Source organism: Pristiophorus japonicus, chromosome 20 (genome assembly GCF_044704955.1).
Source record: "Pristiophorus japonicus isolate sPriJap1 chromosome 20, sPriJap1.hap1, whole genome shotgun sequence".
Taxonomy (NCBI): domain Eukaryota; kingdom Metazoa; phylum Chordata; class Chondrichthyes; family Pristiophoridae; genus Pristiophorus; species Pristiophorus japonicus.
Genome location: NC_091996.1, coordinates 55,421,551 through 55,493,639, shown reverse-complemented (window position 1 = coordinate 55,493,639; position 72,089 = coordinate 55,421,551).

The window sequence follows — 72,089 nt, the reverse complement described above, 5'->3', positions numbered from 1 at the left end:
CATGTATATTCAATGCAAATGCCCGTCAAAATTCTGCAACATTTCCAAGTTAAAGGAACGGATATCTTGCTGGGTCGTCGCTTTTAGTGACCAGAACTCCCATGTTGAGCACCTTCATGTTTGCAGGCTTAATACTTTCTCTACAATTGAATAAATACATTTGGTACAAAAGCAAAGTGCTGCAGATGCTGGAATCTGGAAAAAAAACAGAAAAAGCTGGAAATCTCAGTGGGTCAGGCAGCATCTGTGGAGAGAAAGCAGAGTTAACATTTCGGGTCTTCAGGTCATCAACCTGAAACGTTAACTCTGCTTTCTCTCCATAAATACTTGGTACAGCTGAGAATAAATGACCAGACGCCACTTGATTTCCAATAGGTGCAAAATAGCAACAGCAGTGATTTAACTGGATATATAAAAGGGTCCCTTTTCACTTCAGCAGATCTCTCCCACACTCTGCTACCTGTAATAATTGTTTTTAAAGCTCATGTAAATAGGGAGCTTTCATAAACTGCAAAAACCCAAGGAAGTTCTGCACGGATGAGACATCTCAGTGACAATCCTTACCTGCAGAATGACTTTCCTGTTCAAGGTTTTTCTTCGTCACCAGATTAACTGCGAGCCTCTTTCATCATATATTTCATGATGATATTTCTTTTAACTTGGGATCTCTTATTGGGATAATTTTATCCTGTACATGAAGGGCAGAAGACATCTGCAGCAATGCTATAATCATGAACAATGGACATTCTTCATTCCCAGTAACGTTTGCCTGGATAGGAATATTTACATAGTTTAGAATGCTTTTAAAATAATTTCCACAACCTTTTTGATTTCGCAAAGAAGGATTGGACTGCCCAAGAGAGGCATGGGGGGCTGATTGAATGAGTAAATTCAAGAGCAAGTTGGATAAGTGAGAAAGAAGGGAAAAACTTAATGTAACGTCTTTCATAACCTCAGGACATCCCAAAGCACTTTACAGCCAATAAGATATTTTTAAAATGTAGTCACTGTTCCAAAGTACCTGAAGGAACAATTGATATAGGAGTATGCGAGATATCGTTGACATTGGGACTGGCTCGATGAATTGCATCTCTTTGCTCCTTTGGGAGGGAGAGTGGGTGTTTGCTGTTGTTGTTCTGATCCATTTGCATTGAGGAAGTGATTTTAGCAACACACTCCTTGATTTCATAACACAGTATTTCCAATCATATTACAGCTTGGTTATACATGTGAGAGTTTTGGAAGTGAAAGCACTTGCAGCAAGGTAAGGAGCAGAGTCTAGTTTCAGAAACTTGACTTGTTGAATATAGACTTTCTCCAAATGAATAGTGCTTCGAGCAAAACCAAGCAACATACAGTGTACTCAGAAAAATTGTGACATTTTGTTCTGCAAAATCTGATCACTGTGAACTTAGACCTGCTCTGGTGATAGAATATAACTAATAATGTCAAAACCAATTACAATTTGAGTTGGTTTACCAATGAGAAGAAATGCAAGGCCAATGCTTTTGTCCTAGACAGATCGACTTTGATTAATGTAGCCCCAGTGATGGCAGCATGTGTTGTTTGAGTATGAGCATTTAGTTACAGTCCCTTATGTAACAATGTCTTAATGAGGAAGTATCTGTCATATTAACCGTCTGGAAAATGGATTTTGTCAGCAGAGGATGAGCTGCTGTACATAGTAAGAAAAAAAGTGCTTCCATTTATATCGCACTTTATCGTGTCTTCAGGATGCTCCAAGATCTCAGAAACAGCATATGAGATGAATGATTGGTTATTTGGGGGGAGAAATTCAGGTTGTTTGTGTCTCGGAGCACAAACGACTTTTCGCCCAGTGGCAGCGCCACTCCCGACACCCGTGAAATTCCGCGGGAGTTTAGCGGCAGCACTAACCAGCAGCATCCCAGGCTCCTGCATCGGCGATGACCCATTTTTGCCCAGGAGCGAAAATTTGGTAGTGCACTGTGAGGCTGCCACGGGCTGTAGGGGAGGTGCATCGTTGAAAATTTTTTAAATGTCCAACTAACCGGTCGTGGCCTTCTTCAGCGCAGATCGCGGGATCCTGCCATCTGGTGATCCGCTTGTGTGGAATACCGGACATCCCGCTCCCTGGTGATCTCACGATGGCCCCGAGAGTCGGCAGCTTGGCCCTCCCCTTTAGTGGAAGGGGAGCGGCCTGCCTTCCTGCCTGCATTACGTGCCCCTACGCATAGCGCTGGAAAATTTGCTTTGCTTAGCAACCCAGTCCCGCCCCCGAGAGGAAGTGGAGCGTGATATTTTGCACTTCACTTACTCTCGGGGGCGGTAAGCCCAATTTAGCTCATGGGGCAGGACCTCTGCGCCTGGCACAGGAACTCCCACCTCGCAGCCATTACCGCCCCAACCTGGGCGGAGAGCTATTTCGTCCCATTGATCTTTTTGGTGGTAAACGTTGGCCATGACACTGGCTCTTTTTCAAATACGAGATCTTATGCAGCCAAGTGAACAAATAAACAAGGCCTTCGGATTAATGTCTCCTGCATAACTGCATTGAAATGCCATCCTAGATCATGTGATGTAGTGTGGCTTGAACCCATAAACCTCAACTCAGGAGAGCCTGCTACTAACTGAACCAAGCTGACACTAGCTTATTTGAATCATAATTAGTCTAATTGTTAACTTTCATCACAAGAGCCCTTGTAACAGTCTAGCATAATACCAAGATGTGTGTGGGTATTATTAGCTGGTGGGTGGAGAAAGCACAGGAGTTCCAGCAGCTGGCCGGGCATGACGTGCGAGGATTCATCATCGCAGTCAAGGTCAACTACAGCTCAAGCACCCAAGGCCCCACCCCACTGCTGGCCAAGAATGGGGCGACACTCATTAAGGACACCAAGCCAGTCAGGGCCCGCTGGAAGGATCACTTCGAAGATTTCCTTAAATCGAGACTCTGCCTTTGACACGAGTGTCATCGACTCCATCCCGCAGCAGGCTACCCGTCACCATCTCAGCAAAACCCCAGCCCTGCAGGAGGTAGAAAAGGCCATCCGTCAGTTCAAGAACAACAAGGCATCAGGAGCAGATGGAATCCCCGCTGAGGCACTAAAGTATGGCAGAGAAGCTCTATTGGCACGAATGCATGACCTCATCTCTCTTTTCTGGAAGGAGGAGAGCATGCCGGGAGATCTCAGGGATGTCGTAATCGTGACCATCTTTAAAAAAGGGGACAAGTCCGACTGCGGCAACTACAGAGGAATCTCCCTGCTGTCGTCCACAGGGAAAGTCATCGCTAGAGTCCTCCTCAACTGTCTTCTCCCTGTGGCTGAAGAGCTCCTCCCAGAGTTGCAAAGCAGATTCTGTCCACTAAGGGGTCCTTCTGCGCTGTAGATTTCTATGTTTCTATGTATGGAAAATGGTCCATGTTGTCCAAGGCCGTGCCATGAGTTTTGATGACCGGGGGGCAGTGCTCAACAACTATAAGAGAAATGCAGGGAACAGTACCGACCCTTGGACATGGCCTGCTTTGACCACACAAAGGCCTTTGACACCGAGGGACTATGGTGCGTCTTCCTCCGTTTTGGCTGTCGCAAAAAGTTTGTCATCATCCTCCTGAACAACGGATCCATCACAGACATAATCCACGTCTGGACTGGGGTCAAGTAGAACTGCGTCATCGCGCCAACAGTCTTCTCGATCTTCCGCACTGCAATGCTCCATATCACTCTCAACAAGCTCCCCGCTGGAGTGGAACTAAACTATATAATCAATGGGAACCTGTTCAAACCTTCGTCGCCTCCAGACCAGATCCAAGGTCGTCCCATCCTCTGACATCGAACGCGGACGATGCTTGCGTCTGCGCACATTCAGAGGCTGAACTCAAAGCCATCGTCAACACCTTCTCTGAGGATTACGAAAGCATGGGCCTTACACTAAACATCCGTAAGACAAAGGTCCTCCATCAATCTGACCCCACCACAGAGCACTGTCCTCCGGTCATCAAAACTCACGGCGCGGCCTTGGACAACATGGACCATTTTCCAAACATAGAAACATAGAAACATAGAAATCTACAGCGCAGAAGGAGGCCATTTCGGCTCACCATGTACGTGCTGGGCGACAAAGAGCCACATGGCCCTTAGTCAGCAGCCCTGAAGTTTGCATGAAAACCTATGAAAAGTGAACAGTGGCAGAAAAGTAAAGAACATCCGGCCCAACTAGACCGCCCCACACAATTGCGACACCCCATGAATCGCAACATTTTACACTCCATCCCAACCAGAGCCATGCGATCTCCTGGGAGAGACAAAAAAAAAACAGATAAAAACCCAGGCCAATTGGGGAAAAAACTCTCGGAAAATTCCTCTCCGACTCATCCAGGCAATCGAAACTAGATCAGGAGATCACTCTGGCAGTATTCGATTCCCTGCAGTACTTACCATCATATCTGCGGCAGCCAACAAGAGGTTCTCCAATCTAATCCCACTTACCAGCTCTTGGTCCGTAACCCTGCAGATTACGGCACTTCAAGTGACCATCCAAGCATTTTTTAAATGTGGTGAGGGTTTCAGCCTCTACCACCCTTCTTGGCAGTGAATTCCAGACCCCCACAACCCTCTGCATGAAGAAGCTTCCCCTCAAATCCCCTCTGAACTTTCCACCAACTACCTTAAAACTATGCCGCCTCGTAATTGACCCCTCCACTAAGGGAAATAGGCTCTTATCCACTATATCCAGGCCCCTCAAAGTTTTATCCACCTCATTGAGGTCTCCTCTCAGCCTCCTCTGTTCCAAGTCCAGCATATTGTATTCCCTACAGTACTTGCCATTATATCTGTGCCGCCCAACAAAAGGTCATCCAGCCTAATCCCAATTACCAGCTCCAGGTCGATTATCCTGCAGGTTACTGCACTTCAAGTGACCATCCAACGATCTCCTAAAAGTGGTGAGGGTTTCTGCATCCACCACTCTTACAGGCAGCGAGTTCCAGATCACCACAACCACCTGCGTAAAGAAGTCCCCCCTCAAATGCTCTCTAAACATTCCACCAATCATCTTAAAATTTGACCCCTCGTAATAGACCCCTCCACCATGGAAATAGACCCATACTATCCACTGTGACTGCAGTGTATGCAGAAAGAGTCAGACTCAACACTGTGAGCTCAAAGTAAAGTGTGACCTTAGTCTTTTATTGCAGGTTGCCAGAGTGCCTCTCCAACCTGTGATGTCTCCTTAAATACCTGTGCTCCCAAGGGATTATGGGATCCCTTGGGACTCCAGGGGATGAGCCCTCTGATGGCTGTACAGAGTAAATACAAGCCCACATATAAAATAACACTCCCCCCCCCCCAAAGTCAATAATGTAACTATTTACAATGTGAGTTGATCTGGGGCCCTTCTTGCCCTGGTTGATCATCTCGGTGTGAAAGCTGGTCTTGTTGAATCATTTGTTGGGCACTCGCTGGGCTGCTGTGCAGCTGACCTTGCTGGGCTACCTGGTGTGTTGGGCCCTGCAGGGCTGCTGTGGATGATGGTTTCTGCTTCATGGACAACCGTGGTGCCGGTTGCCACTGGTGTATATGTTGGGGGATCAAAAAAGGTAGGGTCCAAGTTGGGTTACTCAGGATAGTCCATGAATCTGAGTTTCATTTGGTCCAAGTGTTTCCGGTGAATTAGTCCATTTGAAAGTTTGACCCGAAACATCCTGCTCCCCTCTTTGGCCACGACACTGCCGGGAAGCCACTTGGGACCTTGTCCATAATTTAATACATATACAGGATCAATGATTTCAATCTCGCGTGACACATTTGTGCTATCATGGTATGCACTTTGTTGAAGCTGCCTGCTCTCTACCTGTTCATGTAGATCAGGGTGAACCAACGAGAGCCTTGTCTTAAGTGCTCTGTTCATGAGCAGTTCAGCAGATGGGATCCCAGTGAGTGAGTGGGGTCTCGTGCGGTAGCTAAGCAGGACTCGGGATAGTCGAGTCTGCAGTGAGCCTTCAGTTACCCTCTTCAAGCCTTGCTTGATGGTTTGCACTGCTTTCTCTGCCTGACCATTGGACGCTGGTTTAAATGGGGCAGATGTGACATGTTTGATCCATTTACGGGTCATGAATTCTTTGAACTCAGCACTGGTAAAACATGGCCCGTTGTCGCTCACCAGAACATGGGGTAAGCCATGAGTTGCAAATATGGCCTGCAGGCTTTCAGTAGTGGCAGCGGACGTGCTAGCCGACATTATCTCACATTCAATCCACTTGGACTACGCGTCTACAACCACAAGGAAAATTTTACCCAAGAACGGGCCTGCATAGTCGACGTGTACCCTAGACCATGGTTTGGAGGGCCAAGACCATAAACTTAGCGGCGCCTCCCTGGGTACATTGCTTAACTGCGAGCATGTATTACATCTGTGAACACAGGACTCTAAGTCTGCATCGATACCGGGCCACCACACGTAGGATCTGGTTATCGCTTTCATCATTACGATGCCTGGGTGGGTACTGTGGAAGTCATTGATGAAGGTGTTTCTGCCCTTCTTGGGGACCACTACTCAATTGCCCCACAGAAGGCAGTCTGCCTGTATAGACATTTCATCTTTACGCTGCTAGAACGGCTTTATCTCTTCCTGCATTTCCACTGGGACACTGGACCAGCTCCTGTGAAGCACACAGCTTTTGACGAGAGATAATAAAGGGTCCTGGCTTGTCCAGGTTTTGATCTGCCGGACAGTGATGGATGATTGCTCACTCTCAAATGCTTCCATAACTATGGCTAGATTTGTGGGCTGCGCCATTTCCACCCATGTGGTAGGCAATGGCAGCCTACTGAGAGCATCGATGCAGTTTTCTGTGCCTGGCCTGTGGCGGATGGCATAGTTGTATGCAGACAACGTGACCGCCCATCACTGGATGCGAGCCGATGCGTTGGTATTTATCCCTTTACTCTCGGAAAGCAGGGATATAAGTGGCTTATGGTTAGTTTCCAATTCGAATTTTAGCCCAAACAGGTATTGATGCATTTTCTTTACCCCATAGACACAAGCTAACGCTTCTTTTTCAATCTCTCAGCCTTAGACAGACTTCTGGATGCATAAACAACCGGTTGCAGTGTCCAGAAATCATTAGCTTGTTGCAATACACACCTGACGCTATATGACGACACAACACATGCTACTAACAAATGCTTACATGGATCATACAACACAAGCAATTTGTTTGAGCATAACAATTTTCTCACTTTTACAAAGGCATTTTCTTGCCTTTTGCCCCAAACCCATTCACCCCCTTTTCGTAGTAAGACATGTAGTGGTTCTAGCAGAGTGCTGAGACCCGATAAGAAGTTACCAAAATAGTTCAAGAGTTTCAGAAATGACCGCAGCTCCGTCACGTTCTGTGGCCTCGGTGCGTTCTCGATTGCCTCCGTCTTCGCGTTGGTGGGCCTGATGCTGTCTGCCGCAATCCTCCTTCCCAAGAACTTCACTTCAGGCACCAGGAAAACGTACTTCAAGCATTTTAACCTGAGCCCCATGCGGTTGAGTCGACTAAGAACCTCCTCCAGGTTCTGCAGGTGCTCGACTGTGTTACGACCTGTGACCAAGATGTCATCCTGGAAGACCACGGTGTGCAGGACTGACTTCAGTAAACTTTCCAAGTTTCTCTGGCATATCGCCGCCACTGATCGGATTCCAAACGGGCATCTGTTATAAACAAAAAGACCTTTGTTCGTGTTGATGCAGGTGAGGGCCTTCAATGATTCCTCCAGTTCCTACGTCATGTAGGCTGAAGTCAGATCCAGCTTCGTTAACATCTTTCCTCCCGCCAGCATTGCAAAGAGGTCGTCGGCCTTTAGTAATGGGTATTGGTCCTGCAGGGAGAAACGATTGATAGTTACTTTGTAATTACCACAGATTCTGACGATGCTCTCTCCCTTGAGGACTGGGACAATAGGACTGGCCCACTCACTGAACTTGATAGGTGAAATGATGCCCTCTCTTTGCAGTCGATCTAGCTCGATCTCTACCCTTCCTCTCAACATGTACGGTACTGCTCTCGCCTTGTGATGGATGGGTCGCACCCCCAGAATTAGATGGATCAGCACTTTCGCTCCTTGGAATTTCCCAATGCCTGGTTCGAACAGCGAAGGAAATTTGTTTGAGACCTGGGCACACGAAGTGTCATCAGCGGGCGATAGCGCTTGGACAACGTCCCAGTTCCAGCATAGCTTTCCCAGCTAGCTCCTGCCGAGCAGCGTGGGACCATCGCCCGCTACCACCCAGAGACATTTATGGTAGCACTGCCGATTACAGGAATCAGTTCTTTAGTGTAAGTTCTTAGTTTCGTGCGAACTGGAGTTAAGACTGGCCTTGAGGCCTTGTTGCACCACAAGCTTTCGAAAGTCATTTGCCAATGATGGACTGGCTCATGCCCATGTCCAGCTCCATTGACACCGGGAGTCCATTTAGTTCAACATTCAGCATTATCGGGGGACAATTCGTGGTGAATCTGTGCACCCCATTTACCTCTGCCTCCTTTATCTGAGGCTCTGGTTCATCGTGATCCTCTATAGACCTGTCCTTCTCTGCAACATGTTGGTTTGCAGGTTTAACATGTTTTGCAGCTCGCCTGCACACTCGTGGGGGGTGTCCAATTGTTCCACAGCCCTTGCAAACGTACTTTTTGAATCGGCATGAATGGAAATGATGATCACCCCCCCGCAGCACCAACGAAGCGTTACTAGCCTTGCATTCTTCAACCTTGATGGTGGACTCTGAGCCATCTTCAGACGTTCAGCTGCAGGTATGTGTGACCTGCCCTGTATGTTACGATTCGAAAATAACATCACTTTGTTCACAGTACTTGTAGCAGCACTTGTGTGCTGAGAGATTTGCTTCGTATTGTCACTAGTGGCAATGAATGCCTGGGCTATCACTATGGCCTTACTCAAGGTTGGGATCTCTACAGTCAAAAGTTTGCAAAGTATGGTTTCGTGATCAATGCCATGTACGAAAAAGTCTCTGGGCATGTGCTCCAAAAGTCCTTTGGTTTTTATTCCAACTTCGAGACTTCCTTGTCCCATGTCCCCTCGGGCGACAAATTGATCCTCCTGGGTGATTTTAATGCCAGTGTTGGCAAAGACACAGCCCTCTGGGGAGGCGTGATTAGCAGAGAGGGGGTAGGGAAAGCAAATTCCAGCGGTATCCTACTCCTGACAAAATGTCTTGAACATGAACTCCTCATTACCACAAGCCGTTCCGCCAGAGGTACAAATACAAGGCATCGTGATAACACCCTCGCTCTAAACACTGGCACCTGCTTGACTATATTATTGTCCGAGCCAGGGATCGTAAGGATGTGCGCATCACCTGCGCTATGACAGGAGCTGACCACTGCTGGACGGATCACCGCCTAATCCGATCCATCATCAACATTAACATTGCCCCAAAGCAGAGGGGACAGCAGAAGCAGTTCCGCAAAATAGTTAATGCCGGGGCACTTAGAGACCCAGCTAAGAGAGCCCTACATAGCCAGCGCCTCACAGCCAATCTGGCATGCCTTGATGATCCTAAGATGCTGAATCCTCATAGCGCTTGATCTGCCCTCCAGGCCTCTATAACCAGTGCCTGTGAAGAGACACTTGGTCACTCAACCAGAAAACATCAGGACTGGTTTGATGAAAATGATCAGGAGATCGAAGAACTAATAGATCGCAAGTGCAGAGCATTTCTGAGCCTCAAGCAACAGCCCAACTCGGGAGCTGCAAAACAACATTACAGACGGCTCAAGGCTCAGGTCCAACAAAAAACTCGGGATCTAAAGAACAGGTGGTGGATGGAGAAAGCACAGGAGATACACCAACTGGCCGACAGCCACAATATGTGAGGATTCTTCACTGCAGTCAAGGCCATCTACGGTCCAAACTCCCAAGGCCCCACCCCACTCCTGGCCAAGAACGGGGAAACACTCATCAAGGACACCGAGGCTGTCAGGGCCCGATGGAAGGAGTACTTTGAAGATCTCCTCAATCGAGACACTGCCTTTGACTCGTGTGTTCTTGATTCCATCCCGCAGCATGTCTCCCACCACCAACTCAGTGAAACTCCAACGTTGCACGAGGCTGGCAAAGCCATAAAACAGCTTATGAATAACAAGGCTACGGGTGTGGATGGAGTCCCTGCTGAGGCACTAAAATATGGCGGCGAGGCGCTGTTGGTGCAGATATATGACCTCATCTCTCTCATCTGGAGGGAGGAGAGCATGCCGGGAGATCTCAGAGATGCAGTGATTGTGAGCATTTTTGAAAAGGGGGACATGTCCGACTGCGGCAACTACAGGAGAATCTCCCTGCTTTCAGCCACTGGGAAAGTTGTCGCTCGAGTTCTCCTCAATCATCTTCTCCCTGTGGCCGAGGAGCTCCTCCCGGAATCACAATGCGGATTTTGTCCCCTACGAAGCATAACAGACATGATCTTTGCAGTGCGCCAGTTGCAGGAAAAATGCAGAGAGCAGCGCCAGCCCATATACATGGCCTTTTTTGATCTTACAAAGGCCTTTGACACGGTCAACCATGAGGGTCTATCGAGCGTCCTCCTCCGTTTCAGATGCCCCCAAAAGTTTGTCAACATCCTTCGCCTGCTTCACGATGACATGCAGGCCGTGATCCTTACCAACGGATCCATTACAGACCCAATCCACGTCTGGACCGGGGTCAAACAGGGCTGCGTTATTGCTCCCACCCTCTTCTCAATCTTCCTCGTCGCCATGCTCCACCTCACAATCAACAAGCTCCCCACTGGAGTAGAATTAAACTACAGAACCAGTGGGAAGCTGTTTAACCTAAGCCGCCTCCAGCCAGGTCCAAGATCACCCCAACCTCTGTCATTGAGCTGCAGTATGCGGACGATGCCTGCATCTGTGCACATTCAGAGGCTGAACAGGATATTGTCAATGTATTCACTGGGGCATATGAAAACATGGGCCTTATGATTAACATCCATAAGACAAAGGTCCTTCACCAGCCTGTCATTGCCGCACAGCACTGCCCTCCAATCATCGAGATCCACGACGCAGCCCTGGACAGCGTGTACCATTTCCCATATCTCGGGAGCCTCTTATCAACAAAAGCAGACATTGATGCGGAGATTCAGCATCGCCTCCAGTGCGCCAGCGCAGCCTTCGGCTGCCTGCGGAAAAGAGTGTTTGAAGACCAGACCCTCAAATCTACCACCAAACTCATGGTCTACAGGGCTGTAGTAATACCTTCCCTCCTGTATGGGTCTGAGGCATGGACGATGTACAGAAGGCACCTCAAGTTGCTGGAGATATATCACCAACGATGTCTCCACAAGATCCTGCAAATCTCCTGGGAGAACATCATCAGTGTCCTCGACCAGGCTAACATCCGCAGTATTGAAGCACTGACCACACTCGACCAGCTTCGCTGGGCAGGCCACAAAGTACACATGCCAGGTACGAGACTCCCTAAGCAAATGCTTTATGCGGAGCTGCTTCATGGTGAACGAGCCAAAGGAGGACAGCAGAAACGTTATAAGGACACCCTCAAATCCTCCCTGGTAAAGTGCGACATCACCACTGACACCTGGGAGACCCTGGCCGCGGACCGCCCGAGGTGGAGAAAGTCTATCCGGGAGGGCGTTGAGCTCTTTGAGTCTCGACACAAGGAGCATGAAGAGGCCAGGCGCAAGCAGCGGAAGGAGCGCGCGGCAAACCAGCCCTACCGACCCCTTCCCCCGTCAAATGTCTGTCCCAACAGTAAGAGGGTCTGTGACTCCCGTATCGGACTGTTCAGTCTTCAAAGAACGTACTTTGGGAGTGGAAGCAAGCCCTCCTCGATTCCGAGGGACTGCCAATGATGAAATGTCCTTCAAATTCACAATGTCCTGCAAGACGTCTTAGCTCAGCGACATAACTCGCCACTTCCTGGCCTTCAGACCTTTTGTAGGTGTAGAACCAGTACCTCGACATCAGAACGCTTTCCTTCAGATTCAAATGCTCTCGGACCAGTGTACAAATTGTCGTATGATTTCTCCGTGGGTTTCGCTGGAGTGAGCAGATTCTTCATGAGGTCATATGTTGGTGCCCCACAGACAGTGAGGAGGATCGCCTTTCATTTGGCAGCGCTCTCTTCACCATCCAGCTCATTGGCCATGAAGTATTGGTCAAGTCGCTACACAAAAGTTTCCCAATCATCTCCCTCCGAAAATTTCTCTAGGATGCCCACTGTTCTCTGCATCTTTGTATTCGCTATCTGTATCTCGTCGCCAGTTGTGGTGTGTGGAGAAAGAGTCAGACTGAACACTGTGAGCTCAAAGTAAAGTGTGACCTTAGTCTTTTATTGCAGGTTTCCAGAGTGCCTCTCCAACCTGTGAAGCCTCCTAAATACCTGTCTCCCAAGGGATTATGGGATCCCTTGGGATTCCAGGGGATGAGCCCTCTGGTGGCTATACAGAGTAAATACAAGTCCACATATATAACAATGTCCAGGCCCCTCAATATTTTGGACACATCAAAGAGGTCTCCTCTCAACCACCTCTGTTCCAATGAGAACAAACCCAGCCTATCCAATCTGTCCCCATAGCTAAGATTCTCCATTCCAGGCAGCATCCTCGTAAATCTCCTCTGCACCCTGTCTAGTGCAATCATGTCCTTTCTATAATAGGGTGACCAGAACTGCAAGCAGTTTTCCAGCTGTGGCCTAAGCAGCGTTTTATACAATTTAAGCATAACCTCCCTGCTCTTGTATTCTATGCCTCTGCCAATGAAGGCAAGCATTCTGTATGCCTTCTTAACCACCTTATCCACCTGGCCTGCTACTTTCAGGGAATCTGTGGACCAATGGTGGAGCTTTGGAGGCGTGGCCTATTCAGTTGGAGCTGTGCTGCTGAGAGAGAAGGAACTTCCTGCTTTTGCTCCTGTCTGGAAAGCCTGGAGTGAACCCTGAGAACAGCCCAGGAAGAGGAGGAGAGGGCTGGCTTACTACACATTCAACGTCCAGAGGGAGAGGAGGAGAGCAGAAAATTTCAACAACTTTATTTACTTCTACAAAGAGTTGGAGAGAGGGGGAAAAGAGCAACAACCTGTGTGGAAGGAGGGAGATTCTACAACACTCTACAGGTGGGTGTTGGTGCATTCCCCGAAAGACATTGTTTTATTGGTGGGGGGAGAAAAGAAGATTTTCTTCGAGGCCCGGAACATCGCGGTGGGTGTGTGTGTATGGAAGTGTGTGGGGGTCTTGCTTACAGCTAGGCCCCACACACCACTGAAGCACCCCGCCCCCATTGCCTAGCGTGGGATAGCTGGAGCTACCTGGCTGAAGATTTACTAATCACCCGATTAAACATCGTTGGGAGTGTGTGCCTGGGTGGCTCCAGCTGTCCCAGGTGAAGACATCTTCTCCTCCCACCCAAAGACCATCCCATAAGACTGTTTTTTTGCCATCTGGGGAGTGCGCCCCAGAAAAACACCCACGCATCGCTGTGAGGGGAGACCTGCCCTCGCAGCTTCCCTCTTTCCCACCCCCACTCACTCTTTCTCTCTCTCTCTGTCTCTCCCCTCTCTCTCTGAGAGCCCTTTCCTCCCAATTGTAAAACAATTAAGACAACTGAGCAGAGGGAGCAAGGCCTCTCCCCATTCATTAACTAGGGGAGAGGTGTGCCCCATTAAGAGCTCCCTCTGCTCAAAACACCAACGAGACCAATTAAAGAGCATTAAGGCCTGTGACTTTGGGGTGGGTGTAGCCCTTAAAGGGACCCCGTGATGGCGACCCCATCCACGCCGGTGGCAGGGCCAGCTAGGACATATGCGCAGGCGGCGTCCACATCCACGGCGCCTCCTGCGCCTCCTGCTGCCCTGCCACCATTCAGACTGATAACAAAAAAACACGGGGTCAAGAGCTACACTCACCCCACAATGAGCATCGAGGAGTGCGTGCGGGCGATGGCAGGGGTAGTCGGCCCCTCGGCCATTGTCGCAGCCTCCAAGATGTCTGGGAAGGCGGTATTCTTCCTGGGGTCGGAGCGGGCGGTATCCCTGGCCCTTGAAAAGGGGCTCACGGTGGGCGGGACGTTCCTGCCGGTGGACCCTCTCGAGGCCACTGCGCAGAGGGTCATCATTTCAAACGTCCCGCCCTTTGTTCCCGCTGAGCTCCTCCTCCCTCACCAACACCAACTGGGGGAGGTAAGGTCGGGGATCAACCTCATACCGCTCGGCCTCAGGGAGAACAGCCTGCGCCACATGTTCTCCTTCCGCCGCCAGCTCTTTGTCCGGCTGGCGCGGGAGGAGACGACGGAGGGCAATTTTAATGTGGTGCACGAGGGGACTGCCTACCGCGTCTTTTCGACGTCGGACAGCGTGCGGTGCCATACCTGCAGGGAGGTGGGGCACGTTCGCAAGAACTGCCCCGCCTCCAAGGCCGCCAAACCACCGAAGGCGGCCAAGGCTGGCACCACTGCCACCCCTCCCCCTATTTGCGTCCGCGTGCCGGGAGCTGTCGGTGCGCGGGCATCGTCGGGGGCCTTTGTTTTCATGGCCACCGGCGGGGGTGAAGGGAGAACGTCCGATCGGAAAGAAGGCGCGGAGGAAGGCGAAACATCTTGAGGCGGGTCCCCTCAGTGCGCCAGACAGTCTGATCACCGCGCTCAGCCCAACCCTGTCACCGGCGAGCGCGGGGTGCCCTGAGCACGTGCCCGAGCCCTTGACCAATATCACAGAGGGGCTCGGGCGCGGGCAAGATAAGAAAAAGGGGGGGCGGAGCTGGAGGCCTCGGCAGACATGGAGGTCTCCCTGCCTCCGCGCACCCCCAGGAACAAAAGGAGGCGCCGCTCCAATGAGGCGGAGGGGGAACAACTTCCCTCCGCGGAGGAGTCGGTGCCCGCTGCGTGTCCCGCGTCCCCCACCAGAGCCCCCAAGCTGCGCTGTAGGCGAGAAGAGTCTGTCCCCGGGGAGGGTGAGACAGTCGAGGCTGCCCAGCCTCTGCCTCCCGGGGATGGCTTGGAAGATCTGCCTGTCGTGGGGGGCGTGGGGCCAGCGGAGGAATGTGTAGCCGCCGGGTCGAGCGTCCCGGGGACTGAGGCGGGCGGGGCCGCAAAGGCCAAACCTGAGCCCGCCCAGCCAATATCCAACTTCCCCCGGGATTTGCTCGACTCGGCAGAAACTGAAAGTGACAATAATTTCACAGAATATCCACACGCTGGGCCGGGGGGTGGCGGCGGGGAGGGCGAAGAACAACAACCCTCGCCTCCTACTTTGGAGCTGGGGTACTTGGAGGACCTGGTACATTTCTTTGACCAGGTCTCTCCGCCTTCCCGGGCTCCTGGGGCGGAGGTGGAACCCCTTCCGCTGTCGCTTCCTGACCCAGCACCACTTTTAAAAGAGCCCAGTGGGGACTCCTCTGCCGACGATCCTGGGGGTGGGATCGGGGTAGAGCCAGGGTCGGATGGAGCGGCCGGGCCGTTTGCCGTACCTCGTGCGGTCGACGGGCCGGCTGCTGGTGGCGACCTCCCGGAGGGGGACGGGGACTCGGTGGGGGACGAGGGAGAAGATCTCGAGTCCATCGCCAGTGAGGTGGTGGATCTCCTCGTGCCCGCCGCCTCATTCCTGCAAAGGAAGTCCGGGACTTTTTGGTCCAGAGCCAGGGTCGCCGCAAACAAGCCCATCTGGCCCTGGAAAGATGGTCCGAGCCGGGGCTGCTCGTCGCGTCCGTCCGCGCCGCCTCTAAAACCATGGCCGCGGGCGGGCCCTTATCAAAGGCGCAAGGCCTTGAGCTGCGCCAGCTCAAAAGGTTCCTCGCTGGGCTGCTGAAGGAGTGGAGGTCAACAAACGACTCCACTCCCCCCCCACAATAGGTTAGGTAGAGGTTGCACTATGCTTTTGTCATGAAGATAACCATAGCCAGCCTCAACATCAACGGCGGCAGAGAGGCACACCGTAGATTTAACAATTTTTCGCTCCTGCGGGAGGGGAATTATGTGGTGTGCTTCCTGCAAGAAACCCACACCGTTCCGGGAGACGAAGCCACGTGGCTCCTGGAATGGCAAGGAGAGGTCCGCATGAGCCACCTCACTACCACTTCTTGTGGGGTGGCAATCTTGTTGGCCCCGCATTTTCAGCCGGAGATCTTGGCGGTCGAGGAGCCCATGCCAGGCTGCTTGCTGCATGTCACGGTTCACCTGGGGGACGTGCCGCTCCATCTCGTGAACGTGTACGCCCCTCAGCCTGGACCGCAGCAAACGCGCTTCTTCAGAGAGGTGTCCGCTCTTCTTGGCTCCGTCGACGTCGGCAACTGCATTGTCCTCGGGGGGGGATTTTAACTGCACCCTCGAGGTGAGGGACTGCTCCGGTGCCCCACAGAGCATGATGGCGATGGAGAAGTTGAGGGACCTGGTCGGGTCCTTCGACTTGGTGGACGTCTGGCGAAATCTCCATCCCAACTCCAGTGCCTTTACTTGTGTGAGGCCTGGAGTAGGATGGTCCAGAGTCGACCGCCTTTACGTGTCTCGGGCGTACGTTTCCTGCATCCCGGCGGCCTCCATGTGACCGGTGCAGTGTTCGGACCACCACCTGGTGTTGGCGGAGCTCGCTTCGCTCCGCGCGAAGACGGGGTCCGCGTACTGGCATTGTAACAACCAGCTGCTGGAGGACGTGCGGTTCCAGTACTCGTTCCGTCGTTTCTGGGCCGACTGGAGAAGGAAGCAGGGGGGCTTCCCCTCCTTGAGGCTATGGTGGGACGTGGGCAAGGCTCACGTCCGCGTCTTCTGTCAAGAGTACGCGAGGGGGTCGACCAAGAGGCGGGCGGCCAGGGTCGGGCGCCAAGAAAAAGAGGTGCTCAAACTGGAGTCCCGTCTTGGTCAAGTCGTCGATGACCCGGCCCTGCGGATGGTGTACGAAGCGAAGAAGGCCGCGCTGAACGACCTGCAGCTCGTCGGGTCCCGAGGCGCATTCGTGAGGTCGCGGATCCGGTTCCTGCGGGATCTGGACCGCGGCTCCCACTTCTTCTACTCGCTGGAAAAAAGACAGAGTGTCCGTAAACAGCTCTTGACGCTGCTGGCCAACGACGGCTCTCTCGTCTCGGATCCGGAGGGCGTCAACAACAGGGCCCGTTAATATTACGGGGCTCTGTTCTATCCGGAGCCGTCTAGCGAGGAAGCGCGTAGAGTTTTGTGGGAGGACCTGCCGAAGGTCAGCCCGGAGGGCGCCGAAAATCTGGAAGCTCCGCTGAACCTGGCGGAGCTGACCGGCGCCCTCGCCCGGCTCTCGAGGGGAAAAGCCCCGAGGCTGGACGGGCTGACCGTGGAGTTCCACAGGGCGTTCTGGGACGTCCTGGGGGGCGACTACGCGCGGGTCCTGGGGGAAAGTCTGGTGACCGGGGAGATGCCCCTCTCTTGTCGCAGGGCAGTCATCGTCCTGCTGCCTAAGAAGGGCGATCTCCGCCTCCTTAAGAACTGGCGCCCGGTCTACCTCCTCAGCACGGACTACAAAATCTTCGCCAGGGCGATGTCTGCTCACCTTGGCGCCGTGCTGGACCACATGATCCACCCGACCAGTCCTACACGGTCCCGGGCCGGACAATCCACGACAACATCCATCTGGTCCGGGACCTCATCCATCATTCCCAAGAGGCTGGTCTGTCGGTCGCCTTCCTCTCTCGACCAAGAGAAGGCGTTCGACAGGGTGGATCACGACTATCTGTTCGGAACTCTGCATGCTTTCGGGTTCGGGACGCATTTTGTCGCCCGGATCCGACTTTTGTACGCCGCCGCGAAATGTCTGATAAAGGTTAACGGGTCCTTGACGGCGCCCCTTCGCTTTGGGAGAGGGGTGCGCCAGTGATGCCCCATGTCCGGCCAGTTATATGCCATCTGCGTGGAGCCTTTCCTGCGCCTCCTGCGGACGAGGTTGACGGGACTGGCTCTGCAAGGGCCGGGCGTGGAGGTCGTCCTCTCGGCTTACGCCGATGATGTGCTCCTCGCGGTAGAGGATCCCGCTGACCTGTGGAGGATGCGTGAGTGCAAGAGATTTACTCGGCCGCATCCTCTCCCAGGATCAACTGGGAGAAATGTTCCGGACTCCTGGTGGGTCAGTGGCGGGTGGACTCCCTGCCGGAGGAGCTCAGGCCTTTTGCCTGGAGCACAACCCATCTCCTCTATCTGGGAGTCTACCTTAGCCCCGACGAGAAAGCCTGGCCGGCGAACTGGCAAGAGCTGGAGGCCAAGGTCGCCGCTCACCTGGGGCGCTGGACAGGACTGCTCCGAGTGCTGTCCTACAGGGGTCGAGCGCTAGTCATAAACCAGCTGGTGGCCGCCATGTTGTGGTACCGGCTGGTCACTTTGACCCCTCCCCCTGCGTTTGTCACCAAGATAAAGAAGAAGCTGGTGGACTTCTTCTGGAACAACAGGAAGCACTGGGTCTCTGCCGCGGTCTTGGGGCTTCCGCTTGGGGAGGGCGGTCAGTCGTTGGTGTGCGTCAGCGCCCAGCTCGCGACTTTCCGTCTTCAGACCCTGCAGAGATACCTTTACGTCGAGCCCCCTCCTAGGTGGCGTGCTCTGGCGACGTATTTCTTCCGCCAGCAGCACGGCCTCAACTACGACACGCAGCTCCTGTTTGTGAGTGTGGGGGGGCGTCAGGACCGCCCTCCGGGAGCTGCCTGTCTTTTACAAGGAACTCACCAGGGTCTGGAACAAATTCTCCACCAAGCGCAGCTCTCCACCGGCTGAAGTGGCAGCTGTCCTGCAGGAGCCGCTGCTTGGGAATCCGTACCTCCACAACCGAGGTTTCAGGTGGCGGTCGGACGAGAGGGCTGTGGCTGGTGAGGTGACCAGGGTCAGGGACCTGCTCGATGGCGGAGGAGCGGGCTGGATGGCGCCAGAGACGCTGGCGCGGCGCCTAAATTCCGCCAACGTCCGCCGCGCGGCTGATGCCATCGAGTCGCTAAAAACAGCTCTGTGCCCTGACTCCGTTAGGTGCATCGAGGAGGCTCAAGCACGTGGGGAGATCCCGTCCGAACTGACCCCCGTCCGGACGGAATTCCTCATCGGCGCCAAACCCCGGAACCTCCCTCGGGAGCCGGTGCCTCACAACTTGAGCCGCCTCGAGGAAATCCCCTCCGTGCCTTTCAGTTCCGCGCAGAGGGGTTTCCTATACGGGCTGCTCCTGCACACTCTCAACTTTGCCATCTTCGCCTGCCGTCCGGACACGCCATGGTGTACAATCTTGCCGTCCGGAGGAGGCGGGGGTCCCCGATAGAGGGCACTCTACGCGGGAGTCCTCCCAGTATTTATCGGGGACTTGGCCTGGAGGGTGGTGCATGGAACAGTCCCGTGCAATAAATTTTTAAGCCGTTTCACGGGCTCCCAGGCCGCCTGCAATTTCTGCGGTCTGGAAGAGTCCGTGTTCCATGTTTTTACCGAATGCACGAGGTTGCAGCCCCTGTTTTATTATTTAAAGGGGCTGCTCCTGAAATTCTGGCTGCACTTCAGTCCCACACTCCTGATCTTTGGGCACCCTGTGCGGAGGGGAGCGGGTAGGTCCGAGGGCCTCCTCGTAGGACTGCTCCTGGGCACGGCCAAGGGTGCCATCAGCCGGTCCAGGCAGCGGGCAGTCGAGGGGGTCGTTCAACCAGACTGCCTGCCTCTCTTCCGTGCGTTCATCTGCGCCAGGGTGTCTTTGGAGATGGAGCACGCGGTGTCTACGGTACGCTCGCGGCCTTCCAGAGAGATGAGCACCGGAGGGACTGGAGTGCATCGTCACCCCCGGCAACCAAATTTTAATTTGATTTTATGTTTTAAAGTTTAATTTGTTTTAATTGCCGGTGTTTTTAGTGTCCCCCTCCCCTTTTATAGGGGGCACTTGGAGAAAAAAATATGATTTTAGTGCCCAAAAAAAAACTTTAAAAAAAACAAAAACACAAAAAAAAGGGCCTTGGAAATGTTTGGTGCGCCCCCCAGATCGGGGGACACGATTTAATGATATAATGTTTTAATTTTCTCACAAAAAGAGTTCTGTGGACAAACGCTCCAACATCCCTTTGTTCATCTCCATGTCTAAGTGGCCTATCATTTAATGTGGATACACTTTCCTTATTAGCCCTCCCCAAGTGCATTATCTCACATTTCACCGAATTAAATTCCATTTGCCACTGTTCTGCCCATCTGACCAGTAGATTGATATCCTTCTGCAGTCCATGAATTTCCTTTTCATTATCAACCACACAGCCAATTTTAGCATCATCTGCAAACTTCTTAATCATATCCCCTATATTCAAATCCCATCATCATCATAGGCAGTCCCTTGGAATCAAGAAAGACTTGATTCCACTCTTAAAATGAGTCCTTAGGTGGCTGAACAGTCCAATATCAGAACCACAGTCCCTGTCACAGGTGGGACAGATAGTCGTTGAGGGAAAGTGTTTGAGGGACAGGTTTGCCGTATGCTCTTTACGCTGCCTGCGCTTGATTTCTGCATGCTCTCGGCGATGTCTCTCGGCTATATCATTGATGTATACCACAAAAGAGCACCCGGCACTGAGCCCTATGGAACCGCACTGGAACCATTCTTCCAGTCATAAAAGCATCCTTCAAACATTACCCTTTGCTTCCTACCTCTAAGCCAATTTTGGATCCAACTTGCCACTTTGCCCTGGACCCCATGGGCTTTTACCTTCGTGACCAGTCTGCCATGTGGGACCTTATCAAAAGCTTTGCTAAAGTCCATATACACTACATCGTACGCACTACTCTCATCGACCCTCCTGATTACCTCCTCGAAAAATTCAATCAGATTAGTCAAACACGATCTTCTCTTAACAAATCCATGCTGACTGTCCCTAATTAATCCTTGCCTATCTAAATGTAGATTTATCCTGTCCTTCAGGATTTTTTCGAATAATTTTCCCATCACTGAGGTTCGGCTGACAGGTCTGTAATTACTCAGCCTATCCTTTTCTCCTTTCTTAAGCAAGGGTACCACATGAGCAATCCTCCAGTCCCCCTGCACCATGCCCAAATCCAAAGAGGATGGGAAAATGACGGTCAAGGCCTCTGCCATTTCCTCATTTACTTTGCTCAACAGCCTGGGATGCATTTCATCCGGGCCTGGGGGCTTATCCACTTTCAAAGTTGCTAAACCGCTTAATACCTCCTCTCTCACAATGTTTATTTCAACCAGAATTTCACACTCTTCCTTGATAGCAGTATCTGCATTGCCCCTTTTTTTTGTGAAAACAGATGCAAAGTATTCATTAAGAACCATACCAACATCTTCCGCCTCTACACAGAGATTACCCTCATGGTCTCTAATAGGCCCTATCCTTTTTTAGTTATCCTCTTGCTCTTAGTATATTTATTTAATTTTACTTGACAAGAATTTTTCATGCTCTCTCTTAGCACTCCTAATATACTTTTTAATTTTACCTCTGAACTTTCTATATTCCTCCAGGGATTCTACAGTATTTAGCCATCAGTATGTGACATAAGCTTCCTTTTTTTCTTTATCCTCCCCTGTAAGTCCCTCGACATCCAGGGGGCTCTAAAATTGTTATTCCCACCTTTTTCTTTGAGGGCACATACCTCAGGAGCCTACTATCAGCAAGGGTAGACATCTACGACAAGTTCCAACACTGTCTCCAGTGTGCTAGTGCTGCCTTCGGTCACCTGAGGAAGAGAGTGTTTAAAGACCAGGGCCTCAAATCTTGCACCAAGCTTATGGTCTACAAGGCAGTAGTGATACCCATTGTAAAGTCCTTAATCTAAAGCATGAAACCACACGAGGCACATTCCAGGGATAAGGCCACTCTGTGACCTTAGCTCTTTATTACAGGACTCCAGAAGTGATGACCCTGCGTGGGCTTTCCATGTTACGTTGAAAAATCGTGGCCGCTGATCGAATCCCAAACGGGCACCTGTTATACGCAAACAGTCCCTTGTGCGTGGTGATGGTGGTCAGTCATTTGGATTCGTCGGCCAGTTCCTGGGTCATATAGGCTGAAGTGAGGTCCAACTTGGTGCCAGCGTGGCAAAGAGGACCTCCGCTCTCGGCAGCGGGTATTGGTCTTGTAGGGACACCCGATTGATGGTGGCTTTGTAGTCGCCACAGATCCTGACAGAGCCATCCGCTTTTAGAATGGAAACGATGGGGCTCGCCCAGTCACTGAATTCAATAGGCGAGATGATGGCCTCTCGCAACAGCTGGTCCAATTCGCTCTCGATTTTCTCCCGCATCACATACGGCACCACTCTGGCTTTGTGGTGTACTGGCCTGGTGTCGGGGTGATGTGTATCACCACTTTAGTGCCTTTGAAAGTCCCAATGCCCGGTTGAAATAGTGACTTGAATTGTTATAGAACTTGTGAGCACAAACTTCGCTCCACCGAGGGCATTGTGTGAACATCCCCCCATTTCCAGTTCATCTCGGCTAACCAGATCCTCCCCAACAGAGCGGGACCATTGCCCGGGATTATCCAGAGTGACAGCCGATTCACTAGTTCATTGTGTGTGACAGCCATCATTGCACTGCCTAGCACCGGAATGATTTCCTTGGTGTAATTCCATAATTGTGTCTCAATACGTTCTAACTTGGGTCTACTGGTTTTGAGTGGCCATAGCTTCTCGAATTAATGAACACCCATGAGTGACTGGCTGGCCCCAGTGTCCAGCTCCATGTGTACTGGGATGCCGTTCAACAAAACCCTCATCATCATTGGTGGCGTTTTGGTGTATGAACTGTGAATATTCGCCGCATGGACCCGCTGAATCTCAGCATCCATCGATTTGCCCCAAAAGTCATCCTGCCTCACAGAGCCCTCTTCTGATCCCTCTGTCTCATATATCACTCTGGTTGCAGGTTTTCTACACATTCGAGCTAAATGGTCACTGAGATTGCAGATTCTGCAGACAAAATGTTGGAATCTGCAAGATCTGGCTGAGTGTTTTCCCCCACACCTCTAGGATGAGTTAAAGTTTCCATTGTTGGGGACAAAGGGACTATGGCCAGGAATTCCATGCTGACTGTCCCTTTGACTGCTCTTAAGTACCCTATTAGTGAGTGTCAATGGCCCAATCCCGGGCTGCATTATCCACTGTGATGGTGTGAATGTCCGTTCAGCCTGCCATTGTCTCTGTTGAGATCCTGCTCGAGGATCTATTGCGGCCTGGTAAATGTCGGACTGCCCCGGCCTGCCTGCGGGACTCTGAGTAGCATTTATGATATTGACTCCCTGATCCATCGCCGCGTTAGAGGCAGAATTGCGCGCGTAACACAGTTTCGTCTCTTCCTCCCCCGCCATGAAAGTTTGAGCTAACAACGCTGCCGCTTTCAAAGTCAAGTCCTTGGTCTCAATTAACTTGCGAAAAATTCCTGCATGACCGATACCCTCGATGAAGAAGTCCCTTAGCTTCTCCCCCCTGCAGGCGTCTGTGAACTTACAGAGGCTGGCCAAACGCCAGAGGTGCGCTACAAAGTCCGGTATGCTCTGTCCTTCACGGCGTCGGTGGGTGTAGAATCTGTGTCGAGCCATGTGTATGCTGCTCGCTGGTTTGAGGTGCTCCCCGATTAATTTGCTGAGCTCCTCAAAGGTTTTGTCCGACCTCTTTTCGGGTGCCAGTAAGTCCTTCATGAGCGTATAAGTCTTTGGCCCGCAGCTGGTCAGGAGATGAGCCCGTTGCTTGTCGGCCGCTGCATCCCCTAGCCAGTCTTTAGTTACGAAGCTTTGCTGAAGCCTCTCGACAAAATCGTCCCAGTCTTCCCCAATACAGTACCATTCCTCTGTGCTACCAGTGGCCATTCTCGTGGGTCGTGAATTCCCCTTTCTCGTCGCCAATGTAAAGTCCTTACTCTACAGCATGAAACCACACGAGGCACATTCCAGGGACAAGGCCACTCTGACCTTAGCTCTTTATCACAGGACTCCAGAAGTGATGACCCTGCGTGGGACCTCCCTTTATCTACCTGTGTGATCAGGTAAGGAGTGTCTCCCATAAGTTCAACCCCTGTGGTCAAGGTGTGCATCTAAGTTGAGTGTATACAGTAATACAGTGGTGTTACATTGTAGTTACAAACATGACATCCTCCCTCCTATATGACTCTGAGACGTGGACCATATACAGTAGACACCTCAAATCGCTGAAGAAATACCACCAGCGCTGCCTCCGCAATCCTGCAAACCTACTGGGAGGATAGATGCACCAACATTAGTGTTCCAGATCAGGCCAACATCCCCAGCTTTGAAGCACTGACCACACTCGACCAGCTCCGTTGGGTGGGCATGCCTGACACGAGACTCCCAAAGCAACCGCTCTACTTGGAACTCCTACACGGCAAGTGAGCCCCAGGTGGCAGAGGAAACGTTTCAAGGCCATCCTTAAGCGTCCTTGATAAAGTGCAACATCCCCACCGGCACCTGGGAATCCCTGGCCCAAGACCGCCCTAATTGGAGGAAGAGCATCCGAGAGTGCGCTGAGCACCTCAAGTCTCATTGCCGAGAGCATGCAGAAACCAACCGCAGACAGTGGAAGAAGCGTGCAGCAAACCAGACACCGCACCCACCCTTTCCTTCAACCACTGTCTATCCCATCTGTGACAGAGACTGTAGTTCCTGTATTGGACTATACAGTCACCTGAGAACTCACTTTTAGAGTAGAAACAAGTCTTCCTCGATTTCGAGGGATTGCCTATGATGATGATTAGCTTGTGTTTGGAAGGAGTCAGCAACAATGTTTGCAATTCTCCTGTAGCAATTGAGATTGTTGGATGTCGTCAGTTTGCAAACTTTAATACATTGGTTTCTGTAGCATCTGTATGAAGACTGAGTGGAATAAAGGGATACAAATATGAACGTGCTCCCGTAGCTGTAGATGTTACAGAGTGAATAGCAGAGCAGTAACATTATGATTCAATTGAACTATGGATTGAGTTAATTTGTAATTCAAATTAATCATGCCATACTGATACAGGGAGTCATTGTATTGACATGGAGTATTAGACTTACACCACCAGTAACATTAGGTAAAAGTAAATTTCATCTGATACCCAAATTAAAATATTGACCATAAAAAAATAAAATAGTACAATATTAGAGAACATAAAGTTTTCAAAAAGTACAAAGGATTTGAGCATATAATCAAAGCTGACATCCCAATATACGGCTGTGCTGGTGGTGAGATGTTAAACTAAGATCCCATCTGCCTGATTAAGTGAATGTAATGATCCCTGAAATAAATACTCGTTGTTAGAAACAGGAATATGTGTCATTTCCCTTTTTCTCTCTCGCTCTCTCTTTCTCACACAGAACCACCTTAATATAAAATTAGCACATTGAGTGTGGCAAGTTTATTGTGACTTTATTTAAGTCAGCTAGTTCTGGTTTTCAAAATAAAAATGTGATCCTTGAAGATGAAACTAAAAGATAATAGTGTATGTGTTGAAATCTACTGAATTAAAATAATAAAACACAGGCAGCCAGCCCTATCTATAAAATCAATCCCTGATTTTCATGAATACATCCCAGTTGTCACAACAAATATATTAAAGCTATAAATAAAGTGTCTCCTCAATCTTTCTCCAAGATAATGTATCAGAATATAATAAGCTTCATGCAACAGGGTTAAACGAAAGGGGAATGTTTGGGAAATAAAAGGCTTGCTTTTACTCCACTATCCAACCCAAATCAGGTGGGATAGTGACGGGAAAACTGGGAAAATCAGCCTGTGAGGCCTACCATCAGATAGGGGAGACTAGAACTAGGGGGCATAATCTTAGAATAAGAGGCCTCCCATTTAAAACTGAGATCAGAAGGAATTTATTCCCTGAGAGGGTTGTAAATCTGTGGAAGCTGGGTCATTGAATATATTTAAGACCGAGATAGATAGTTTCTTCACTGGTAAGGGAATAAGGGATTATGGGGAGCGGGCAGGGAAGTGGACCTGAGTTCATGATCAGATCAGCCATGATCGTATTGCATGGTGGAGCAGGCTCGAAAGGCCGTATGGCCTACCCCTGCTCCTATTTCTCGTTCTTATTTTCTTATCAGGTTTCCCCAAATAAAACCTCACTTTCCCCATCACCACCTCAGCCAGTAAGACGACTGGCTGTCCCATCCCCATTGGCTGCATATAAAAAACAGTGCGGAGGTGCTGCCAATCGCGGGGACTGCCAGTAGAGAGGTGAAGGTAGTCCCTGAGGTGGTGACGACAAGGCTCTTACTTCATTGGTTGGAGGGAGACGCCTCATCGTGGCCTCCTCTCCCTCCATAATGGCCTCAAAACCTCACCTGTTGAAAGCATTTGTGCAATCTACAATGCGATGTACACTTCGGGTTCACTTGCCCCTTTAATTTTGGCTCCACCTCTACTGGTGCTGCAGTGTGTTTGCCATTGCAGTCATGTCATGACTTCCTCCTCCGCAGCAGGCTCCTTATCAGTGGTAGGAATTCCATCAGGAGCCCGCTCTACATAAATAATCACCTCTAACTCAGGTAAATGGGTCAGGATCAGAGCGGGGTCAAATTTAAAGGTACATTGTTCTATTTTACCGGTGTCTTTATTTTACAACTATAATCCCAACAGTAGCTTTACATTATAAACAAGGTGGAGCTAATCTAGTGACATGGGTAGGGAATTGATTAGGAGGTAGAAGACATAGAGTAGGGCTAATGGGTATGCCCTCACATTGGCAGGTTGTGACGTGTGGTGTTCCCCAGGGATCTGTGCTGGAGCCTCAGCCTTCACTTTTTTTCTAAATGACTTAGATGAAGGAATAGAGAGACATGTATCCAAGTTTGCTGATAACACCAAGTGGCACAGTAAATAGTATTGTGTTCCTAACACAGATGAGAGTGCACACAGGGAGGTTAAAGTAACAGTGACCTCAGTCTTTATTAAGACACTCCAGATTGATCACTGGAGGGATGAAGTCTTCCCAGTTCCAATGAATCTTCTCCATCCATCTTTTTCCAAGTAGCGTTGGTCCATCATCTGAAACAATCCACAATGGTAAATTGTGCACCGCGCCATCATTAGAGACACTTACATCTGCACTACCAACAACTGATATCAGTTCCTTGGTCTAGGTGTGCAGCATTGCCTGAACCGGGACCAGCTTGGGTTGTTTAGCTTGGTTGTTCATTCGCCTCTCAAAGGCTTCCTGGCTCATTACTGATTGACTCACCCCCGTGTCCACTTCCATGAAGATGGAATGCCATTTATCTCGACTTCCATTATCACTGGAGGACAATCTGTGGTGCAGGTATATACTCCATACACTTCGTCCTGGGACTGAGCTGCCTCTCTAGCCATCTCCTCGTAATCCGCGCTGGATTCACAGCCATCTGCTGACTCCTCTTCCACATGGTGAGTCACAACTCTTTTGCACATTCGCTGGAGGTGGCCCTTTGTGCTGCATCCTTTGTGCTGCAGCCTTTGCACACATAGGGTCCAAGCTTCCACAAGAAAAAAACCGGGCGCCCCTCCGAGCTGGGCGCTCGTTTTTCGCGCCTAAAACGGCGCCTAAAAAAATCTTCGGTAGTCTCCACCGACTTACAGGTCCTGTGGCACTCGGCACAGCCGGCACGAGCTGTGGGGGGGCGGAGCCAGGTCCCTGCACTGAAAACAGTGCCGGGACCTCTGCACATGCGCGCTACAGTCGGCACGCAAGTGCAGTAGCTCCAGGCGCCGAACTGTGTGGGAGGGGCCCGAAGCACGCAGCCCCTAGCCCTGGCCCAATGGCCTCACTGGGGCTGCATGAATGAGGCTCCTCCCACGGCCAGCTCCTGCTCCCCGCCCGACCAGACCCGACACTCGCTCCCCCCCGCCCCGACCCGAGGCCCGCTCCCCGACCCGAGGCCCGCTCCCCCCCCCCGACCCGACACCCGCTCCCCCGACCCCCCCTCCCCTCCCTCTCTCTCTCCCTCTCTCCCCTCTCTCTCCCTCCCTCCCCTCTCTCTCTCTCTCTCTCTCCCTCCTTCCCCTCTCTCTTTCTCTCCCTCCCTCCCCTCTCTCTCTCTCTCCCTCTCTCTCTCTCTCTCTCTCTCCCTCCCTCCCCTCTCTCTCTCTCCCTCCCTCGCTCAGCGGCACGAACAGCTGCAGAATTCTCCCTGGCTGAAGCACTTTCACACAGGTAGGAAGATGGTATATTTAATCTTTTCTTGGCTTATAAATGTTTATTCAGGTTGGATTTATTTGTATAATATTTGTAGAAGTATAAATAAGGATTTATTGTCAAATTTAATGAGTTCCCTTCCCCCCCCACCTCGTTCTGGACGCCTAATTTGTAACCTGCGCCTGATTTTTTAATGTGTAGAACAGGTTTTTTCAGTTCTACAAAAATCTTCACTGGCGCCATTCTACTTTAGTTTGTAGTACATTTTCACTGTGGAAACTTTCAAATCAGGCGTCAGTGGCCAGACACGCCCCCTTTTGAAGAAAAAATTCTGTTCTAAAATAGAACTGTTCTACCTGACTAGAACTGCAGAAAAAAAAATATGGAGAATTGCGATTTCTAAAATAGTCCGTTCTCCACCAGTTGCTCCTAAAAATCAGGCGCGAATCACGTGGAAACTTGGGCCCATAGTATCTGAACCGACACTGATGAGCCCCTTGATTACCTCTGCAATGCCAGCATGGTGTTTGCACTCTGAGTTAAAGGACTTGGGGGCCTGTACGCTCTGCCCTGGGTAGATTTGCATTCAACAGTTCTGCCTGTGAAAGGCGTCACTCTATTTACAGTACTTGCCGAGTTTGAGTCCTGAGAGTGAGTCATCATCTGCTTGAAGCTGCAGTTTGAGGACATGAATGCCTGGCTGATGCTGATGGCCTTCTGCAGAGTGATGGTGGTTTCGGCAGACAGTAGCCTGTGAAGAAGGGCTTCATGACCGATGCCAATTACGAAGATGTCCCGCAAAGCATCGGCAAGGGATGTGCCAAATTCACACGGGGTCCTGCCAGCCTCCTGAGGTCGGCAGCGTACTTCACGATTTCCTGCCCTCGGGGCGGCGGTGTGTATAAAATCAATGCCTGGCCATGAGGATGCTCTCCTTCAGTTTGAGTTAGTCCCAAATTAGCACTTTCAGCTCCTCATATGACTTGATCATTGTTTTCTCTGGTGCAAGCAAGTCCTTGATGAGGCGTAGACCGCGGGCCCACAACTGGTCAACAGGATAGCTCTGCGCTTATCTGCCAGCGTGGCTGGATCATCGCCTACCAGGTCGTTTGCTACGAAATATTGGTCGAGCCGCTCCATAAAGGCTTCCCAATCTTCACCCTTGAGATCTTTGCTAATGCACCAACATTAGTCACGTTAATCAACGTGAAAGTTCGTAATCTCGTCGCCAGTTGTTATGTCTTTAATACTCTTATGAATGGCTCCGCGAGGTCTAGTTACTCGAGCTGTTGAGACCTTAGTCCCATTTACTGAAACTCCAGATTGAGGCACAAGCATGGTGGGCAGCCTTTTATTCTGGGCCCTGCACACCTATGCAGGTGACCCTCAGGTCTCCCACCGCAGTGCCCTCTGGTGGCACATCTTATGTGGCTATACAATTAGTATACATGGTCTACATACATGACAATCTCTACTTACCAGTACTTTAGTTATCCTTACACAGGCCTGTATAGACATGCCCTCTACCTCCCCCCCGCCCCCCCACTGCCCCCCCCAAGCAAGTGATCTTTAAGGCCATGAAACTTAATTTAAATTTACTTTTAAAACATTACTTACAAGCAGTACTTCCCTGAAGATGGGTGCCACAGTGCCCCCTGGGTTGCAGGCGGAGCAAAGAGATTCCAGAAGTAAGTAAGCAACAGCACTGTTTAAACTGGAGGCCAAGTGCAGAGGATTCAGTCAGATGTAAATAAGATGAATAGAAATTCTTGAGCATTACAGAAACTGCTTGACAAAATAGCATGACAAAAAAAAGGAAGTAAGTGTTGTACTTCGAGGAAACATGCACCCTATACAAGATGTTGGTCAAGCTAAATCAAAGGATACGCTTCCTTACAAAAATGCGATGGGAAAAACATTGACAGGATATATAAGTGCGATGCTCAGATTAAGTGTATGCTGCATCCAAAACCTTTAATATTATTTAGATCAATATATGAGTCAGATTGCAAGGCCTAATTTAATTTTGGAATCCATAAATTAGTTGAGATGCATTGACTTTCTTTATGATGTGTGAACAACTCAACTACATTCTTACTTACTGCAGGCTATCTTTGATGCTCAATTTTATAAATGATTTCTGTAATCTGCTAACAGTTACATTGCTACTACCTGGATGGTCTCTCTGTGGGAAAGCAGGAATGGGGTACATTTTCAGCCATGAACTCATTGAATGGCGGTGCAGGCTCGAAGGGCTGAATGGCCTACTCCTGCACCTATTTTCTATGTTTCTATGTATTGCAGCTATAAGAACGCTCTCACAGTTAATTGTCAGCTGCCGGGGCATCATCCTTCCTGAGATCAGCTCTGCAGAATCCAATGCAAGAAGATAGAATTTATGCTAAAAAATGAAGTGCTTGAAATCAAAACAGGGAATGTCGGAGGAATGTAGCAGGTCCATCAGTACCTGTTAAAAGACAGCCTTACATTTCAAAGAGTAGACTCTCCAACAGATGTAGAGGGGCAGGTAGGTGGTGGGTGTTGGGGTGGCGGTGGGTGCTATTCACCTTCACCACTTGAGCAGTAGATTGGTAGAGTGGATTCACCCACTCTCCCCTTCCACTATTGTAGAATCTGCCTAATTTTTGTTTGTATTGATTGTAATGGACATGAAATGGGGCGGGATCTATGAGGCGGCTGGCAGTCCACACCACTAGATTGCTACCCAAGTGGTGATGTTGAAACTGACCCCCAGGATATCTAGCACCTTATCTGTAGATGCTCACAAGCTCTTTGCATCTTTCCAACATTCCCCAAGAATTTTGTACTTTTTAAAAATGAATTGATATTTGATATGTTCCCATTGCTGTTCACACTGTTCTTGCACACGCTTGCTTTGCTCCTCCTCTATTCCCTTAATAGATTTGTTTCAATTCTTTTAAATTTGGGTGCAAAAAGAACAAAAACAAACCAGGCAAATATGAAAACACAAATAAATTGTTCTCCAGACTCTGAATGGGTAAATGCAACATTGACATACTACAGACCCATTAAAAATTCATTGAGCGGCCAAAGTTTGATCCATGGCCATTTGTGAGTTGGCTGAGGAACAGGATGACTGCCCCTCAGAGCTAGTGAAAAAATAACCATGTTCCCATTCCTGATCGCAGTCCATTGATCCCTATTGAAACTGTTTGTGTGTGGACATTGTGTCAAGACAGGGCGTGCATGGCTGTAATAAGCCCAATGCTTCAGTACAAAAGAAAGACTTGCATTTATATTTGACCTTCTGTGACCTCATGATGTCCCAATGTGCCTTACAGCTAATTAAGTACTTTTAAAGTGTAGCGACTGTCATAATGTAGGAAACACGGCAGCCACTTTGCACACAGCAATGAGAGAAATGACCGGATCATCTTTCTAATGGTGTTGGCTGAGGGAAAAATGTTTGCCAGGATACTGGGAAAAACTTTTCTGCTCTTCTTCAAATAGTGTCATGGGATCATTTACATCCACCTGAGAGGGCAGTCTCGGTTTAATGTGTCATCTGAAAGATGGCACCTCTGACAGTGCAGCACTCACCCAGTACTGCACTGGAATATCAATTTAGGTTATGTGCTCAAGTCTCTGGATTGAGGCTTAAACTCACAACCCTCTGACTCAAAGACGAGAGTACTACCAACTAAGCCACGGCTGACACCATAGTCTGCCAGTACCAAATACCTCATTGGTGAAATTGCCCCTTTCCGAAAGGCCCGTTAGGCAATAAGGACTTTTCGCCCAGGGGCAGGCGGCAGAAGCAATCTACCTGGAATTGTGGAATTGCCTCCAAGATGGCGGGGTGAAAACAGCTTTGCGCCATGCCCAGTAGTTTTCACTTGGGCGCTGGCGCACACGCTGATGATGACATCGCCGTGAACGCCAACCCCTTTACGCCCCGCAGGGGAAATTGCCACGTGGGAGCGAGGTTGGCACAGGATGATGCCACTGACAGCATTACAGGTTGCAAAGCTATGGTGGCTGGGGAGCCCCGTCTGCTCTTAAAGGAGAGAGACTTGCGTTGCAGCCGCCATATTTTTCTTGGGGCCGACTTTGCAGTCTACACGACAATGGCTGCCGTTGGTTCGGCCAGGCCATCATCAGGCACCCCATCTTGGTTGCTGGGCCATTGGCCCAGCTGAAACCCTCCTTGGTGGCCCAGTGGGTGCTTTTTTGCAGCAGCCCTCCCCTTTAAGAGAAGGGGAGGGGCGTTGTGATGCGTCAGTGCGACAGTCATCAGTGCCGCGTTGAGGTGGTCCGCGTGGCGCTGAGTGACATCACTGCACTTCCGCCTCTCTCTCGCCCCGCTACCGCCACATCAAGGTTGTTTAGCACTCCAATCCGCAGCTCACCGATTTGGGAAGCAAGTCCCAAATTTACAAACTTTCTCCCACCCATCTCAGCTGGCGTTCAGTTCATCATTAAAATTTTGCACCCCAAAACCAGCAAGGGGTTCCCTCTTGAGCTTACACTTAAAAAATGCTGCCTTGGGTGAGGTACTAAAAGGCTACTGGCAGTAGCGGAATGGTATTTGAACATAATTTAGGGACTTTCAGAGAGAAGAGAAGGCAAAAAGAAAAGCTAAATAATGAGGAAAAGATGACTAGGGCATATGACAACTGAGGTACATGTACATGGAGTGGATTATAGTGAGAGGCACTATGTGGTTATTGTACAGATCATTGATAACTGGTGAATTACCTCAGTGAGGAAACAGCACATCCCAACAGATACTGGTGTACCTGAATTAGCCAAGATTTATATTTCCACTTCCTAAGTGAAATCCGTGCAAAATTTGGTGCTGGCTCATAACAGCTTCATAAAGCACGCACAAATCCCATTTGTTCTGTTTCGCTTGTCTACGATGCTAAAGTGTAAAATCATTACAAACTGTTATTGAGACTCCAAAACATCAGCTTAGGTATCCATAGCATTCCTCTCACGCAAAAAGTACTACTCGGAGGAAGGGTGGACAGTGAGTGGGGGGAAAAAATGAAGGACTTTCAACTTGGGCAGGGTGGACAACAGGAGGTAGATCCATCGACCGCCCGTTATACATCCCTGGATGGAGGGAAAGAGGGCAGGATGGACAGCAGGCAGCCGATCTGTTACCACTCATTTTACATCCCGCCACCCCCTCCCCCGCCCAATTGAAGTCGAAAGTTCCACACAGTAGGTGGGGTTAAGGTATCAATTAATGCTATGGGTTCTTAGGGAGGCTTTGGAAAGTCAAAAGGGAGGTGCTAAGGAAGTAGATTCCAGAAGGTGGGGATTAATGACAGAAAGAGCAGCTTCAGATGGTAGAGTGGAGGGAGTGAGGAATGAGGGTTACTGGCCGTTGCTTGGATTGGAAGTATAAGATCCTTTGATATATGTGGTATATTCTCCAAGACATCACAACACATAGACTTTACAAGATGGCTCTTAACACAGGAATTTGTCAGGTGACTTGTCACCTGATGCCTTTATTGAATTTACAGCAATGGCTGCATTACCATAGTTGCCCACTGGGTGGAGCTATATATTGCACTTCTCCCTCCTTAATGAAGAAGTAATTATAACAAAATAATCATCATACATAACTTGCATGGTTATACATCACAAAAGATCTGGACTTATTTTGCTATATTTACATATCAAACTTAACCACTGGTTTTCTGTTTTGAAGAGGATACCTTCGCTCTCGAACAGAACTTTCCAAACATGATGTCGAACTTAGACTCATTCTAGGCTGAGCCTGAGGAAAGTTTTCCTCCAAGGGATGCCCTTGATCTATATTTGAACTCTTTACAACTGGACTGTTTGTCTGCCTGATTCGGACTCAGATTTAAATTTTGACTTTCTCGTGGACTTGTTTCTAGTGCATCTGATGTCGGATTTGCTACTGGTACTCGACTTGTAATAAGATTATCTGATGAGTGAGAAATAATCGAATCATTCCAACTTTCAACTCCTTCCACATCTGTAGGTAAAATATGACCAATGTGAACAAACCTAAACTGTCTATGATCAAACATCTTGACCAAATATATGCGAGGACCACATATCTTCACCACTCTTCCTGGTTACCACTTTAACCATTTATGGTGATGGTTCTTCACTCTCATGTTCTGATTCAATTTCACACCTCTCTCTTACTCTACTTCTATCATGATTCTCTTTCTGTCTTAATTGTTTCTCTTCTACTGACTGTGCCAAGTTTGGTTTTAACAATGAGAACCTGGTTTGTGGCTGTCATTTGAGAAACAACTCTGCTGGAGTTCTACCAGTAATTTTATGAGGATTATTACGATAACTAATTAGAAAGTTTGCTCATTTGTGATCCAACAACAACTGCCGTTTCTTTGGATTTAGAGCCAACATTTGTTTGATGAGGGCACATTTTACATTAGTACTGTGCGCTCTGTTGCACCATTTGAAGCAGGCTGGTACAGTGGAACTTTGGTATGTTTCACACCCTTTCTGCTCATGAACTGTACAAATTCTTCTGAACAAAATTACTGCCCATTATCAGACACAATTTCTTCTGGGAGGCCATATGAAGAAAACAATCTTCGCAAATTGTCGAGTGTTTTTTGTTGTTATTTTCTATATCGGAAACACATCTATCCACTTTGAATGGCTATCAATCACAATGAACAATTGTTGTCCTTCTAGCTCAGCAAAATTTGTAACCTTTGCCATATACTGGAAGGCTATTTCCATAGCTGTAATGGTACTGATGGTGATTCCTTGCTTACCAATTGACATGTTGTACACTGACTGACGATGTACTCTATATCTTTAACTAGACCTGGCCACCAAAAATAATTGCATGCAAAACTCTTGGTCAAGCACATTCCCAGGTGCTGGTCATGAAGATCTCCTAATAATTTGAATTTATTTGGTATAACCACTCTTGCACCCCACATGATGCAATCTTTATCCACTGATAATGAATTCTTACGAGCAAAGTATGGATGTATAGCTTTCTCTGATACCTGGTTTGGCCAGCCATTTGCTATGTAATCATACACCTTTGACATAACTGGGTCACATTTGGTTGCCCTACCAATCTCTTCAGCTGTGACTGGCAGTTCATCAATGTATGAAAAATAGAACACTTCTTTGCTTTTGGGTGTAACTTATGATGGGGAAGGTAACCTAGACATAGCATCAGCATTATTTTAATCAGCTGATCATCTGTACTCAATGTCATATATATATGCTGACAAAATCAAAACTCATCTCTGCATTCGGGCTGCAGCTAAGGTTGTAACTGGGGTCTTTGAATGGAGGATTGCTGTAAGTGGCTTATGGTCCATAACGATGGTAAACTTACAAGTTTACAAGTATTTGTGGAACATCTTGACACCAAAAATTAATGCCAAAGCTTCCCTTTCGATTTGCACATAATTACATTCACTGGCACTGAAAGTGCGTGAAGCAAAAGCAATTGGTCTCTCCTCCCCATTATGTAGTACATGAGAGATCATTGTCTCAACTCCATACGGAGAAATGTCACATGCTAGCTTGATGTCCTTAGATATGTCATCGTGAAGTAACATGGTGCTCTCTACCAACTGGCTTTTACATTCCTTGAATGCTGTTTCGCATTCTTCTGACCACTTGCAATCTACCTGTTTTTTCTACAGTTCATTCAGTGAATGTAACATGTAGCCAAATTTGATAGGATCTTCCCATAATAGTTCAAAAGACCCAAAAATGATCAAAGTTCAGTGACATTCTTGGGAGTGTGTGCATTTCTAATTGCATCCGGCTTTCCCTTGGTTGGCTGTAAACCATCTTTGCCTACTCTGTGCCCTAAGTACTCCACTGACTTTTGAAATAACTCACACTTGTGAGCAGTCACTTGTACTTTGTGCTTCTTGAGCACTTCATTCAATACGTTTTTATGGATTTGCCTGTTTGGTACTGAAATGAATATGTCATCTAAATAACATACTACTCCTTCAATGCCTTGCAAAATCTGGTTCATCACCTCATGAAGTATAGCGGGGGCAGAAGACACTCCAAATGGTAGCCTATTAAATTGATATAGGTCTAGATGTGTATTTATAGTCAAGCAGGACTTGGACTCCTCATCTAGTTCAAACTGTAAATAGGCATTCGTAAGATGTAACTTTGAAAGATCAAACCACCTGTCAGCATCGTGAACAAATCTTCGACATTTGGCAATATAGATTTCCCTCTAGAACCTGGTTTACGGATACATTATAATCCCCACACAACTTTACCTTACCATCAGACTTAGGTACAACAACAATGGGTATAGCCCAATTACAAAGATCTATCTTAGAGATAATGTTCTCAGTTTCTAGTCTTTTGCGTTCTTGCTTAACTTTCTCCTTGAGTGCATATGATATGGGACGTGGCTTGAAGTAAACTGGTCTAGTGTCCTTCTGTACTTTGACACTCGACTTGAAGCCTTGGATTGGACTGCCTGTTTCACAAAACACCTTCACATACTTCTTGATGACATCATCCTTCGATGCAAATCTCGTTTCAACACAAAAAATCTAATTCCAATCCAGCTTCAGTGATCCCAATCAATTTCTACCTAGTAAGGCAGGCTTGTCTCCTGCCATTACTAAGAGAGGCAAGCTCTGAAATTGATCCTTGTATTTCACCGGTAGGGTGATACATCCTACCACAGGAATGTTCTCTCCTGATTAGCTTTGCAGCTCTCTCTTCAACTTTTCCAGTGGAAAATCACACAACTTGTCGAGATATAGTGATTCTGGTACTATGTTCACGGATGCGCCAGTGTCAATTTCCATCAGTATCTTGGTTCCTGCAGCATCTACTTGGATGATGTTACTTTTTGAATCGCTGTGAGATACGTTTGTGCTCCTGGTGACGTACATCTCTTCGTCCTGTTGCTTTTCTTCCATGCTATGTAGTCTCTGGGATTTCTACTTATAGCCTTGAAAGTTGGTTTGCCCTTCAGTCGGCATGCCTTTGCAAGATGCCCAGTTTTACTGCAGAAGAAACACTCTGCCTTCACATATGGACAACTTTGAGCAATGTGTTGTCCCAGGCACTGAGAGCATGACTTCAATGTATTGTTACCTTGGCCAATTGCAGAAGCCTTGGGGCCCAACCGCCTTTTTCTTTTAACCTGCAGGCAATTCACTATGGTTGTCTGATGACTAGAAATGGCTCAAAATTCTCGGGAGTATTGGTCGGCCACATCCATTGATATAGCTGTCTGACAAGCTAAATCAAAAATCAAGTTAGGGGTTGTCAACAACTTCCTCCTGATTGCTGTATTTTTCATCCCACAAACAAGGCAATGCTTGGTCCAGAAAGTTTCCAAAATGACAGTGAATAGATAGCTTTTTTAATGCTATGATGTACTCACTAATACTCTCGTCAATTAACTGATCTCCTATTCTGAAATGATAACTTTCAGCAATTTCTAGGGGCTTAGGACTGTAGTGATGTTCTAACTTGCTTAGAATCTCTGTAAGTGATGTGTCATAGAAACATAGAAACATAGAAAATAGGTGCAGGAGTAGGCCATTTGGCCCTTCTAGCCTGCACCGCCATTCAATGAGTTCATGGCTGAACATGCAACTTCAGTACCCCATTCCTGCTTTCTCGCCATACCCCTTGATCCCCCTAGTAGTAAGGACTTCATCTAACTCCTTTTTGAATATTTTTAGTGAATTGGCCTCAACAACTTTCTGTGGTAGAGAATTCCACAGGTTCACCACTCTCTGGGTGAAGAAGTTCCTCCTCATCTCGGTCCTAAATGGCTTACCCCTTATCCTTAGACTGTGTCCCCTGGTTCTGGACTTCCCCAACATTGGGAACATTCTTCCTGCATCTAACCTGTCTAAACCCCGTCAGAATTTGAAACGTTTCTATGAGGTCCCCTCTCATTCTTCTGAACTCCAGTGAATACAAGCCCAGTTGATCCAGTCTTTCTTGATAGGTCAATCCCGCCATCCCGGGAATCAGTCTGGTGAACCTTCGCTGCACTCCCTCAATAGCAAGAATGTCCTTCCTCAGGTTAGGAGACCAAAACTGTACACAATACTCCAGGTGTGGCCTCACCAAGGCCCTGTACAACTGTAGCAACACCTCCCTGCCCCTGTACTCAAATCCACTCGCTATGAAGGCCAACATGCCATTTGCTTTCTTAACCGCCTGCTGTACCTGCATGCCAACCTTCAATGACTGATCTACCATGACACCCAGGTCTCGTTGCACCTCTCCTTTTCCTAATCTGTCACCATTCAGATAATAGTCTGTCTCTCTGTTTTTACCACCAAAGTGGATAACCTCACATTTATCCACATTATACTTCATCTGCCATGCATTTGCCCACTCACCTAACCTATCCAAGTCGCTCTGCAGCCTCATAGCATCCTCCTCGCAGCTCACACTGCCACCCAACTTAGTGTCATCCGCAAATTTGGAGATACTACATTTAATCTCCTCGTCTAAATCATTAATGTACAGTGTAAACAGCTGGGGCCCCAGCACAGAACCTTGCGGTACCCCACTAGTCACTGCCTGCCATTCTGAAAAGTCCCCATTTACTCCTACTCTTTGCTTCCTGTCTGACAACCAGTTCTCAATCCATGTCAGCACACTACCCCCAATCGCATGTGCTTTAACTTTGCACATTAATCTCTTGTGTGGGACCTTGTCGAAAGCCTTCTGGAAGTCCAAATATACCACATCAACTGGTTCTCCCTTGTCCACTCTATTGGAAACATCCTCAAAAAATTCCAGAAGATTTGTCAAGCATGATTTCCCTTTCACAAATCCATGCTGACATGGACCTATCATGTCACCTCTTTCCAAATGCACTGCTATAACATCCTTAATAATTGATTCCCGTGTCCTTTGACTTGACGGGAATAAGCAAATTTTTCAGGGTTTCGTGCACCTCAGGGCCTGCTTTAGTTACGAAAATAGCTTGATTTCTTTCTAACACCATCCAGTTATGGTTTTCATCACTGGGGACTTCAATGGTACTATTCGCAATGAAAAATATTTCTAGCCGCTCCAAATATGCTCCAAACGTCGCTCGGTGGCATGGCAACTCACCCAAGCACCCTATTATTCCCATAGGCACAGCTATTTGGACTCTCCAGTTCAGCCAAGTGTGCTTGCAATTTACCTTACATTTTTAGCTGTTCTGCAACATAAAGGACCTTTCTCATCTCTCTATTGTTTCGCTGAATGATCCACCAACAAAAAATTCACCTCGGATATCATGGAATCCCAACCTATGTCGCCAATGTGGTATATTGTCTACGGCATCACAACACACAGACTTTACAAGATGGTATTTAACACAGGAACTTTTCAGGTGACCTGTCACTGATGCCTTTATTGTATTTACATCAATGGCTGCATTACCACAATTGCCTGCTAGGTGGAGTCATAGTCCACTTGGTGGAGCTATATATGACAATATGTATGAGTGCTATATAAATACTTGAAGGAGAAAAAAATATATAGGACTATAGGAACAGAGCCGGGGACTAATGGCATAGCTCTTTCAAAGAGCCGGCACAGAGGGCTGAATGGTTACTTTCTGTATTGTGTCATTCTATGATTCTATGTGCAGATGATTTGGACAAATATAGGAGGCATGACATTGATATTTTCTTCTAACACAAAAGTAGTGACTTGCGCAAACTGTGAGGTGGATTGCAAATGACTTCAGCAGGACATAGATAGTTTAGCAGAATGGGCAGGTAAGTGGCAGGTTCAATTTATTACCGAGAAGTATGTAGTGCTCGCTAGTGTGAAGTAATAGGTTATCAGACAAAAACAAGAAATGGGACCATGCACTCATTAGAAAGATACTGAAACGTGTGGAACAACAGAAAGCCTTAGACGTCAAATAAAGAATTCCATGAAGTGTGAGTGCATATAGATAAAACTATAAATAACTTTTGAATTTTAGAAAGAGGGAAACAGAGTACAAGTGTGAAGAGGTGATAAGAGATTTGTATAGGCAATAGTTCGCCCACAGTTCTGAATGCTTCATTGTCGACAGGATTGAAAAACTGCAGAAACTGCACAGCATAAATTCACTAGGATGATGCCGGGGATGGGAATTATGGGAAACTATGATTGAAAAGCAGAACTACTTCCACTGGAGTACAGAAGAGTGAGATTAAATTTGGCAAGAGGTTTTTAAAACTATGAATGAATAAGGAAAGACTATTTGCTCTGGTTGAAGAGTCAGTGATGAGCAGTAATCAATTTTAAATGATCTCTATGGGAGTGGGAAGAGAAATTAGGAGATATGTCTTTAACAGAGGGTTGTTGAAGCAGAAGAATGCTTTGGCACAGGGAGTGTTTGAGCCAGAGACCATTGCATTTGTTAAGGGAAAATTGGTTAAATTTGAAACAGAGGAAGAAACAAGGCTATGGGGAGAGAGCAAGGAAGTGGGATTAGTTAAGAATTGATTTTGGAAAGACACGATGGGCTGAATGGCTTCCTTCTGTGCTGTAAACCTCAAGTTCTAAGGAGCGCGCTTGTGTGGGAGGACTGATAAATACTTGTATGGAGGAGGAGGCTAAGGTCTGGTAAAAGAAAAAAACATATTTATATAGCATCTTTCACGACCTCAGGATGTCCCACATTGGACCTACATTGGCTCCCAGTTAAGCAACGCCTCGATTTAAAAACCCTTATCCTTGCTTTCAAATCCTTCCATGGCCTTGCCCGTTCCTATCTCTATAATCTCCTCCAGCCCCACAACTCTCTGAAATATCTGTGCTCCTCCAATTCTGGCCTCTTGACCATCCCTGATTTTAATCACTCCACCATTGGTGGCCCTGCCTTCAGCTGCCTGGGCCCTAAGCTCTGGAATTCCCTCACTAAACCTCTCTGCTCCTCTATCTCTCTCTTGGTCACCTGTCCTAATATCTCCTTACTTTCTCGTGACACATTCAGCCAATGTACTTTTGGAGTGCAGTCACTGTTGTAGTGCAGGAAATGTGGCAGGCAATTTGCACACAGCAAGGCCCCACAAACAGCAATGTGATAATGACCAAATAATCTATTTTAATGATGTTGATTGAGGACTAAACATTGGCAAAGACACTGGAGAGAAATCCCATGCTCTTGTTTGAATAGTACCATGGGATCTTTTAAGTGCATCTGTGAGGGCAGACGACTCATCCAAAAAACGGCAGCTCCGACAGTGCAGCACTGAAACAAGGACATGGATGGATTTGAAAGCAAGAACGAGGATCTCATTCAAATATCAATATCTTCTGTTCGTCTGTTTCACATTTCCTTGCTGTTGTTACTTTGCTTCCCATTCCTCTGGGTTGGAGTTTATCCATAAAATACAGGAATGCTGTTGTTACACTGTTCCATATAATAAAACCACAATAGTTACACAGAATTACTTAGAATTTACAACATATAACTGGCCATTCAGTCCTACTGGTCTATGCTGGCGTTTATGCTCCACACGAGCCTCTTCCTACCATACTTCATTTAACCCAACTAACACAACCTTCTATTATTTTCTCCCTCATATACTTATCTAGCTTCCCCTTAAATGCATCTATGCTATTCATCTCAACTATTCCTTGTGGTAGCAAGTTCCACATTTTAACCACTCTCTGGGTAAAAATGTTTCTCCTTAATTTTTTAATTGGATTTATTCCATTTGTTTTAATATTACAGAAAGGAGCATGAAAGTTCTACTGAGATTTAAACAAAAACAATTTAAGTCATTCCCCAAGGTATAAATGTATAAAAAGCGATGATTGCATTTGGTTAAAACTAGATGCTATAATTTTAAAATTGACACAAATGATTAATTAAAATGATGGCAGGAAATCCTATTTTCAGCCTTCACTCCTCTATAGATCCTCAAGAATGCTCTCTGTTTCCTTTCCTTCTGTTACTTTGTGCTCCCACCAGGTTTTTCAAGCTCGATTCCCCACTGTAAAAACCTCACAATTCAGTATCCGAATACCTACGGATTGAGAGATCCATGTGATTATGGAGGCTAGATCAAATCACGATCAAAATTGAGCAGAGGAAAGTAGATTGTTGCATCTGGTGAAAACAAAAGACCAAGGCTGTGCAGGAACACTGGTGATGCCACCCAAGGAGTGTTTGCAAGCTTGATTCCAGCCATTGAAAAAAGCATACACTTAAAGCCAAGCTTATAAGAAATGTCGAGTTATAACCATTTCATGGCTGACGTAGCTTTTGAATCCAACATCGTTTAAAGTTTGGACTTTTTAAACATTGTGGATCGAAGTGCAATTAAAAAAATATATTATCAACATGAAGGGTCATGGCCCAGAGTGCAGGGCATACCAAGTCTGAAAAAATGAGGTGAATTAAAAAATGCTAGAGCAGAACTATGTCTGGACCTGTTTTTGGCACCACACGCCCAAATAGAGGGGCCTCGGACCTATTCTAAATATTCCGAGCAAGCTGTCGGCACACAGGGCACCTCCACAGGCACTTCGGCTTTCTCCGGGATTGAAACTGGACAGGCTGTATCCCTTTGTGTAAGTTCTGGGAGTTGGGTTGGAGCAGGGAGGGGTTGACCACTAGGACTGTGGCTCCATCGAAAGGATTTTTATGCAAATATTTTAAATATACCTACCTGTATTGGGCCGCTGAAGAATCCTGAGCGGGACATGCCCGATGTCTGTCATCGGTGACTAATTTTGACAACTGGCTATTTTCCACGCTCTCGGAACCCTTCTAAACCCTTCTTCTTCTCTCCTCTTTTAAGATCCTCCTTTAAAACTCACTTCTTTGACCAAGTCTCGGTCAACCCTCCCAATGTTGCCTTATTTGATTTGCCATCCATTTCTTTTCCTGGCTCTATGAAGTGCTTTAAGAGATTGTTCTGTGTCAAAGACAAGTTCAAGTTGTTCTTCAAAGCCTCCGAATTGTCAGAGGAAGGAAAGGCTGAGGATGGTTACAAGATCCACACATTTGCGGAAACTGGGAAAGAATGAGTCCAAGATAATGCAATGAGTCTCGGTTTTGACTTGATTAGGAAAGAGGGTGCAGGATAGCTGATGTGGAACAAGAGAGGAAAGTTCGAAGCAGTAAGGACCATTGGCATATGGTTGAAATCGTGCGAGACATGAAAGGCTATGACAGAGAGAAAAATTGGAGGCTAGAAGGAAATGGAAAAAAAATGTAAATTTCTATGCTTACTTTCTGGTGTTTGAAAAATTAGAGCAGCCTTCTCCAAATATTATAACTGATGTGTAGCTTTGAAATGTGAAGTCAAAGGTTAGCTGAAACGTAAGAATATTCTGCTAAATTGTCACATAATTAGAAATATTATAAAGATAGACAGCATAACATTTAGCAATTCTGAATAATTGTCTCCTGTTAGTATATCTTATCCTCTTAAGCTACTGGTCACAGACATTGTGAAGTTTCTGTGTGGTGACCTTTTTAATTGGGAGCACTGGCCACAGCCCTCAATCCCCATTAGTGATGTCCCTGGAGAAGACATCTTCTGCAGAATGTCTGCACCCAGCTGCTCATGATGAGTTGTTTGAAGGCTTGAAGCACAGGAACAAGGGAGTGTCGAGACTGGTAAGTCCGCTGACATACTCCATTTGCATCCCTGCAATCTGTATTCCAATTCGGAAAATATACACTTCTCTTTTAAAAAAAAAAACTGGTTCCTTATACTTTCATTGTTCCTGGGTCACTGATAAATACAAGTGAAGAAGGCCATTGAGCCCATCTTAACTTAACCTTCTGTAAACATACATCCCCATCACACTGTCCAACCATTTATTAAATGACTACAGTGGTTTTGCTTCCATGGTACAACATGCAAGTCCATACCAAGTACCCATCATTCTTTGCACAAAGAATTTCCTGCCATTGTGACAAATATTTCTTTCACCAATTTAAACTTATGTCCCTTTGTCTTAATTCTATAGTTTCATTTGTTGTTGTGTTCTGGATTTGATTTTTCTATACCATTAAATGTCTTGCATCCCTCCTTGAGATTGCCTTCCAATTGGAATGGTTCTGGGCTTGAGATGTGGGACTAATTCCTTGTTAAATCAGGCTCCCTTCCCAGACCTAATTGGAATGATTGACTGCTCATGAGTCTCTTTGTCCTTTTTCATCTTATGTTTTCATACAATGGAAGAGCTACCCACTGACCTCTTCCTTGTTCAGTCACTTGCAATAAAACCAGCCACCTCTTCCTCTTCCTGCAGAGTGCGAATCTCAATAAACCATTTCCTGCTATTATCAAAATGAATAGGTCCATCCAGACGTAACGTGGGAAATGTTCAACTTGCCAGCTGTGTGTCAAACAGGTGTTGCGGAACGGTCGTCATTGTAGAAGCCCCCCAATTATCATTCTTTTTGGCTTTAATGGAAATGAAAATCGGATGATTTTTATAACGGGCAGCTGATCTGCAAGGTCAGTTTTACAGCCAAGCGCTAAATTTAAAATCTATCCCAATGGGTCCAGAATAACTCTTATTTTACATAGAATGTACAGCACAGAAACAGGACATTCAACCCAACTGGTCCATGCTGGTGTTTATGCTCCACACGAGCCTCCTCCCACCCCTCTTCATCTAATCCTATCAGCATATTCTTCTATTCCCTTCTCCCTCATATATTTATCACACATCCCCTTAAATGCATTTATGCTATTCCCCTCAACTACTCCATGTGGTTGCAAATTCCACATTCTAACCACTCTCTGGGTAAAGGCATTTGTCCCGAATTCCCTGATGGATTTATTAGTAACTGTCTTATATTTACGTTTTGGTATCCCTGCAAAAGGAATCATCATCTCCATATCTTATTGTCTCAGTTTGAGTAGATTGTGATCCCTGATATTCTACAAACTAGTCCATCTAGCTTTAATACACATCTCCTGTACAGGGTATTGGTGAGGCCACATTTAGAGTGCTGCATACAGTTTTGGTCCCCGCATTTAAGGAAGGATATACTTGCATGTGAGGCAGTGCAGAGGAGGTTCACTAGGTTGATTCCGGACATGGGGGGGGTTGATTTATGAAGCTAGGTTGAGTAAGTTGGGCCTATACTCATTGGAGTTCAGAAGAATGAGAGATGATCTTATCGAAACATATAAGATAATGAGGGGGTTCGACAAGGTGGATGCAGAGAGGATTTTTCCACTCATAGGGGAAACTAAAACTAGGTGACATAGTATCAGAATAAGGGCCGCCCATTTAAAACTGAAATGAGGAGGAATTTCTTCTCTCAGTGGGTTGTAAATCTGTGGAATTCTCTGCCCTAGAAAGCTGTGGAGGCTGGGTCACTGAATATATTTAAGGCAGAGATAGACAGATTTTTGAGCGATAAGGGAATAAAGGGTTATGGGGAGCGGGCAGGGAAGTGGAGCTGAGTCCATGATCAGATTAGCCATGATCATATTAAATGGCGGAGCAGGCTCGAGGGGCCAAATGGCCTACTCCTGCTCCTATTTTTTATGTTCTCCAATGGTTGGCCCAATAGCAAGTAAGCCCAGTGTCTCCATGTCTGCAGCACAAGTTTGTAAGGAGAATTTTAAACCTACATGAACCCACTTTGATTTAAAACACAAGACCCAAAATCTTTTCCAGTCTAAGAAATCCCAAAATGTGACAGTTATGATAAGGTAAACAGTGATATATTGTTCCAGTGGTCAGTGAGCTGGTAACGAGAGGCCCCAAATTTAAGATCATCTTAAATTTAAATAGAATTAAATGGGCAGATTAGAAAAAAAAATGTATTTAGACACTGTGTACATCAATACTTTAAATATAGGGCTAGAGAGAGCGATGTGTAACTCATTTTCAAATTATACAAAAATAGGTGGAGTAGTGAATGATTCTGTGGGTTGAAGGAAGCTGCAAGGAGATAGTGATAAGATAGAATGGGCAAGGAAGTAGCAGATGCGGTTCAATGTCAGTAAATATGAGGTGGTTTATTTTGTCAGAAAAGTGGGAGGAGTGATGTGAAAGAGCAGGGGGATTTGGGCATTCAGGTTCTTAAGATATTTGAAACTGCACCTCAAGTCAATAAGGCTATAAAAAAGCCAATGAAGTAGTGGGTTTTATGGCAAGGGACATAAAATGTAAAAGTCAATTATTGGCGGTGAAATTGCCCCTTGCCCCGCTTGGTGCGCATAGTTCGAATTATGTGAAAATTTATTGCCCCGCGTGACGTATCAGTAAATGACCCGGACTTTGTGTCATTAACTGTGAAAAATGTCTGGGTCACTATCGGAGGCGCACAACCGATAGAGAGGTGGAAGCAGGGCAATGTGAGTCAGCACGATGCCGATGTGCTGCATCACACGAATTCATCACAAAGTCCCTCCCCTTCAATTAGGGGCCACTGTGTACTCTGTAGTCTCTTTGGCGATCGCCACTGGGCCACTAAGGACGCCCTCGACCAGGCCAATAGCCCGGAACCCAAAACAAAATGCCGGGCTGCAGGATGGCAGCCTGGTCGAGGCGAGGGCCGCCATTGTTGGGCCGATAGAAGAGTCAGCCAACAGAAAATATGGCAGGCCACAAATGACCTCCCCTTTAAGGGGTGCACCGGCGATGGATGTCCACCAGCATTGCAACCCATGAAGCTGGCGGTGACATCGGCCGACGCCATCCTCACCGCCCGTGGGGCAATTTCTCCGTGGGGCGCAAAGGGATCGGCACTCACAACGATGACGTCATCGCCGTGCATGCGCCAATCCGGGGCGCAAATTGAGGGGAGTGGCACTAACGGCACAATGACCCCAAACCTCCGGGGCAATTTCCCTGGAGGTGTTATCGACCCCTTCCACGGAGCGATAACCTCGTTGCGCCCCAGAGGCTCTAATGGGGCTGTAAAAAAGGGCAATTTTGCCCCCAAGTTGTCATGGTGAATCTATATAAAACCTTGGGAAGACCACAGTTGAAGTATTGTATGCAGTTTTGGACTCCACACTATAGGAAGGATGTTGAGGCAATAGAGAGGGTGCAGAGTAGGTTCCCCAGGCTGTTGCCGGTATGAGTAAGTACAATCAGGAAACAAAACCTGAAAAATTGCAGTATTGTTGTTAGAACAATTAACAATAGGCTAGATGGATGGTTGAAGGAAAGGAGATACGCGAATAGGACAGGCACATAGGATTAGGACGACTGCTTGTGTGGATGATTAACTCCAACATGAACTGGTTGGGCTAAACTGCTTATTCCTATATTGTAATTTCTATCTGATTCTGTGTAATCAGAATTTGGAAGTCAAGCCCCAAACTGCTGTTGAAGCATAGTTCCTACATTTGTTTAAATGATATAATAGCTCAAAAAGGACAATGATCAAAGGGTATGGGGACTGGGGAGAAGTGTGGCATTAGACCAGGTGGCTCGTGATGAAAGATATCAGTGCGGACTTGATGGGTCAAAAGGTCTGATTCTCTGCTCTAACAGTCAGTGATTAAATGTATACAGCCCTTATGTAAAATGCCATACCTACTTTATTTAAACTATTCACTATGGGTTGTGGTATCAGCTGAGTCCTGAATTTTCTTACTCCCTTGAATCATTCCCAGACTTCCGTTGTCTTAAATATAAGCCATCTAAACCCCTCAATTAATGTCTTACAATAATTACCAGTATTTGCATTGTTCTGCTTAATCAGTTGTTGCATTTGCAGAGTGAATGTGTTACTTTGCCTCCTAGAAAGAAGACCATTCTTGAAGTGCCACATGATTCAACGTTCAGATGGTTTCTGACTGGCATTGGTACAGAAGATATGTCTGTACCATCTACAAAGCTGTTGCCCCTAACCAGATAAAATAAAACTGTCCCTCCCACCCCCCACCATCACTTCTGATATCAGTTCCATTGCTGTGTGTAAAGTCCTTACTGTACAGCATGAAACCACATGAGGCACATTCCAGGGACAAGGCTACTCTGTGACCTTGACTCTTTATTACAGGACTCCAGAAGTGATGACCCTGCGTGGGACCTCCCTTTATATACCTGTGTGATCAGGTAAGGAGTGTCTCCCACAAGTTCACCCCCTGTGGTCAAGGTATGCATCTGAGTTGAGTGTATACAGCAATACAGTGGTGTTACATTGTAGTTACAAACATGACACTGTGGAGACACCGATCTTTCTCGTGTTCATGTAGTGGGGTGGACACCCAGAAGCATTGGTCAAACAGTACCTGTTGTAAGTCACAAAGCAAAAAAAAAAAAGAACTTGCACTTATATAGTACCTTCCACATCCTCGGGATGCATCAAAATGCTTCACAACCAAAGAAGTACTTTTGAAGTGTAGTCACTGTTGTTATGCAGGCAAATGTGGCAGCCATTTTGTGCACGGCACAGTTCCACAAACAGCAACTGAGATGAAGGACCAGTTCTGCTGAGTTTTTCTTGTGATTTTCGTTGAGGGGAAAGCTTTTTGCGCTTCTTCGAATAGTGCCATTGGATCTTCCGCGTCCACCCGAACAGGGCCCCTGTTTAACACCAGTGTAGGGGAGTTGTGAGCTTTTACCTGATGCACAGCAGTTACGAGAATTAACATGCTTTGAAGGGTTTACTGAGCTGGATGGGTTAGGATGCAGTGAAAGTGATTTAAAGTAATTGTCTGTGGTGGAATGGTTTGGAGGGAACCTACCATCTGTTTGAAAAAAAGAGGATTCATCTGGAGGGAGACATTCTTCAGAGCTTACTGATCATAAAGAAGGAGGTAATTTACGTCGATATGAAGAACCACCCTGTCACCAGAAATAAAAGATTCAGTTATATTAGATCAGAGCTTGTGTTGGCTGATGGCCTATAAATGTTTACTTTCACTTGTCATCTTGCTGTGCTCCCTTTAAACTCTGCATCTCAATCTTCGATTCTGCAACATAAACACAGCTTTCTTCCTTTATGTTGTCCTGCCATTTTTCATCCCGGTGACACTGTCTTTCTCTCTATGCACTTTACTCATTTGCGGGTCACTGCAGCACATCACCTCTGGGACGTTTTTGAGGTTGAATCTTGTAACATGGAACAGTTACAATTTTCACCAACATCTGTTTGCCTGCTCGAATGGAAAACTGGCTCAATTATTTCTCGTTTTAAAATTATAATATTTTTCTTAAAATGTTTGGCTTCATTTTTTTTTAAAATGAAGCAAGGCACTTATTTCTTTCAAATAAATCCTCCTCTGTTTTGCAGATTGATTTGCGAAGTTCACATTTTTTGGGGGGCGGGGGGCGCGATCTGCCTAGTCAAGGAAATCTAATGGTTTTGTGCAACCTTCACAGAAGAATCATGAATGTCTGAGCTGGATCTAGTTTCAAAATCTCATGTCGTTGATGGATTATTTTTGTGTCCCCCATGTTCCGATCAGAACATTATGGCAGTGTCCAACTAAACCCAAAGCTAACTCCCCTCACGCTGGTGTGATCCCTCGCAAATGATAATTATAATCCGTTTTAATGTGTTCAAAAAACAAACTGTCGCAGGACACAGTTTCTGGAGGCCACTGTCATTAGAGACGAAAAAGCATCAAAACATCACTTCTTGCTGTGGAGTGCCTCCATATTTGTTCATCTAGTGCTCAAAATGGCCAATTGCGATTGAAGACCTGGCAGTTGGATACTTGGTCATTTATACTATATATTGTGCATTGATTACATTGACCTACATAGGCCTGACAACATCTCCATTTTAAAATCCTCATCCTTGTTTTCAAATCCCTCCACGGTCTCGCCCCCTCACTATCTCTGTAACTTCCTCCAGCCCCACAACCCAAGGTCTCTGCACTCCTCCAATTCCAGCCTCTTGCACTTCCATTATTTTCAACGCTTCACCATTGGCAGCCGGGCTATCAGCTGCCACGGCCCTAAGCTCCAGAATTCCCTCCCTAATCCTCTCCGTCTCTCTACCTCTCTCTTCTCCTTTACGACGTTCCTTTAAACCTACCTCTTTCATCAGGCTTTTGGTTGCCTGTCCTAATATTCTCTTATGTGGCTCAATGTCAAATTTTGTTTGATATTTCTCCTGGGAAGTATCTTGGGAAATTTTATTAAGTTAAGGGCACTATAATGCAAGTTGTTTTTGTTGATTAAGAATACTTCTGGTTTTGCACAAATGCAAAACCAAAGTATCATCCAAAGTCAGCCCAAACTCAAAAGAGCCTCTGCTCTGAGTGAGGTTAACAATTTAGTTTCAATGAGGACCAAATTAGTTGGCAGTTTTGTATTATGGGCCGAAATCTGAAACTGTTCCAACTCATTTCACATGAGCCAGCAGATTTTCATCCCATTAGTCTGGGAGAGACTTGAACCCAGGACTCCAAAGTGAATAGCCTTTGTCTAAGGCACTGCATCATTGGGTCCCTGATGCTTTTGGCTCAATGTGCCTTCATTGATCCTGTTTTAATTGGTTGTTTTCTGACCCAGATACATCCTCTCCCCAAAGACTGGCAAACCTTGGACCTGACATAGGTCAGCAGCTTTTTGCTTCTCCACTTCATTTGCTGAGGCAGTATACCAGAGACTATTGTTGAATTCAAGGACTTCTTCTGTTGCCTCTCATCGAAGAATAGTTGTTGGATCTTTGCCATTACACAATAGACATTTTAGCATTTTTACAGGACTTAAATTTGAAGCCATGTCCCAAAAGTTGAATAACAGAGGAGACTCAATTTGTTATATTACTGCATGAAGATTGAAATTTGTAATCCATCTTCAGCCTTTCATTAAAGCACTTTTCCCCTCAGATCGCTCTTCTCCCATTCCAACAAAAACATTTGCATTTATGTAGCGCCCTTAACGTAGTAAACATCCCATGGTGCCTCACAGGAGTGTTATCACACAAAAATTTACACCGAGCCAAAGAAAGAGATATTAGGACAGGTGACCTTCGTGAAAGAGGTACATTCTAAGGAGCATCTTAAAGAGGGAGAGGCAGGTGGAGAGGCGGAGAGACAGAAAGAGGGAATTCCAGAGCTTAAGGCCTAGATGGCTGAAGGCACAACTGGCAATGGTGGGTGAATGATGTGGGGCTTGCACAAGGGGTCAGAGTTTGAGGGACTTTTTATATCGAAGCATTGCTAAACTGGGAGCCACTGTCGGTCAGTGAGCACAGGGGTGCCAGGTGAATGGGATCATGCTCTCATGTTCCACCCCGATCCTGAACACATAGACGTTTAGCTATTGCTTTCATAGAACTAAGCCTCACCACAAGACAGCTGTCATATTTCACGTGGATATTTCGCTGAAAGAGAAGCGTTCAACTGCATTTTTATATACTCCTCTGTTGAAAAAGATTAGTCATTTTAACAAGGGAAAAGCTGTGATCCCATTAATCTTGTGAGCAGCTTGTACCAATGTTCTGATGATATTTACTTTATTAGATGTCACTTGCCGGAAACTGAATTTACTGTGAATTTAAAAAGAGCGAGATCTGGTTTTACAAAGACAGCTACAAAGAGTCTTTACATTTACATTATTATTGGGCTCAGAAAATATAACATGGTGCAAGATGATCATATCAAAACTGATGACATTAACACCAGTGTACAGCGACTGTCTGTTTAAACACACTTCTGTGCTGGTTGGTAGAGCATAGGTGGAATGTAACACCAGTCAGTATTGCGTTCAGCACTCCTTCCTCTCGATTGACATGGGAGCGGGTTTTCAACAACAACTTGCATTTATATAGCGCCTCAAATGTCGCGAAACATCCCAAGGCACTTCACAAAAAGTGCAACAAGTAGAAATTGGCACCAACCCAAAGATGGAGACATTAGGACAAGTGACCAAATGCTTGATGAAAAAGATGGTTTTTAAAGGAGGAGAGAGACGGAGAGGTTTGGGGAGGAAATTCTAGAGCTTAGGGCATGGATGGCTGAAAGCACAGCCAAAAATGGTAGGAAGAATGAAGTGGGGGATGCACATGAGCTCAGTGTTGGAGAAATAGAGAGCCCTCAAAGGTTTGCAGAGTTGGAGGGCAGGAAACTACAGAGCTAGGGAGGGGTGAGGCCTTAGAGAGATTTGAACACGAGGATGAGAATTTTAAATTAGTGTTAGGGAAATTGATGGGATTGAAGGCCAATAAATCCCCAGAGCCTGATAGTCTGCATCCCAGAGCACTTAAGGAAGTGGCCCTAGAAATAGTGGATGCATTGGTGATCATTTTCCAACAGTCTATCGACTCTGGATCAGTTCCTATGGACTGGAGGATAGACAATATAATCCCACTTTTTAAAAAAAGGAGGGAGGGAAAACAGAGAATTATAGACCGGTCAGCCTGACATCGGTGATGGGGAAAATATTGGAATCAATTATTAAAGATGTAATAGCAGCGCATTTGGAAAGCAGTGACAGGATCGGTCCAAGTCGGCATGGATTTATGAAAGGGAAATCATGCTTGACAAATCTTCTAGAATTTTTTGAAGATGTACCTAGTAGAGTGGACAAGGGGGAGCCAGTGGATGTGGTATATTTAGACTTTCAAAAGGCTTTTGACAAGGTCCCACATAAGAGATTAATGTGCAAAATTAAAGCACCTGGTATTGGGGGTAATGTACTGACGTGGATAGAGAACTGATTGGCAGACAGGAAGCAGAGAGCAGGAATAAACGGGTCCTTTTCAGAATGGCAGGCAGTGACTAGTGGGGTACCGCAAGGTTCAGTGCTGGGACCCCAGCTATTTACAATATACATTAATGATTTAGACGAAGGAATTGAATGTAATAGCTCCAAGTTTGCAGATGACACTAAGCTGGGTGGCAGTGTGAGCTGTGAGGAGGACGCTAAGAGTCTCCAGGGTGATTGGGCAGGTTAGGTGAGTGGGCAATTACATGGCAGATGCAGTATAATGTGGATAAATGTGAGGTTATCCACTTTGGTGGTAAAAACAGGAAGGCAGATTATTATCTGAATGGTGACAGATTGGTAAAGGGGCAGGTGCAACTAGACCTGGATATCATGGTACATCAGTCATTGAAAGTTGGCATGCAGGTGCAGTAGGCAGTAAAGAAAGCAAATGGCATGTTGGCCTTCATAGCGAGAGGATTTGAGTATAGGAGCAGGGAGGTCTGACCACAGTTGTACGGGGCCTTGGTCAGGCCACTCCTTGAATATTGTGTATAGTATTGTTCTCCTAATCTGAGGAAGGACATTCTTGACGATTGAGGGAGTGCAGCGAAGTTTCACCAGACTGATTCCTGGGATGATAGGATTGACATATGAAGAAAGACTGGATCGACTAGACCTATATTCAATGGAATTTAGATGAGAGGGGCTTCATAGAAACATAAAATTCTGACGGAACTGGACAGGTTAGATGCAGGAAGAATGTTCTCAATGTTGGGGAAGTCCAGAACCAGGGGTCACAGTCTAAGGATAAGGGGTAAGCCATTTAGGACCGATATGAGGAGAAACTTCTTCACTCAGAGAGTTGTAGGCATGTGGAATTCTCTACCATAGAAAGTTATTGGGGACAGTTTGTTAGATATATTCAAAAGGGAGTTAGATGTGGCCCTTATGGCTAAAGGGATCAAGAGGTATGGAGAGAAAGCAGGAATGGGGTACTGAAATGCATGATCAGCCATGATCATATTGAATGGTGGTGCAGGCTCAAAGGGCCGACTGACCTACTCCTGCACCTATTTTCTATGTTTTCTATGATTCTATTGGTGGACAGGGTGCCCAGTGAGCACAGGGATGATAAATGAACAGGACTTAGTATGAGTTAGGATAGGGCGGCTGAGTTTTGGATGAGCTCAGTTTTAAACGGGCAGATCGAGGTGATGTCAGGACTGAGTTGGGCAGGCTCTAATCCTTCAGGATAAGGATAAACCCAAGAAAGCGAGGCAAATGTATACTAAAGTGCAACCAATCTTCCATGCAGCCTATAGCCGATTGTGGCATGCAAGTGGAAGATATAATCAGTGTGATTTATATTTTCACAATTAACTGTATTAAACCTTGAATCTGGAACCAAACCAATTGTTTAAATTTATGCCTTTGCATCCAGTGTAAGCAAAGATTTACTGCTAAACTCTACTGCTTTGGTTTGATTTGAGGTTCTGTTTGCTATAATTGGTCCACTATTCTCAAATCCGATATAACTGAGCCGAGTGCACATGAAAAATAATCCATGATAGACTGCAATTTCAACAATAAAAAACACCATTACTTGAAGAATGAAGATGATAAATATCATCAGATACAATTCTGTACTTTGTTGATAAGAATTTAAGAACAAAAGAAATAGGAGCAGGAGTAAACCATACTGCCACTCGAGCCTGTTCCGCCATTCAATAAGATCATGGTTGATCATCGACCTCAACTCCACTTTCCCATCCAATCTCCATATCCCTTAATTCCCCATGACTCCAAAAATCTATCTGTCTCAGCATTGAATATACACAGGGGGCTGGTTTTCATCAAGGCCTCCGCCTGCCCAAGTGCCGCACCTGACGGCACTTTGGGTAGGATATTCACTGCCGAGGTCCCTCGAAGGTTGGCGGGTGGCAAATGGATGACATACACCGCCAATCTGGGCGGCAGCGGGCAGGAGGTCTCATTCTCGGCGGCAGAGGCGCTTGCTGCTCAACTGCCACCGAGGATGGAGTCAGTCCCACAGAGGGTCGAATAGCTGTAAAAAAAATCTCAGGAAAAAATAAAAAAACTATAGGAAGACCTTCAGGGGACCCCCATCCAGGTAAATCGCTGTGGAAAAAAATATATAAAATGTTCACTAACCTTTTTTTCAGGTTCTTCATACTTACCATCGGGGACAGACCAGCCTCCTTGTAGCATTCCACCCCTGTTCTAGTGCTGACTCCCGCCGACTCCAGCCTACATCAATATGGGAGCACGGCAGGCGGGAGGTCAGTTGTGCCACTCGGCCGTCCGCTGACATCAGCTGGCGGTTCCCGACAGCTCTCCCCTCCCACCCACTCCAGCCCACCTCGAAAGTGGCATTGGGTGGATCTGCAAGAGCAATTTCAGCGACAGTGGGCAGCAGCGGGCGGTGAGTTGATGAATTTTGGCCCCATAGAGAATCAGCATCCATAGCCCTCTGGGGCAAAGAATTCCAAAGATTCACAACCCTCTGAGCAAAGAAATTCCTTCTCATCTCTGTCTTAAATGGCCTACCCCTTATCCTGAAACTGTGACCCCTAGTTCTAGACACTCTAGCTAGGGGAAACAACCTCTCAGCATCTATCCTTTAGAATCTTGTATGTTTCAATGAGATCACCTCTCATTCTTCTAAACTCCAGAGAGTATGGGCCCATTCTACACAGTCTCTCATTATAAGACAGCCCTTTCATCCCAGGAATCAATCTAGAGAACCTTCGTTGCATTGCCTTCCAAGGCATGTATATTCTTCCTTAGATAAAGAGACCAAAGCTATGCACAGCACTCCAGGTGTGGTCTCACTAGGCCCTGTACAATTGTAGCAACACTTCCTTACTCTTATACTCCAACCCCCTTGCAATAAAGGACAACATGCCATTTGCCTTCCTTATTGCTTGATGTACCTGCATGCTAGCTTTCTGTGTTTCTTGTACGAGGACACCCAAATCTCTCTGATCACACACATTTAAAAGATTCTCACCATTTAAAATATATTCTGTTTTTCTATTATTCCTACTAAAGTGAATAACCTCACATTTCCCTACATTATAATCCATCTGCCACTTTACTGCTCACTCATTTCATCTATCTATATCCCTTTTCAGACTCTTTATGTTCTCCTCACAGCTTACTGTCCCATCTAGCTTTATATTGTCAGCAAACTTGGATACGTTACACTCGGTCCCTTCATCTAGGTCATTAATATAGATTGTAAATAGCTAAGGTCCTAGCACTGATCCTTGTGGCACCACACTAGTTATAGGCTGCCAACATGCACCCTTATCTTTGGTAATAACCTCTTATGTGGCATCTTATCAAATGCCTTTTGGAAATCCAAATATACTACATCCACTAGTTCCCCTTTATCTACCCTGCGAGTTACATCCTCAAAAAACTCTAATAAATTTGTCAAACATGATTTTCCTGTCATAAAACCATGTTGATTCTGCCTAATCATGTCATGATTTTCTAAGTGCCCTGATGCCACTTTCTTCACAATGGATTCCAGTATTTTCCCGACAACTGATGTCAGACCAGCTGGCCTGGGGATTTGTCGGCTTTTAGTCCCATTAGTCTCTCTAGTGCTTTTTCTCTACTTATATTAATTACATTAAGTTCCTCAGCCTCATTAGTCCCTTGGTTCACTACCATTTTAGGTATGCTTTCTGCATCTTCTACTGTGAAGACAGATACAAAATATGTGTTTAATGATTCTACCTTTTCCTTATTCCCCATAATAATTTCTCCTGTCTCAGCTTCTAAGGGACCACCGATTACATTTGCTACTCTCTTCCTTTTTACATATGTGTAGAAGCTCTTACAATCTGTTTTTATATTTCTTGCTAGTTTTCTCTTAATTCTATTTTTTCCCTTTTTGTCAATATTTTGCTAATTCTTTGCTGGTTTCTGAAACTCTCCCAATCCTCATGCTTACAACTATTCTTTATAAGCTTCGTCTTTCAATCCAATGCTATCCTTAACTTCTTTAGTTAGCCACGGATGGATCACTTTTCCTGTGGAGTTTTTGTTTCTCAATGGAATGTATTTTTGTTGAGAATTATGAAGTATTTCTTTTATCTGTTAACCACTGCTTATCGACTGCCATACCTTTTAATCTATTTTTCCAATCTACCTTTGCCAACTCACCCTTCATACCTATGTACTTGCCTCAGCTCATCTGCTGTTGAAGCCCTCATCCATGCCTTTGTTACCGCTAGACTTGTCTATTCCAACGCACTCCTGGCTGGCCTCCCACATTCCACCCTACCTAAACGAGAGGTGATCCAAAACTCAGCTGCCCATGTCCTAAATCGCACCAAGTCCCACTCACCCATCACCCCTGTGCTCGCCATCTTACATTGGCTTCCGTTTAAGCAACGCTTCAATTTCAAAATTCTCATTCTTTTTTTCAAATTCCTCCAGGGCCTCACCCCTCCCTTCTCTGTAACCTCCTTCAGCCCACAACCTCCCGAGATGTCTGCGCTCCACTAATTCAGCCCTCCTAAGCATATCTGATTATGATCGCTCAACTATTGGTGGCCGTGCCTTTTATTGCCTAGGCCCCAAGCTCGAGAACACCCGGCCTAAACCTCTCTGTTTCTCTACCTCTCTTTCCTCCTTCAAGACACTCCTTAAAGCATACCTCTTTCATCAAGCTTTTGGTCACCTGTGCTAATTTCTACTATGCGACTCGATGTCAAATTTTTTAGCGCATAATACTCCTGTGAAGCATCTTGGGACGTTTCACTATGTTAAAGGCGCTATACAAATACATGTTATTGTTGCAATTGGCTTTATTTAAGTTTAAGACTCTAGTTTCAGATTTTGGCAAGTCACTCTCAAACATAATGAGAAATGTTATCATATTACGATCACTCTGCCCCAGTGGATCCCTTACTATGAGATTACTAATTAACCATGTCTCAGGGGTTATGGGGAGCAGGCAGGAAAATGGACCTGAGTCCATGATTGAATCAGCTAAGATCGTATTAAATGGCGGAGCAGGCTCGAGGGGCCGTATGACCTACTCCTGCTCCTATTTCTTATGTTCTTATGTTCTTATTACACAAAACAAAATCTAAAATAGCCTGTTCCCTGGTTGGTTCCATGAAGTATTGTTTTAAACTGTCCCGAATGCAATCCATGGACTTATCCTCCAGGCTACCTTTGCCAATTTGATTTGTCCAATCTATATGAAGATTAAAGTCCCCCACAATTATTGCATTATCTTTGTTACAAGCTCCTGCTATTTCCTGATTAATATTCTGTCCAACAGTATAGCTGCTGTCAGGGGGCCTATATACTACTCCCATCAATGCTTTCTGCTCCTTGTTATTCCTTATCTCCACCCATACTGATTCTACTTCCTGATCTCCCAAGCCGAAATGCTTTCTCTCTACTCTCCTTATGTCATCCTTTATTATCAGGGCTACCCCTCCTTTTCCATTCTGCCTGTCTTTTTAAAATGTCAAGTATCCTGGAATACTTAGTTCCCAATCTTGGTCACCTTGCAACCACGTCTCTGTAATGGCTGTTAGATCAAACCCATTCATCATTATTTGCGCCACGAGTTTGACTTGCTACAAATGTTTCGTGCATTCAGATAAAGAGCCTTTAATTTAAATCTTTTACCATTATTCCCTGCTTTGACCTTATTCTCTGCTGCACTGCTACCATTAAGCTCTGTCCCTTCCCATCACAGTCTGCTTAATTTTACCCAAATTGTGACACTGCTCTATTGCATTGATCTTCCTCTTTAGATTTCTAAATTTCCCCTCGCCTGACCCCTCCCACCACCAACCCCCCCACCATTTTTTTATTTTAAAGCCCTATCTTCAGCCCTAGTTATTCGATTCGCCAGGACACTGGTCCCAGCCTGGTTTAAGTGGAGACCGTGCCGACGGAACAGCTCCCTCTTTCCCCAGTACTGTGCCAATCACCCATGAATTGAAACCCCTTCATCCCACACCATGCTTTGAGCCATGCATTTTAACTCTCATTTTGACCCTATGTCAATTGGCGCATGGCTCAGGTAGTAATCCAGAGATTATTACCCTTGAGGTTCTTATTAACTGGTTCTCAAACCAGTGTCCTAAGCTTAAATGAAGGAGAATACAAAGGTACGAGTGCAGAGTTGGCTAAATTGGATTGGGAAAATAGATTGAAGTATGGAACGGTTGATGAGCAGTGGCAGACATTTAAGGAGATATTTCATAACTCGCAACAAAAATATATCCTAATGAGAAGGAAAGACTAAGAGAAGGGATAACCATCCATGGCTAACTAAAGAAATAAGGGATTGTATCAAATTGAAAACAAGGGCATACAATGTGGCCACGACTAGTGGGAGGCCAGAGGATTGGGAAACTTTTAAAAGCCAGCAAAGAATGACTAAAAAAATGATAAAGAGAGGGAAGATAGATTATGAAAGTAAACTAGCACCAAAATATAAAAACAGATTGTAAGAGTTTTCTGCAGGAAAAGAGTGACTAAAGTAAATGTTGGACCCCTAGAGGATGAGACTGGGGAATTAATAATGGAGGACAGGGAAATGGCAAAGACATTGAACAAATATTTTGTATCGGTCTTCACGGTAGAAGACACTAAAAATTCCCAATAGTGGATAATCAAGGGACTATAGGGAGGGAGGAACTTAAAACAATGACTATCACGAAAGAAGTAGAACTCGGTAAAATAATGGAACTAAAGGCGGACAAGTCCCCTGAACCTGATGACTTTCATCCTAGGGTCTTAAAAGAAGTGGTTGCAGAGATAGTGGATGCATTGGTTGTAATCTACTAAAAGTCCCTTGATTCTGGGGGTGTCCCAGCGGATTGGAAAGTCATAACAACATAAGAACATAAGAAATAGGAACAGGTGTAGGCCATATGGCCACTCGCGCCTGCTCCGCCATTCAATAAAATCATGGCTGATTTGACCACGGACTCAGCTCCACTTCCCCGCCCGGTCCCCGTAACCCCTTATCCCCTTATCGATTAAGAAACTGTCTATCTCTGTCTTAAATTTATTCAATAACCCAGCTTCCACAGCTCTCTGAGGCAGCGAATTCCACAGATTTACAACCCCCTGAGAGAAGAAATTTCTCCTCATCTCTGTTTTAAATGAGCGGCCCCTTATTCTAAGATCATGCCTTCTAGTTCTAGTCTCCCCCACCAGTGGAAATATCCTCTATGCATCCACCTTGTTAAGCCTCCTCATAATCTGACATGTTTTGAGAAGATCACCTCTCATTCTTCTGAACTCCAATGAGTAGAGGCCCAACCTACTCAACCTTTCCTCATAAGTCAACCCCCTCATCCTGGAATCAATCGAGTGAACCTTCTCATAAGAAACTGCCTCCAAAGCAAGTATATCCCTTCATAAATATGGAAACCAAAACTGGACGTAGTGTTCCAAGTGTGGCCTCACCAAAACCTTGTATAGCTGTAGCAAGACTTCCCTGCTTTCATATTCCATCCTCTTTGCAATAAAAGCCAAGATCACTTGCTGTACCTGCATACTATCCTTTTGTGTTTCATGCACAAATATCCCCAGGTCCCGCTGTACTGCGGCACTTTGCAATCTTTCTCTATTTAAATAATAACTTGCTCTTTGATTTTTTTCTGCCACCTTACATTTTCCAACACTATACTCCATCTGCCAAATTTTTGCCCACTCACTTAGCCTGTCTATGTCCTTTTGCAGATTTTTTGTGTCCTCCTCACACATTGCTATTCCTCCCATCTTTTGATCGTCAGCAAACTTGGCTACATTACACTCAGTCCCTTCTTCCAAGTCATTAATATAGATTGTAAATAGTTGGGGTCCCAGCACTGATCCCTGTGGCACCCCATTAGTTACTGGTTGCCAACCAGAGAATGAACCATTTATCCCGACTCTCTGTTCTCTGTTAGTTAGCCAATCCTCTATCCATGCTATCATCTATCCATCGCAAATCTAACGACCCTATTTAAAAAAGGACGCAGAAAACAAGCAGGAAATCATAGACCAGTTAGCCTAACATCAGTCATTGGGAAAATGCTGCAGTCCATTATTAAGGAAGCAGTAGTGGGATATTTGCGAAAGCATAATTCAATCAAGCAGAGGCAGCATGGTTTTATGAAATGGAAATCATTTTTGACAAATTTGCTGGAGTTCTTTGAGAATGTAACGTGCAGGATGGATAAGGGGGAACCAGTGGACGTGGTGTATTCAGATTTCCAGAAGATGTCACATGAAAGGTTACTGCACAAGATAAAATTTCACGGGGTTGGGTGTAATAAATTAGCATCAATAGAGGATTGACTAACTAACAGAAAACAGAGTGTCGGGATAAATGGGTCATTCTCGGGTTGGAATCAGTAACTAGTGGGGTGCCGCACGGGTCAGTGCTTGGACCCCAAATATTTACAATCTATATTAATGACTTGAATGAAGGGACCGAGTGTAATGTAGCCAAGTTAATGATGATACAAAGATGGATGGGAAAGCAAATTGTGAGGATAACACAAAAAATCTGCAAAAGGACATAGACAGGCTAAGTGAGTGGGCAAACATTTGGCAGATGGAATATAATGTGGGAAAATGTGAGGTTATCCACTTTGGCAGAAAAAATAGAAAAACAAATTATAATTTATATGGATAAAAATTGCATAGTGCTACATTACAGAGGGAACTGGGGGTCATTGTGCATAAAACACAAAAAGTTAGTAAACAGATATAGCAAGTAATCAGGAAGGCAAATGGAATGTTGGCCTTTATTGCAAGGGGGATAGAGTATAAAAGCTGAGAAGTCCTGCGACAACTGTACAGGGTATTGGTGAGGCCACACCGAAAGTACTGTGCACAGTTTTGGACTCCGTATTTAAGGAGGGATATACTTGCATTGGAGGCAGTTCAGAGAAGGTTCACTAGGTTGATTCCAGAGATGAGGGGGTTGACTTATGAAGATTGTTTGAGTAGGTTGGGCCTATACACATTGGAGTTCAGTAGAATGAGAGGTTATCTTATCGAAACATATAAGGGGGCTCGAGAATGTGGATGCAGAGAGGATATTTCCACTCATAGGGGAAACTAAAACTAGAGGGCATAGTCTCAGAATAAGGGGCCGCCCATTTAAAACTGAGATGAGGAGGAATTTCTTCTCTCAGAGGGTTGTAAATCTATGGAATTCTCTGCACCACAGAGCTGTGGAGGCTGGGTCTTTGAATATATTTAAGGCGGAGATAGACAGATTTTTGAGTGATAAGGGAGTAAAGGGTTCTGGGGAATGGGCAGGGAAGTGGAGCTGAGTCCATTATCCGATCAGCCATGATTTTATTAAATGGCGGAGCAGGCTCGAGGGGCCAAATGGCCTACTCCTGCTTCTATTTCTTATGTTCTTATGCTACTCACCTACCGCCCTGTTTCCGGCAGCTTTTCGTGGGCGATTTGTATGGGCCCCCGTTGAGGCAAAACTTCGATCCTGCCAATTTTCTCAGCGGTGCATGCAGATGCACATGGGTGTTTCGAGGGGCCAGATGGCCTACTCCTCCTCCTATTTCTTATGTTCTTATGTTCAAGGCCAGGTGGACCAATTACATGGTTGATTCAGGACAGTGAATGTCATCAGGCTATGTGATTGTGCAAGGCATCATCACTAAGTCTAGTCCAGCCCTCATCTGATTTCTGCCAATACACATGTTGTGGCAGAGTGTCACTGGGTAGTGATCAGGAGTGAGAAATCTCAGCAAAAATGCTGCTTTAGTTAATATCGACTACCTCAGCTCAGACTAACATCACACTGACTCAGATATTGGGAGACTTGTGCCCATCAGCATTGCAAATAAAATACTTCCAATATTCTCAGTTAGAATGGAATTCATATATTGATGGGTCGTCATTCGGAGAGAATGTTTAATCGAGGCCCCGTCTGCCCTCTCAGGTATATGTAAAAGATCCTGTGGCATTTTCCGCAGAAGTATATTAGAGATGTTTTTTTAGACCAATATGTCGAGGAACCAACAAGAGGGCTGGCCATCCTAGACTGGGTGATGTGTAATGAGAAAAGGACTAATTAGCAATCTTGTTGTGTGAGGCCCCTTGGGGAAGAGTGACCATAATATGGTAGATTTCTTTATTAAGATGGAGAGTGACACAGTTAATTCAGAGACTAGACTCCTGAACTTAAGGAAAGGTAACTTCGATGGTATGAGACGTGAATTGGCTAGAATAGACTGGCGAATGATACTTAAAGGGTTGACAGTGGATAGGCAATGGCAAACATTTGACGATCACATGGATGAACTTCAACAATTGCACATCCCTATCTAGAGTAAAAATAAAACGGGGAAGGTGGCTCAACCGTGGCTAACAAGGGAAATTAAGAATAGTGTTAAATCCAAGGAAGAGGCATATAAATTGGCCAGAAAAAGCAGCAAATCTGAGAACTGGGAGAAATTTAGAATTTAGCAGAGGAGGACAAAGGGTTGAATTAGGAAGGGGAAAATAGAGCATGAGAGGAAGCTTGCTGGGAGCATAAAAACTGATTGCAAAAGCTTCTATAAGATATGTGAAGAGAAAAAGATTAGTGAAGGCAAACATAGGTCCCTTGCAGTCAGAATCAGGTGAATTTATAATGGGGAACAAAGAAATGGCAGACCAGTTCAACAAATACTTTGGTTCTGTCTTCACGAAGGAAGACACAAATAACCTTCCAGAAATTTTATTGGACCGAGGTCTCGTGAGAAGGAGGAACTGAAGGAATCCTTATTAGTCGTGAAATTCTGTTTGGAAAATTGATGGGATTGAAGGCCGATAAATCCCTGGGGCCTGATAGTTTGCATCCCAGAGTACTTAAGGAAGTGGCCCGAGAAATACTGGATGCATTGGTGATCATTTTCCAACAGTCTATCGACTCTGGATCAGTTCCTATGGACTGGAGGCTAGCTAATGTAACACCACTTTTTAAAAAAGGATGGAGAGAAAACAGGGAATTATAGACCGGTTAGCCTGACATCATTAGTGGGGAAAACGTTGGAATCAATTATTAAAGATGAAATAGCAGCGCATTTGGAAAGCAGTGACAGGATCAGTCCAAGTCAGCATGGATTTATGAAAGGGAAATCATGCTTGACAAATCTTCTAGAATTTTTTGAGAATGTAACTAGTAGAGCGGACAAGGGAGAACCAGTGGATGTGGCGTATTTGGACTTTCAAAAGGTTTTTGACAAGGTCCCACACAAGAGATTGGTTGCAAAATTAAAGCACATGGTATTGTGGGTGTTATGTATGTAAACTTGTATATATTTTGTACAGCCACCAGAGGGCTCATCCCCTGGAGTCCCAAGAGATCCCACAATCCCTTGGGAGCAGAGATAGTTAAGGAGGCCTCACAGGTTGGAGTGGCACTCTGGAGACCTGCAATAAGAGAATAAGGTCACACATTACTTTGCGCTCACGGTATCCAGTCAGACTCTACATTCATATACAACAGGTGATGAGTTACAGATGACGAACCCAACGATGCAGAGCACGGTGGGCATCCTGGAGAAATTCTCAGAGTGAGATGATTGGGAAACCTTCGTGGAGCGACTTGACCAATACTTTGTGGCCAACGAGCTGTAAGGAGAAGCGAACGCTGCCAAACGAAGGGCGATTCTCCTCACCGTACGCGGGACACCAACGTATGGCCTCATGAAAAGTCTGCTTGCTCCAGCGAAACCCACAGCGTAATCGTACAATGATTTGTGCACACTGGTCCGGGAGTATCTGAACCTGAAGTAAAGCGTTCTGATGGCGAGGTACCTACAAATGAAGTGGTGAGTTATGTCGCCGAGCTAAGACGCTTCAGAGGACATTGCGAATTTGAAGGACATTTGGAGCACATTCTCAGAGACTTTTTCGTACTTGGCATTGGTCATGAAGTGATACTTCGCAAACTTTTGACTGTAGAGACCCCAACCTTGAGTAAGGCCATAGCGATAGCCCAAGCGTTCATTGCCACCAGTGACAATACGACGCAAATCTCTCAGCACATGAGTGCTGCTACAAGTACTGTACACAAAGTGACGTTGTTTTCAAATCACATGTACAGTGCCTGCAGCTGCATGTTCGCAGATATCTCAGAGTCCACCATCAAGGGTGATGAATGCAAGGCCATTAACACCTTGTTGGCGTTGCGGGGGTGATCATTGTTTCCATTCTCGTCACTTCAAAGGATACATTTGCAAGGGCTGTGGAACAGTAGGACACCTCCAACGTATGTGCAGGTGAGCTGCAAATCCTGGTAATCCTGCAAACCATCATGTTGCAGAGGAGGACAGATCCACGGCAGATCACGACGAACCAGAGCCTCAGATCGAGGAGGCAGAGGTATATGGGGTGGACACATTTACCACAAAGTGTCCCCATAATGCTGAAGGTTGAATTAAATGGACTCCCAGTATCAATGGAGCTGGACACGGGCACGAGCCAGTCCATTATGAGCAAAAATATTTTTGAAAAATTGTGGTGCAACAAGGCCTTAAGGCCAGTCTTGACTCCCACTCGCACGAAACTGAGAACTTACGCAAAGGAACTGATTCCAGTAATCGGCAGTGCTACTGTAAAGGTCTCCTACGATGGAGCGGTGCACAAGCTCCCACTCTGGGTGGTACCGGGCGATGATCCCACGCTGCTCGGCAGGAGCTGGCTGGGAAAGATACACTGGAACTGGGACGACATCCAAGTGCTCTCGCCCGCTGACGACACTTCGTGTGCCCAGGTCTTAAACAAGTTCCCTTCGCTGTTCGAACCAGGCATCGGGAAGTTCCAGGGAGTAAAAGTACAGATACACCTAATTCCAGGGGCACGATCCATCCATCACAAGGCGAGAGCATTACCATACATGATGAGAGAAAGGATAGAAATCGAGCTGCAACGAGAGGGCATCATTTCACCGATCGAATTCAACAGGTGGGCTACTCCGATTGTTCCCGTCCTCAAGGGAGATGGCACGGTCAGGATCTGTGGTGATTACAAAGTAACTATCAATTGTTTCTCCCTGCAGGATCAATACCCACTACCAAAGGCTGATGACCTTTTTGCTATGCTGGCGGGAGGAAAGACGTTCACGAAGCTGGACTTGACCTTGGCCTACATGATGCACGAGCTGGAGGAATCATCGAAGGGCCTCACTTGCATCAACACGCACAAAGGTCTCTTCATTTATAACAGATGCTCTTTGTAATTCGATCAGCTGTGGCGATTATCCAGAGAAACATGGAAAGCTTACTGAAGTCAGTCCCGTGCACGGTGGTTTTCCAGGACAACATCTTGGTTACAGGTCGGGACACAGTCGAGCATTTGCAGAACCTGGAGGAGGTTCTTAGTCGACTCAACAGCATAGGGCTCAGATTGAAACGCTCGAAGTGCGTTTTCCTGGCGCCTGAAGTGGAGTTCCTGGGGAGAAGAATCATGGCAGACAGCATCAGGCCCACCGATTTGAAGACGGAGGCAATCGAGAACGCACCGAGGCCACAGAACGTGACGAAGCTGCGGTCGTTTCTAGGACTATTGAACTACTTTTTTTACTTCTTACTGGGTCTCAGCACACTGTTAGAACCACTGCACGCCTTACTGCATAAATGAGACGAATGGGTATGGGGCAAAAGCCAAGAAAATGCCATTGTAAAAGCTAGAAAATTGTTATCCTCAAACAAATTGCTTGTGTTGTATGATCCATGTAAGCGTTTGGTACCAGCATGTGATGCGTCGTCGTATGGCATCGGGTATGCATTGCAACAAGCTAATGAATCTGGGAAATTGCAACCGGTTGCCTATGCATACAGGAGTTTGTCTAAGGCTGAGAGTGCCAACAGCATGATTGAAAAAGAAGCGTTAGCGTCTGTCTATGAGGTAAAGAAAATGCATCAATATCTGTTTGGGCTAAAATTTGAATTGGAAACGGACCATAAGCCACTAATATCCCTGTTTTCTGAGAGTAAGGGGATAAATACTAATGCATCAGCCCGCATCCAGAGATGGGCGCTCACATTGTCCGCATACAACTACGCCATCCGCCACAGGCCAGGCACAGAAAACTGTGCCGATGTTCTCAGTAGGCTGCCATAGCCCACCACAGGGGTGGGGATGGCACAGTCTGCAGATTTAGTCATGGTTATGGAAGCATTTGAGAGTGAACAATCACCCATCACAGCCTGACAGATTAGAACCTGGACAAGCCAGGACCACTTACTGTCCCTGGTAAAAAATTGTGTGCTTCACGGGAGCTGGTCTAGTGTCCCAGTGGAAATGCAGGAAGAGATAAAGCCGTACTAGCGGCGCAAAGATGAAATGTCCATATAGGCAGACTGCCTTCTGGGGGGCAATCGGGTAGTGGTCCCCAAGAAGGGCAGAGACACTTTCATCAGTGACCTCCACAGGCATCGTAATGATGAAAGTGATAGCCAGATCCCATGTGTGATGGGCCGGTATTGATGCGGACTTAGAGTCCTGCATGCACAGATGTAACACATGCTCGCAGTTAATTGATGCACCCAGGGAGGCGCCACTAAGTTTATGGTCTTGGCCCTCCAAACCGTGGTCCAGGGTCCATTTCAACTATGCAGGCCCGTTTTTGGGTAAAATATTCCTTGTAGTTGTAGATGCGTACTTCAAATTGATTGAACATGAGATAATGTCGGCAAGCACATCCGCTGCCACCACTGAAAGCCTGTGGGCCACGTTTGCCACGCACGGACTACCTGATGTCCTTGTGAGCGAAACGGGCCATGTTTTAGCAGTGCTGAGTTCAAAGAGTTCGTGACCCGTAACGGGATCAAACATGTTACATCTGCCCCGTTCAAACCAGAATCCAATGGTCAGGCAGAGAGAGCAGAGTAAACTGTCAAGCAAGGCTTCAAGAGTGTAACTGAAGGCTCACTGCAGACTCGCCTATCCCGAGTTATGTTTAGCTACCACACGAGACACCACTTACTCACTGGGATCCCACCTGCTGAACTGCTCATGAAAAGTACTCTTGAGACAAGGTTCTCGTTAGTTCACCCTGATCTGCATGAACAGGTAGAGAGCAGGCGGCTTCAACAAAGTACATATCATGATAGCGCTAATGTGTCTCGCGAAATTGAAATCAATCATCCTGTATTTGTATGGAATTATGGACAAGGTCCCAAGTGGCTTCCCGGCACTATTGTGGCCAAAGAGGGGAGCAGGGTGTTTAGAGTCAAACTTTCAAATGGACTCATTCACCAGAAACACTTGGACCAAATCAAACACAGATTCATGGACTATCCTGAGCAAACAAATTTGTACCCTACCTTCTTTGATCCCCCAACATACACATCAGTTGCAACCGACACCGCGGTTGGCTACGAAGAAGAACCCATCACCCGCAGCAGCCCAGCAGGACTCACCACACCACGCAGCCCAGCAAGGCCAGCTGCATAGCAGCCCAGCAAGGGCCCAACAAATGATTCACCAAAACTAGCATTTGCACTGAGATGTTCAACCAGGGAAAAAAAGGCTCTTATAAATCGACTCACCTTGTAAATAGTTACACTGCTGACTTTGCGGGGGCGGGGGGAGTGTTATGTTTGTAAACTTGTAAACAGCCACCAGAGGGCTCATTCCCTGGAGTCCCAAGGGATCCTGCAATTCGTTGGGAGCACAGGTACTTAAGGAGGCCTCACAGGCTGGAGAGGCGTTCTGGAGACCTGCAATAAAAGACTACGGTCACACTTTACTTTGAGTTTACAGTATCCAGTCAGATTCTACATTCATATACAACAGGGGGTAATGTATTCATGTGGATAGAGAACTGGTTGGCAGACAGGAAGCAGAGAGTCGGGATAAATGGGTCCTTTTCAGAATGGCAGGCAGTGACTAATGGGGTGCCGCAGGGCTCAGTGCTGGAACCCCAGCTATTTACAATATACATCAATGATTTAGAAGAAGGAATTGAGTGTAATATCTCCAAGTTTGCAGATGACACTAAGCTGGGTGGCGGTGTGAGCTATGAGGAGGATGCTAAGAGGCTGCAGGGTGAATTGAACAGGATAGGTGAGTGGGCAAATGCATGGCAGATGCAGTATAATGTGGATAAAGGTGAGGTTATCCACTTTGGTGGCAAAAATAGGAAGGCAGAATATTATCTGAATGGCAGCAAATTAGGAAGTGCAATGAGACCTGGGTGTCATGGTACATCAGTCATTGAAAGTTGGCATGCAGGTACAACAGGCGGTGAAGAAGGCAAATGGAATGTTGGCCTTCATAGCTAGGGGAATTGAGTACAGGAGCAGGGAGGTCTTACTGCAATTGTACAGGGCCTTGGTGAGGCCTCACCTGGAATATTGTGTTCAGTTTTGGTCTCCTAATCTGAGGAAGGACATTCTTGCTATTAAGGGAGTGCGGCGAAGGTTCACCAGACTGATTCCCGGGATGGCAGGACTGACATATGAGGAGTGACTGGATCGACTGGGCCTGTATTCACTGGAGTTTAGAAGAATGAGGGGCTCTCATAGAAACATATAAAATTCTGACGGAACTGGACAGGTTAGATGCAGGAAGATTGTTCCCGATGTTGGGGAAGTCCAGAACCAGGGGACACAGTCTAAGGATAAGGGGTAAGCCATTTAGGACTGAGATGAGGAGAAACTTCTTCACTCAGAGACTTGTTAACCTGTGGAATTCTCTACCGCAGGTAGTAGTTGATGCCAGTTTGTTGGATATATTCAAGAGGGAGTTAGATATGGCCCTTACAGCTAAAGGGGTCAAAGGGTATGGAGAGAAAAGGGTACTGAGGTGAATGATCAGCCATGATCTTATTGAATGGTGGTGCAGGCTCGAAGGGCCAAATGACCTACTCCTGCTCCTATTTTCAATGTTTCTATGTTTCTGTGCTTCTCAGAACTGCAGAGTTCTATTTATTGCTGAACAACTTCACTGAAACAGGTTATCTGGTCATTAACTCCTTGCTCTTTATGGGACTTTTCTGTGCACAGGTTGGCTGCCATGTTTCCTACATTACAATTGTGACTGCACTTCAATAAGTACGTAATTGGCTGTAAAGCACTTGAAGCATGCCTGAGATTGTCAATGACACTACATAAATGCAAATCTTTCATTTCTTTTTATATATCAAGAGAATAAATGAGCATGTAGAGTGATCTGTCAGGAGGATCTAGAGGATTTGATTTTCTGAGGTTGCCAAAATGGGGTCTTAGACCATGTTTAGCACAAGACACCATCTTAGTAAATGATTCAGAGCTTGTGCTTGGAATGGCCACCCAGAGGATTATTAAGAGGCTGATTGACACTTAAATTGCCTGCTAGCATTCATTAAGGAGGCTGCACAACATTTTGGCGACCAGCACTTTAACGAAAGCCCTCTCTTAACAGCGACCAGTTGATTGAGAGTAAACAAGGCATTGCATAGGATTTTGACCGCTACTTAAAGTTATATCATCTTTCACTGTTGACTTGGTGCAAGAAGTTTGAAGAGGATTTTTGAAACACATTGGGAGACTTTTTAAGATCACTTTGCCAGAACTTCACCAACACACTATCAACATTTCTTCCAGAAATTCTCTGAGGACTTCACCTAAAGAGTGAGTGCTGTGCTACTGTTCCTTATTAGAAACCTTATAGGAATGCTTGGTCATGGGCATCTTGCTAGGGATTCCCCTTGGTCTGCAGGAGGAATGGGAGGAGGACATGAAGCCAATCAGAGCAGCACCATGAAGGCGAGGTGGACTCCTTCCCCCCTGCACGTACAGGATATCCCTCCTCCTCTGGACCTCCTCCAGCAGGACCCTCCAGTGCTGTGTCCGAGAACCTGAGCACCCTCTCACTGAGTCCCTGAGCCATCCTGAAACTTGTCACTGTATGTCAGCCGGCCCACTCCACACCTTCAGTTGGGTGCAGGAGCCCACATACACTGCTCCAAGGAAATTGCATCTAATCTGCACTTGAGTGCTAAACCTGTTTTAGCACCTCCAGGCAAGATTAAAATATGGTAATCAGCAATTAGGACAACAATTGCATGCTAAAACCAGACTTTGAAAAAGGTGTGTCTTATTAGCACACCACCCATTTAATGCCTGTTTTCACCCTTTCACCAAAATAACCCCCAATGTCTTTTTACAAAGCTGAACTCTAAAGTAACCCAACTATAGAATATACTGTAGAATCAACAGCATAGAGACAGACTGTGCCCTATCATACACCCTGCCAGTTTAAGGTCTGCATTTATGAATTGTTCGCCGTAGAACCATATAGCTCAGAAGGAGCCCATTTGGCCCATCGTACCTGTGCCAGCTGTCTGAAAGCTATCCAAGTAGTCCCACTCCCTTGATCTTTCCCTGGGAGGAGTTAAACTAATATGGCAGGGGGATGGGAACCAATGCAGGGAGACAGAGGGAAACAAAAAGGAGACAAAAGCAAAAGACAGAAAAGAGATGAGGAAAAGTGGAGGGCAGAGAAACCCAAGGCAAAGAACAAAAAGGGCCAAAATTCTAAAAGGACAAAGGGTGTTAAAAAAACCAGCCTGAAGGCTTTGTGTCTTAATGCAAGTAGTATCCGTAATAAGGTGGATGAATTAACTGTGCAAATAGATGTTAACAAATATGACGTGATTGGGATTATAGAGACGTGGCTCCAGGATGATCAGGGCTGGGAACTCAACATCCAGGGGTATTCAACATTCAGGAAGGATAGAATAAAAGGAAAAGGAGGTGGGGTAGCATTGCTGGTTAAGGAGGAGATTAATGTAATAGTTAGGAAGGACATTAGCTTGGATGATGTGGAATCTATATGGGTAGAGCTGCAGAACACCAAAGGGGAAAAAACGTTAGTGGGACTTGTGTACAGACCTCCAAACAGTAGTAGTGATGTTGGGGAGGGCATCAAACAGGAAATTAGGAGTACATGCATTAAAGGTGCAGCAGTTATAATGGGTGACTTTAATATGCACATAGATTGGGCTAACCAAACTGGAAGCAATACAGTGGAGGAGGATTTCCTGGAGTGCATAAGTGATGGTTTTCTAGACCAATATGTCAAGGAACCAACTAGGGGGGATGTCATCTTAGACTGTGTGTTGTGTAATGAGAGAGGATTAATTAGCAATCTCGTTGTGCGAGGCCCCTTGGGGAAGAGTGACCATAATATGGTGGAATTCTGCATTAGGATGGAGAATGAAACAGTTAATTCGGAGACCATGGTCCAGAACTTAAAGAAGGGTAACTTTGAAGGTATTAGGCGTGAATTGGCTAGGATAGATTGGTGAATGATACTTAAGGGGTTGACTGTGGATGGGCAATGGCAGACATTTAGAGACCGCATGGATGAACTACAACAATTCTACATTCCTGTCTGGCGTAAAAATAAAAAA